Raw genomic sequence first — 60,279 nt, 5'->3', positions numbered from 1 at the left:
GAAAGACAACATTTGTGTTGTCAGTGTTAATGTATTTCAATATTTTTACTTAGAAAGGTTCATTTATTTTACAAATATATGACTTGTAAAAAACAATCAAAGCCACCTCACAAAAACATGTTAATATACATGATTGGATATGAGCTTGATGTTGCGTATTTTAGTGGAAAACATATTTTATTTATTTTTTGTTTACAACTGCAGTCGTACTGTGTAATGTGGACACAAAAAAACAACGACAATTCCTTTATACTACATATTTTCTAAAGCATTTTAATTATATAATTGCAACTATGACGATGTTATACAAATAACTGCTCGAGATGTATTTCTAAAATAATGATAATGTTTGACGAAATATTATATCAATATTGTGTTGACTAATATTTCATTCAGAATGTGATTGTTAATGATTTTTAAGTGAAATTATATTTACGCACAGAGAAAACAGTGTCAGTATATTTGATTAATGCTTACAAAATATAATAAAATACAAAATATATATGTACTGTATATTTGTAGCATGTATTAATGTTTCCATTTTCCTGTTTCAAACAAGTTTTTCTGTGATTTTTAGGGATTGTGGGTCTGGGAGATCAGGACCTCTCCTACGTCACTGTTGAATTTCAGGAAACGACCCATAAAGGTCAAAGTTCACATCATGTCAACGTGTCGGATGATGGCTCCTTTTTTGTGTCATCTGATTGGATTTTGGAAACTCCAGGAAAATATGAACTCAGTAAGTTAACTAGAGCAAACAAATTTAGTCAAATGGTGAATAATGAATTAATACAAAATATGTATCATTATGTATTCACCCTCTCTCTCCTTTTTCTCTTTAATCCTGTCATTTTCTGTTTAGACATCAGTGTCTCCAACCCCCTCTCAACAGTCTCCTCCACCCTGCACCTCTGCGTCTTGCAGCCCTCTGCAGACGGCTTGGTGGTCTCTGTGATTCATGGCCCCCCGGGTGTCCCCTCCTGCATCCCTTTCCCACAGGAAGACTCCCGCAGTGGGACTGTGGAGGCAGCATACCTGGGCGACCCTGTCACACTGCAGGCACACATGGGCGATGGTCTGGCGGTGGAGTTTTTTTGGTGGATTACTCACAAGAGAAAAGAGAAAAACATGGAGGGTGTCAAGACAGTTTGCCTTCCCAACTCCGACGGTTTGATCAGCACTGTGGTAAGTAGGGCTGAGAAAGAAGCACTGCTGTGTATGTCAAATTAAATGCTGTCAGCATTCAAGGCTGAAGTTCTCTCTTTTTAATTGATCACAATGTACTTTTAATATTTACAAAAAATGGATCAACAAAGCCTTTTAGTCCAATCTGATTGAAGCAATTTTGGCACATTGCTCAACGACAACCGATGGCTATTTAAAAATGTTTTTACATTAAAATAAATCAATAATGTTCAGGAGAGGCTGCTCGTGTTTAAAGTCTGGCTTCTTTGTGACTGTTTTATAACAAAGAATATCAAAAAGAGTAGAAGATTATATTAAAAACAGGCTAAAAACTGTGTTTTTTCCTACTTCCATTATCTACTTTCAAAGTCTATTATCAGCTTCAAATATGTAGAGATTGCACATTAAAAAAAAAAAACAGTACTAGTTAGACAGGACAGTTAATAGTCACATTCAAGACATATGGTATAATATACCTGTAGAATTTATGCTTGGTGAGAATAATTCAGTTAAAATATGCATTTAATTAGAATAATGAAAATATCTCACCTGATAGCTCTGTACAATGATCAAAGCAATTAATGAAATCTGGCAGATTTTCGGTGAAACTAACAGAAGCTATGGTCTGACAACACAATCGAAACCCATCAATCAACAGCCCAAATTGATAAGAATTAAACAATAAACATTTATCAAGATTTACCCACATCATTTAATTAACCTTCCTTATTTAAGAGGGGTCAAGGTTCAGCACATAGAATGTGAAAAGTCCAATACATTTGCAAACTGTTTTTAAACAGCGTATAGAAGTGTTCTGAAGGGATTTATAGGTTTGAAGAAAGAAATGCTGTATTATTGTTGAGGTGGATCCAGATCCTGTTTAGAAGAGATTGTTTTTGATTAATTATTCTTAACTAAAGACACACACCAACAGCTCATTCAAGCAAATGGTGAGAAGTGATGGGGTTTCTGTTAGTGTGGAAGAAATGCTGTTCTCAATTGGATATTTGATAATTTGGTGATTTAGGATGATGAAAAGGTGTTTTTGCTGATCAAAAAAAAAATCAGATGAATTATAAAAACACACTTATAAATGCCCTCCAGAACTGGACCTTTGAAGCAGAGGGAGTTCACACGGTGTCAGTGAACGCCTCCAGTGCCTGCGGATGGACACAGGAGACAATACACATTGTGAGTTATCTGCTTTCATTCACTGAAAAGTGTCTTCCTCATTGATTCAATGATAACGCTGGTCATATTTCAAATGTGTCTCATTGTAAACAAATCCCACGAAAAAGATCCAAACCAATAACTTGTTAGTCCGTCTCTCAATTCTTTCTGACTTGTCTGGAAAATAAACTGAAATGGCCATGCTCATTGTTATGAAGAAACATGGCTCATTGGTGTGTTTTTAACAGTCTATGTGTATAACAATAGAGCTCTAAGGCATAGGAATCACAGGAATCAATTCATTGTTGTGTTTGGTCTTTTCATACGATTTGTTGACAATAAGGGAAATATGAAATATGACCAATTTGTCCTTTAATCTCACATGTGTTTTTGTGTGCATGTTGTCTCTGTCCAAAATATGTGTGTGTGTGTGTGTGTGTGTGTGTACTTGCAGGTGGTCGTGCCTCTCGTCGCCTCTGACCTCAGAGTTAGTGTATCGGGGGATCAGCTGACTTCCGGAGAGGATGTTTCTGTGGACGTGGAGATGTTCACCACCATGAAGCACCTACTTGTCCTCAACTTCACACTGAACGCTGAGCATGGCGGCATTGACACGAAGGACAATGACAATAAAACCATCAGTGACAGCATCAAAATGACTCTCCAAGAAAACTGTAATAATCACGACTGTAACAACAGTAACAATGGCGACAATCAAAACCACAATAGCATCTATTGTCATGGTGGCACCCTCAACTCAGACACCCAACACTTGGTGCCTCTCCGTCTCCTCCACCCCTCCAATCGCTCCAGCTGCCATTTGCACCTCCGCCTTCACTGCCGCCTCCCCACCACTGCAGGACGTTATCGCCTCAAAGCGTCTCTTCTCTCCACTTCTGACCCAACATCAGTGCTGCTCTCTGCCGTCCTGCCTCGAGCCCCGATGGTGTACGAGAATATATGTGCCCTGAGGTCTTCTGGGAGTTGGAAGTCAGCAGTTTCAACACACACAGAATTCAACCTGGAGGTTGTCGGCCCCGTTAGCCGAATGGGGTCGAGAGTTATTTGGACTTTCAGTTTGGATAATAATACTGGGATGAGCAGGAGAACTGAAGAGTGGAACGTAAATGTGTCTCTTACAATAGCAGGCCGTTATAAAGTGGCAGTTGAGGCCTTTAACCCAATCAGCTGGGCCTCATTCTGCACACACATCCTCGTTCAAGATCCAGTTGGAGAGTTATTATTGAATGTTCCCAGCGTGATCGCAGCTAATCGAAAACACCCAGTTTCATTTAGCGTCACAGCAGGGTCAAATGTGACCGTGTCTCTGCTGGTGAATGCAAGGTTGCTGCACAGAAACAGCAGTTACACTACAGGAGAGGAGGCAATGGTGGTTTTGCTTTTCGACCACACCGGGACAGCTGTGGTTGAGCTTCAAGCTGAGAATCAAGTGTCTTCTCAGAACATAAGCGTGAGAGTGTGTGTTAAGGGGAACAGGAAGCAGTCACCACGAGTTAGGGTTAATCCAACATGGCAACCACCGACCAGTCAGAGTCCTGTTCACAACCTGGCTGACAATGGTGAGAAAGGGGTTTTAATGAACACCCACTGAGCAGTACAAACATCTATTAAGCTTCTTTCTTTTTTTTTTTAAATAAGCGTCATTGTCTTTGCTTGTAATTATTAAGTACATTTCTGAGATTTAAAAAAAATATTTAATCAATTTTTAAACATTTAAATCTGTGATTGTGACACATTTCTTAAACAAATTAATATATTTTTAATTTGTTTCACTATTCAATGTAATAATTGTTTCAGAGTTTAATTAGGGTATCATGCGTTTATCTGAATTGTTTTATCATTATTTTCTGGCTTTGGTTTTTGCATTTTTTTCAACACTGTCAAAGAAAATGGAAGCTTCAAAATGATCAAGTACATGAATGCTGATGCTGTCTTCTAATCTCTTTTTGGTTTCTTTTCTATCATTATCACATTCACTTTCATATATTCCAAACAAGCTTAGTAAAAGTGTTTGATTTCAATTCGAACTAGATTTCTTTTTAGTTTCGAATGTATGATTTAAATTGTGTTTCATATTCGTTCTCATTATCTACCTAAGATCTTCCTCGTGGTCAGTGTTTTGGTTCATTTAGTATAAATAAAAACACCAAAGTATGGTTTACATTTGTAATATATTATATATTACAAATTATATATATATATATATATGTATGTATATATGTGTGTGAGCTGCAATGTGAATATTTGTTTTGTCCCCTAACAGTGCGGATTTCTGCAGCAAAGCAAGCTTATCCCACAAATACAGATATAACTTTCCTGGCCATGGCTGGAGTACCAGACCCGGTGGAGCTCCTCTGGCACTTTGGAGACTCGAGATCAGAGAGAACCACCTCAAGAACCGTCTCCAAAAGATACCACAAACCTGGCAGGTATGAGACACAGATGAAGTCTTCAAAATATGATGTACATGCTTCTTTGTCTTTTGTGCATAGTCTCATTTTACTAGTTTAATCAAGAAAATAATCAAAATAGTTTCAATACAGGGCATAGACAGATCTTTCCCCGGATAGTATTTTTGCCAGCATACGAGCTAGTATTTACAACACTTAAACCCACTTTCTTCAATGTAGGTATGCTGTAGTTGTAGTCATGTCAAGTGGCCGGACCTCCCTTACCTCCGATGTGTTCCCGCTGGTAGTCCAGAGAGCAGTGAAGCTCAACAGGCTGGTCCACCAGGCTTCTGTCCTGCAGAACCAAACAGTGACGGTGAGCTGCCGGGTCAATGTGGGGACTGACGTCACCTTCCTCTGGAGCTTTGGAGACGGATCATCCAGGCTGGGACAGAGCACAGAGCGGCACGTCTTCCACAGGTGAGTTTTACTATCATTATAGATTTTTCAATTAGCTTTATGGTAGCTTAGGTTAATTCACATTTGGTGAATTGTTTTTTCACTTGAGAGATTGTAACCAGAGACAAATGAAGAGTTTATTTTAAAACTGAAACATTTTCCTTTCAGGACAAATCTTTGTCACAATTGATAAATGATACTAATTTGAAGCACTGTTATTGAAGATATAATGCGTTTATGAGAAAAAAAGACTATTGGCCGATATATCGTTATCGCATATTTTTAAACTCTCAAGCTAAAGTTTCTGATTATTTGTTATGGACCAATTTATACTTTAAAACATGAATTTCCTCTCCAGGTTAAGCAAATAAAATGTATGTGTATTTTCCCCCTGTGTACATTTAGTGTTTATGTGTTTTTACTCTCTGCAGGACAGGAGAGTTCAGAGTGGAAGTAACTGTGTCTAACCTGGTCAGTTCTGCCTCTCTAAGCGGTCACATCTTTGTTGTGGACCGGCACTGTCAGCCTCCACCAGTGAAAAACATGGGGCCTCTAAAACTACAGGTTACATTTCACCAGCAGGACTTCTACTATGGCAAAGTAGCTAAAAAGGTAATTACATTGCCGCCCTCATCTTATTCCTCTTCTCTCTTCAAGGTGCGAAGATATGAGGTCATCCATCTGGGAGTGACCTATGAGACGGAAGTTGACTGTGACATTTCAGGAGGCCTTCACTACACCTGGACCTTGTTTGACTCTGCAGGACGAGTCTTCCCTTTGCCTCTTGTAGACACACACAGACAGAGCCTCATACTGCCCAGCCATCTCCTGCACTATGACACTTATACTGCCATAGCTAAGGTAAGTAGCGGACAAACACTGTCACACATTGACCCTTAAACCTGGACCAGGGTCTTGTTGTCCTGCTCCTGAATAGACAGAACTGAGACTCCAATAGCCTTTGCTCCGCAGGTTCAGGTCGCCGGCAGTGTGGTGTACAGTAACTACAGCGTTACAGTGCAGGTGATACCGAGCTCTCCTGTTGCCTTCATCCAGGGCGGCACCAACATCTTCATTAACAACCGGAACGACACCGTGGTCACCCTGGACGGGCAGAGATCTTGCGACCCAGACTTCCCCATGAACCCAGTCAGGTACAGAAACAGTGTAATGTATGCATGGTTGTAAGGTACTCAAATATGCATTCGATCTTAACACTGTTTCTGATTTTTTCTTTTTGCTTTACAGCTTCAGCTGGACATGTAAACCAGTCAGCTCCATTACCAGCTCCTGTTTCCTCCACGACGTTCCCACTTCATCCCCCGTGCTTGTATTTCCTGCTAGTTCTCTAAAACACAACTTTGACCAGTTCCAGTTCTCGATCACCGTCCACAGCGATGAGCGCTCAGCTTCATCAGAGACCTTCCTCACAGTATCACCAAATGTGATCGGGTGAGAGTTATAAACAATTAATAAATCACTAAGAACAGATGACATGTGGATGCTATGAAGTAAATACAATTTTAGAAACATCTGCCACCATTAAACAGTGGACTGTACCTTGATACACCTTGTGACTGTTGCCATGTATCTGAATGTTTCCAATCCAGGAAGGTGTCACTTTCCTGCCCTCAGTGCCGGGGAGACCAGGTGAACTGGCATCAGTCTTTCTCTGTCAGCGCCTCGTGTGAAAGCTGTGATATTTCTCCAAAATACATCCAGTACACCTGGAGCCTGTACCTGGTCAATGCATCATCCAAGCCTGTCATAGAAGGTAAAAGAAAAGGCGAATGCATTTAGACATGTGCAGTACATTATTTCGTTTTCAAGAAAAGAAAATCGCTTTAATTCTATTCTTTTCTGTTCTAGTCCCATTTTGTTACACGGTGGATCTCAGTGCTCCGTCTACCATCATGGAGGGTGCTGCCACTTCCCCTCAGACTCCTGGGACTTCCACCCAGCACCCACCTGCTACAGGTGCTTCACAGTACACCCATACCTCCGATCCTGTCGTTCTGATCCAGAATGCCTCTGAAACTATGGCTGGTGTGTGAATAAATGTGACCGGCTCGTGTGCTTCCCAAGTGGTTACCTCTGTAAAAGAAAGATCTTGAGGAGACCTGCATACTGAAATAGAAATCAACACCATGTCAGTTCACTTCCCTCTTCTCCTCCTCAATCAGATTTGACAGAACCCGAGCCCTCGCCTATCTCTTCTCTAGTAGACAAAAGAGCAGAGGGATCAGGTAAGCAGCTGTTACTGCCATGGTGCTGCAAGCTTTTACTTGAATTAAAGATTTACTTACACAGCAGATACATTTGAATCAAATGTGAAGAAAGGTGTGAATATGTCATTTTTTACCATGTTTGCAATGAAACAAAAAAAGACATTTAATAAGACATGAACATCAATAGGGTAGATCAGCAAGAAGTAATGTGCAAGGTCATAGTTACAGTAAAGTGGATAGTTTATGAATTATTTAACAGCTTTCCCTCTTTGTGTCCAGGAGAAGGGCCCTTTTATCACCCCCTGGGGGAGTTTGACCCTCCAAAGCCTTTGTACTCATCCACTGAATACCCGTCACTTGCCTTTGACAACAGTGGCGTCCTATATTCAGACCACTTTCGCCAGGGTGCATTCCCAATTGAATCTGACTCCTTTGCTGACTGGGAGTTTTCTTTTCCTGTCCTGGAGATCGGTGACTCGGGAGGTCAACAAGGTGAGAAAAAACTGAGCAGAGATATTGGCTGTGAAGCTTCTTAGATCTGGCAGCCACACAAAATCTGTCCAAATCAAAATGATTATTTTATCTGGTCTTAGAATGATAAAAAATGTTGATTGGACCTCTACGAAGGTGAAAGCTATACGTGGTTCTACGCAGTGAATTATGTATGATTAACAAACTATCAGTGGTGGTAAGTACATTTACTCAAGTACTGTACTTAAGGACAAATCTGACGTACTTGTATAGTATACTTTCTACACCATTACATGTGATAGCTTAAGTAATATAGTTACTTGGCAGATTCATAGTAATCATAAACATTTCCCCGGAGGAAATGCACAAGCTACCTGGCCAGCACAGCACTGTATAAAGTGATTTAAATTAGCTCCACATATACCAACTCCAACATTAAAGTGATTTGTACAATAATGCTTCAATAATTATAATAAAATAATTTGATATATCATTATGAAATAAGAATTTCTATATTTACATTTAACTTTTGCGTTCACAGAGTATTTCAAGAATGTGGTATTGGTTTTATTAAGTGAAAGATCCGACTAAGAATGACAAAGTGTTAATTGTCCCGCCCTTAGAGGTGCAAAACAGCTACTAGAGGGTGAGGGAGCTGTCAATCAAGACAAGTCTGCGCAGGCTCACACAGTCCAGAGAGGAGGTGTATAATCAGGCATAATAGAAAACAGCTGTGTAGGTGTACAACAGGTGTTTAGGGTCCTAAAACCTGCATCAATTATGTTTTGGCCACTTTGGGGGGAGCAGAAACAAACTGTAAACACAACACTGACTTATAAAGTTGATATAGCGTACTTCATACTTTAGCGGTTAAATGTTCCACTATGTTTAACAGCTAACGCTAGCTGTTGTCTTTGTCTGCCGTTTGGTGCTGTTAGCATAAAGCAGGTTTATCAGAGCTTTTTTGCTGAAAACAGCTGCCCATGGTGTCTAGAAACGATGCTAAACAGAGAAATAGGAAACAACTACCGAATGTATTTTTCTCTTCATAACACAACGCTAGCACCTTCTTATATGTGCATGTACACAGTCTGTGCAGATTCTTTTTAGCATCTCAAGTTATCCCAATTTATTGTGCACTAAAGCTGATTCTATGTCAGATTCAGATTATGATGTTCCCTTGATGAGCGCAGAGGAAGGAGACCCAGGGGTTTCAGCAGGAAGACCCACAGGTGAAGTACAGCTCTGCGTTTTGTTAATAATCCCGAGTGTGGGAGGTTGTGTGTTAATCACATGCATGTCATTCCCAGGTGTGGATGGTGAGAGCTTCAGTCCAGGAGAGGATTTGTTTCATAATCCAGCATTACATGAAGATGAAGGGAATAATCTGATGGATTCCAGACCATCTGTTGTGATCCAGGAGCCAGTTTTGCTCGATTTACCCAGACACCCAGTAGACAGAGGCCTTTTTGAGTCCTACACTTACACGGGTACATTATTCAGGAAACTCACAGACAAAGATGTCCTCTCTCTATCCACCCATGTCAGTTTTTAGACATCTTCCTCTCTCCTTCCATCTTTCCAGGCATTTCCTCCCCTTTCCTCAGCTTCAGACCATTCAGTCTGATTCCTGGGAGTAGATACATGTTGGAGATAACTGCCAGTAAGTTTCACAACAACAACGGACATTTTTGCCAAAATGCAATGTGTTGTCACAGAAGCCACAGTTTCTTATCCTCACATTTGCTGCAGTGCTTTTTAATTTTGATCTATTTTTAAGGGTTGTATCTATTAATAATAATATTGTAATTATTATGATTGTCTTGTAAGAGTGATGTACAACTAATGTGATTGCTGACATTTTCAACTCAGAATCTCACAATGGTTTTCTGGGCCGGACTCAGCTATTCTTAAAAACCAACCCTGCTCCAAAAGGTGTGATGTGCCAGGTGCAACCAGTCAGAGGGAGGGAGTTATATACACACTTCAGCATCTTCTGCACCTCAGGGAAAGAGGTATTTACTGTCTCAAAGTAAACTCACACACACACTCTCATAACTACTTATAAAAAAAGAAAAGAATTAAGACCAATTTGACTCTGCATTAACCATTTTTTTCTTTTGATATTAGAATTCACTCATTCTTGGCTCAGTCTCAGTTTTTGCACCTTGACAAACAAATGTATCGACCTTTTGACTCCAGCTTTGATTTATTTGCACTGTTCCATGCATGCCAACCCTCACATGTTTATGTGTGTGTGCTGAAGGACTTACTGTACGAGTACAGTATCAGTGTAGGAGACGGACCTCCCAGGACACTGTATAAGGGGAGAGACTTCCAGTACTACTTCAGCCTTCCTTCTGGCGACCCCAATGATGACCGCAAAGGTAAACTCATACACACAGACACTGAATAATACCTTTTGGATGCATTATCATGAAAACTAATTGCAGAGATTCCCTTTTTCCATTAATTGAGTGATTGATTGTTGTTCCTGTAGTAACTATTTACACAGAGATCAAAAGCAGCATGAATGGGGCGCCCTCTAAACCTTGTCCTGTCACCGTCCGAGTCCAACCAAGCTTCTTCAGAGACGCCTCTTCTTCTTCCCATCTTGATCCTGACCTTGAGCTGTAAGAATCACCATGCCATCACATCAAGTCAGGGTTATTATGTCTATGTTGCAGGATATTGTTAGAGGGATTCTTTGTATATATACTACACCACGAGGTACAATAGTTTTTGCAGACCATAGATCAACTTTTGTGTTGCCACGAGAGTTTTACAGTACATCTTAACAAGTCACTGTCTCACTATTCATACAGTATATGGTTGTGTCAGTAATATCTCTTTCTCTCCAGTTCAGAGTCAGGTCTGAGGAACCTCTCAGCTCTGGTGCGACTTGGAAACAGTGTGGAGATTCGTAACTACGTCAGTCTTCTCTCCAGCATTCTCAACCGACTCAGCCGAGACACTAAGGCCAACACACACGCTCAGAGACGCACGCGCAACGTGCTCATTTGCACGGTGTGTGAGCTTGAGAGCAGCGGACAGGTACACACACAGACCTACACTAAACCACAAAGATTAATAGAACCACTTTTTTGATTTCAGCAAATCAATCCTCTACTCTTTATCTCTTTATTCCTCTTTCACAGTCACAGTTCAACAAACGTATCCAACTTTTTACAGCATTTTATTAACATTTAATCCTAGGCATCAATGGTGGACAACATCTGCATTCTGAAAAACCTTTTAGAAGTTACAAGTCAGGTAGGTGGAAGGGTTTGACTTTCATTGACAAAGAGACTCTGATGGATACATGCTGAAAGATGAAAATTGTTTCTCATGCAACACCCAATCCTGTTTAGGTGACATTAGCGAGTGCAAGACGAGTGACCGTCCACGTCCAGGTCATCTCAGAACACTTTTCCAGTGCTCTAATCTGGTGCTCTCAAAAGACACTCAACACCCTGGTGGCTCTGCTGTCACACAGCCTGCAAGCTGTTCTCACTAGTAATGACTTCACACCTGAAATGTCCACCAGTGCTGACATTACACAGGCATTGGAGTCAGACCCCCATGATGAAATACAGGACTCACCCGGTGGTATTTACATGGAACAAGGATTACCGATTTCAACAAAGCAGACGCTGCAGCTCGCAGCTGATATTCTCCAGACTGCTTCAGACCTGACGCTGGTGAGAGAGAACATGTCCTTGTTCATATCTACTTCCATGTTTTCATATTTGTACCTCCATTTATCCCTCAACTTTTTTTTTTTTCCAGAAGTACATCTTGTCCCATGAGGCCCATGAGCACAGAGTCAGCACTGGTCTTATCGCCTTATATGCCACTTACCTAAACCAAACCTCCATAGTCCTCAGCAGTGGCTCAACCACCTTCTACATGCCCGACTCCCTGATCCGTCTTCTGTTTGTTCGTCGCAGTGGAGAGACTGAAAGCAGAATGCATCGACCGTGTGTGCTCAGCGTGCTGACCGAGCTCACCCAGAGCCCTTACACGTGGGCCCACTACCCTGAATCGGTGAGACTGGCATGATATGATGACACTTACTGATTAAACAGCAAGACATTGCTCTCATTTTCCTCTGCTGATTTCCAGCTGAGTGGACCAGTGGTTGACCTCAGCCTTTACAAGTGCAGCACGAAGAGAAAGATCCCGGTTCGCTCGCTCGTTCAGCCAATAAACATCGAGCTGCAACAACCACCAAGAAACGTATGACACTATCTCTTCTTTTCTGTTTGCTACAAGTTGACTCCATTTGCACCGTATCGCTGCAGTAGAGCACATTGTTAAATGAGAGCGGGCGACCATGTGATCACTTCCATTCCGCAGAAGAGCTCTGTGCCCGAGTACGTCCTCCTATGCAGCCAGGTCAACTACCACACCTTCAACATTACCCAGGAGCACTTGCAGCAGGCCATCCAGCTGAGCGTGGTGTTCACGCTGCCGCTCAACAAGGTGTTTCCCATCATGCTGCTCTTCAGGTAGACGGTGACTTGCATTCGGTTTTATAGTTAGAGCAACATAATACCACAATGTGATACTTTTGATGAGTTTTTTGAGTAGAAGGCAAGAATGTGACAAAAAAACAAACCAAGAGTCTTTATTGTGGCAGGATGTTTGAGAGGCCGACTCCCAGCATGCACCTTCTGCACAGGATTCACCACTGGGAGAGGAACACCACGCGGTTCACTCTGCCCCCATCCTACCTCAGTGGTAAGCAATGTCTTGAGTCCATCTTTCAGTTATCAGCTCTGTCCCTTCTCCCCCTCCTGGTCTTTGCATCTTTTAAATTACTGGTGTTCTGATCATATTAGAGAGCAATCGGAATGTCATTCACTACCTAACACTCATAACAAATGATGCTGATTATAGATTCATTATTCTTTTTGTTACATTTCCTTTTCCTCCTGCTGTTTCCATCTGGTTTAATACCAATTGTTTTGAAAGAGAATCAATCAAATTCATTATTCCCAAAAATGCTTTTTGTGTTTTAAATACAGTTTTGATACAGAATAAATAGGGCTTTAGCAATATGTTAAACTAACGTAAAAAAGTATGTGTCACATAATTTGTAATTTAAGTAAGACCTCTCATTGCAGGACTTTGTATTTATTTGTTTTCATAGTAACCTGTGTACAGCGTTAGCCAATTCCACATATCACAGAATTCTAGCTTAAGCTAATTTGCAATGCTGCTCCTAGATAGGGCCCACGAAAGTCAACAAGAAAATACACAGAAAACAGCACAGAACACAAACAATGACGCAATAAAACAATTAGCAGTTAATAACTGACTAACATTGACCAATCAATGTTAATAATCCTTATGTTAAAAGCCTATTTGCTGTTTTTTTTGTTGATTAGTAAGTGTCTCAGAATACAACTGTACCATTTCCTGCTGAAGTTCATATCGTACTCTATTCGTCCATCTAATATCTACATGTTTTGCCATTTCTAATGTACTCTCTGTACTATTTTACATTTACAAAAACTGAATTGCCAAAATTCTTAAATTTCTAGCTGCAGGGGTTGGTCACCTGGCCCTGCTGAATGCTGATTTTGAGAAAACACCCAGACACAAGCACCCCAGTGCTCAGGTCACCTACAGTCTCACAATGGACCGCAGCCTGTGTTTGTCCTGGGACGGCCACCAGGGGGCCTGGACACAGTACGGCTGCAGGACACAGCAAGCAGACGCAGCTACTGCAGTCAACTGCAGGTAAGGCAGGGATTAAGGACATAAGACCTTCACAGAGGGAAACACACACACACACACATGCTAGAAGTAATTGAGGATTAACATAAAGTAATCACTTCTTGCTTGTTGGTGTTTGTCTCAGTTGTCACCAGTTGAGGCCGCTGACTGTGGTGCGGCAGCAGATCCAAAGCAGCCATGACGCAACCGATCTGGACCCGTTCCTAAGGTCACCCAACCCTCCTCAGACTTGGATGATGTGTTTAACCAGAGAAAACTAAATCTCTTGGTTACTAATACTGCAGCAGTAATGTGGACCTTTGACGTTGGAGCACATGTTCCAGTATAGAAAAATAATCATCATCATACTTTTTGGTAGATTTTCTTCGTATTTGAGAAGCAGACATTTGCTTCACTCGGTCATTCTGTTCTCCCTCCTTCTCTGTCACCTCAGTGTGTCCAGTGATCTGACTGTGCTGGGTGTGCTGGTGCTCTGCGTATGCCTGTACATCCCGGGTTTGGTGGCGTGTAAGAGAGCTGATGCTGTCTCTGAGGCGAATCGGAGAGTACACTACCTTTCTGACAACTCTCCATGTGACCCGTATCTCTATGCTGTTACAATCCACACTGGTCTCTGCTCTGCAGCCTGCATGACTGCAAAGGTGAGATAGTTTGTTGTTTCTTTCAACCAGCATTTGTCACATTGCTTTCAACTGCACCTGAAAGTGCATGTTGAGATATATATATATATATATATATACACAAGAAATAGAGGATGTGTGTGTCACCTGTATTCTCTTACTCCAGCTTCTCTATCATGCTCCTTTGTTCGATGGCCATGTCTCCTTCAGCTCGGCCCAGATGTAGAGACCCTAAATCTCAAAATCTTCCTTGCTGCTTTCCCCCGTCTGTCTCTGTGATAACGTTCCCTGTCACTCCTCCACTCTCACCCTGAGCCCACGTCCATTGCAGACAGATGAAAATACCCCCCAAGCATCCTTGGACACTGCAGTAGTTTGAATTGTGTTTTTTTCTTTTAAGAGCTATTTTCTAATGTATGTTTTCAAAATAACAACATTAATGGCTTGTAAACTGTAGTGTTCAATCTTTATTGAAGTGTGTATGGGTTGGTTTTCCAGATTTGGATTGAACTAAGATATCCTAAAAGTCATTTCCTGTCGTAATGTGTTTGGGAAACCTTTTCTACATGTTTATCAGGTTTACATAGTGCTGAATGGTGAAGATGGGCTCTCACAGACAAGAGAAGTACAAGTCCCAGGATGCACTCTGTTCAGGAGGAACTCTCAAGACACCTTTATATTAAGGTAATCCAAATATCTCCTACTTTCAACAAGACGAAAAATAAGCTGTTCGTTTTTTTAGTTTTCCACATAAAATCAATACACCGATCGCCACACATTTACTGCAATACTGTAGAATACTTCACTACTACTACTACTCTTCAGTGTATTCTCTGTCTCTGACGCCACAGTGCAGCAGACAGCCTGGGCCCAGTGTGGGGGGTTCACATCTGGCATGACAACTCAGGACCCTCCCCCAACTGGTACCTCAAACAAGTGGAGGTATCCGAGGTAAAGTCCACCTGTTGAGTGTTTGTCAATGTGTTTGTTTCTTCTGTGTGTGGACTTTCACTTTGACCATCAGGATGCTTTTTGGGGGTCTACTTTTAATACAGGTGAGCCGAGGGCATGTGAAAGGCCGTGCTTGGCTCTTTGTGGGTCAGTGCTGGTTGGCTGTGAACAAAGCGGATGGCCGGGTGGAGAGAATGCTGCGAGTTTGCACTCATGGGATAGGCTTTGCTAAGGTAGAGCGCTCGGGTACACATCTGAACACTCAGTTACAAAAAAAAAAAAAATCATCTTTTAATCTCTTCTGTTGTCCTGGATCTCCACCTGTGTACTTGCAGATGTTGTGTCTCAAGCTGTCTGACTACTTGGCCGACTACCACATCTGGATGTCTTTGTACAGCTGCCCCTGCCCTAACTCGTTTACACACACTCAGAGACTTAGCGTGAGCCTGCTGCTACTGTTGGGGTACGCATGTGTCAACACAGTAATCATATCACAAATGAATAATCGGGTAGGTTAAAAGAACAAAACTAAACTTCAGAGTTCGAAACTTGGCCATGACGGTTTCAAAGCATCTTCTCCATATTGCTGTTGTTTCTGATCACTTGTTTGCAGGTGCCATTCGAGGTGGGCATTATAGATCTGTCAGCTGTTTCTCTGACCACAGGAGTATTAAGTGCGGCGGCAGCGTTGCCTGCAGCAGCAATTATATCTTTCCTGTTCCGACTGCGTGAGGTCCGGCTGATGGGGTCAGTAGTCCAACACACGAAGGGGAGACGGACTGAAAAGGACCCTTTTGGAGGTTTGTACCTAAATGCATTTCTCCTCTTTCTTAGGAGTGGACCATGAAAATGATGCCCACCTGCATCACATCAAAATGTTTTTCCTACAGTATGCAATAAATTACCATCTGTCAATTTCAATCTTACATAATTAATCTGCTTTAATCATTGTTTTTCATTTACTCTTTTTGCATTTTCTTCTCTTTTCTTGTCTCCTCACATCCTTTTTCCTTGTTTTATCATTTTGTCTCCTCTCAGATGCCCAGTCGTTAAATGACAGTGTATTCGAGCCCCATCTCTATTGGAGCAGTCTTCAGCAGTGGGCGCAGGAAACCTGGAGGAAGAAATACCAGGTTACATCTTTTTCTGTTTTTCTCTCTCTCTTTCCCTGTCTCTGTCTTTTTTTGCACATTTTCCATGCCCATCTGACCCCTTCTTCTTGTGTTTGTAGGGCACAGACCTGCTGTCAGTGTCTACTACGATTCTGGAAAATAAAAACACAGGTAATAAACCTGCAATCCGATCAGATGTAGTCGCAAGAAAGGAGGATTCTCTTGAAGTTAAGAACTACAAGGGGCCGACGCTTCAAAATGTGTTGCTGATTGCTGAGCGGAACAATGTTGATCAAGCACCTGGGGGAAAAGAGTTAGATCTTTTAAGTGAAAGCAGGTTTCCTGGAACCCAGAGAGCTCTTTTGTCCGGTAGGAGGGATGTACGTCATGCTATTCAGAAGGAAGAAGATCATCAAGAGAAGTTTTCATCGGACTGCAGCTTTAAGGAAGACTGCTATCACCGGGCAGCGTGGCCAGCACACAACATCGACCGGCTAACAGGGAGAGGATTGAGACCGCTGTCTCAGCGGTCTCACTATCTGGCCTGGACACTGTGTCTGCTGTTGTCCCTCTCCTGCCTTGTGCTTTCTGCAGTGCTGGGATTGAGGTATTAGATGTGTGATGGCATCAAATTGATGATTATGGAGATGTATGAATGGTCAAGTGTGAAGCCAGTGGTGTGGATTACGCTTCATTTTTGCATTAATAATACTGACTTTTTGAAACATTATGTATGTCTATATGTTATAACTGTATGTCTCATGGTCAAAACTATGTATAACTGTGTGTTTTCATGTGTCAGGTTCAGCAGCAGCAAGGTTCTGCTATGGATGCACTCTCTTTTCTTCTCCCTGATGTTTTGCATCTTCCTCATCCAGCCAGCCGTGGTAAATGATTCCAGCATTTTCCAAACTGTATTCCACATAAAGAAACATATAAACCTTAATCCTAAACTAGAATTACATAGAAAATGAATGCAAATTACTCTTAACTACATTTCACTCTTTGCACTGTACATGTTATGTCCCTTTTCCAGATTATTACCGCGGCAGTGACTGTTTCCTTTTGGCGCAGGAAAAGATCAGACTTTCATAGCTTCTTCAGTATAAGAGAGATTGAGAAAGACAAGCAACCAGCAGAGCAGTTTGGGACATCTGCCTTTCCACAGGAGAGATGCTCATACCTTGAAAAGGTGGAAGCCAGACTATTCTATTTTATTCTGTTCTCGTCTATTTGTTTCTATCAAAACATATATTGAATTATCTCTCGTTAACAGCTGCTTGGAGCTCGTCAGCGAGCCCGGTACCTCCGTCTTGTGCGCCCACCGACTCCAGCAGAGCTGAGGAAAAGCTGTGGGAAGAAAAGAAGAGAGACACTCATCCATCACACTCTCAGGTGTGTCTGTGTTTTTGTGTATGTGTGCACCCGTTTGTAAATGATTTAAAGCTGTGTCAGGAATTGTCTCCTCTTTTCATCCAGGGATTTATCACTCTGTGGCTCCATGCTTCTCCTGATGCTGTGTATAAGTTATGGGGCCTCATTCACTGAGCATTACCACCTCAATAAAGCTGTCAGAAAACAGTTTAGAAGGTAACATGCACACACATGCTGTCTCTTTCTTTGTACTTATTGCTGTCTGACACACTCAAAAAAATCCTGCTTTATCTTTCAACAGTGGCCATGATGATGCATTTATGTCTATACAAAAGCATGAGCACTGGTGGAAGTGGGCACAGAGCAGCCTCCTTAATTTACTGTACAAGAATGCATCATCCACAACTGAGGTAAGCTACAACAGTTCTGCAGTCATTCATTACTCTATGAACGTTTCTAAAATACAATGAAAAGGATTCATCCATCCAACGCTGCACAATGAAAATATGAAAATAATTGACCTTCACCATTAATGCAAGTCTCTACAACCCACTGAAGAAATGTCCCTTTGAAGTAAAGATCTTAATTTGTATTTCATTATTATGAAACCAACAGTCACACATCTTGATTGGAGAGCCAATCCTGTGGAAGACAGAGGCGTCCAACTCATTTCAGGGCCAGGTAGGTAACAAAGGGAGACATGCCTTTACATCTTGTATTATACTACTGATATAACCTACATTCACAATACATTTTTAACAAGTATGCGCAATCATAACTTCAGTTACTGGCAAAAAATGTTAGATTACCAAAAAATGTTTGAAAAGGAAACTATTTAGATTTTTCACACATTGAAAACAGAGATTGGTAATAGTTTTCCATAATAACGAAAGAATATACAATTTTTCTTGTGAAATAACAGCAAAGCAACCACATATTTCTTGAATGATCCAGTGCAATACTTTGCTTTAATTTCAAGCAAATAATCTGACACATGGTATTCCAGCTCATCATTCAAGACATCATTGTGCTTTGCACTAACTCCCCCTGTAGAGTGCACTGTTTCTCAAACATATACTGTAGTAGTCCAGTGATGACTCTCAATACCATTCAAGGGTTTGCATTTATTACATTTAGAGATTAATTAATGATTCTACAGTGCGTTTATTAAAGCTACCGTCTTGTCACAGTTACTAGAAGTGTTATATTTGATTTATGATTTGTTCTGACTGTGTCACTGACTACTCAGGTCTTAGTACCTATGCAAACGCCTCCAAAGACATGTGGTCACCTGGGCTGCTACTCGGGACCAAGTGCTACAGTTGGTTTAGGCCACACGAAGTAAGAAACGGACACACGACAGAAATTATTCTTTGAGTTTCTCCTAATGTGATCTGTGTTCAAATCGACTCTAATGTCAGTAATATTGTCACCGTCATTCAGTTGTCCTCTCCTCCTCTGCAGGTCTGATGCAGCGTCCAAACTGAAGCTCCTGCGTTCAGGTGGCTGGCTGTGCAGACAGACTGTTTCTGTCCAATTCACCTTGTTTAGCCCTGCAGCCAACTTGTTCACCAGTGTGACCCTGCTCTCTGAGCAGAGTCCCACCGGCGTTCTGCTGCCCTCTGCCAAAGTCCGGTCGGTTAGAGTGTATCACACTCCTGCTGTGTGGGACTATGTTGTCATGGTGTGCCAGGTAAAATGCTACATTACCTTTTTTATCTGTGAAAACAACTAGGCTTCAACACCATCATAAAGACACTAAGCAGCTGAAGAAGCACAATCTACAGATCCAAATATACACAACAAATTGTTGATTGAGTTTTTTAAAGGAAAAACAAACAACGAGTGACACTAACATTGGATTAACACTGTTCACTTAGATTTTTTAGTCAGAGCATTTCATTTATTGATTGCTGTCGGGGCGTAGTGAGAATTTTAACAAATAAAGCAAGGTTTTAAGGTTCCTTATGTATTTTCCTCCTCCTCTCCAGCTCCTCTTCCTGATCTTGTCCCTTCTGCAACTCTGTAATCAAGCGTACGCTATCGGGCAGCAAGGCCTGATGAGATACTGGAGGACACCTTTTAACTGTCTGGAGGTAAGTCTTACACATATGCATAAACACACACAGGCAAAAATATGAATAATACCAACATAATAATTAAAACGATTATTTAAAGACTTGCATACACACTGCTTGAAGGTACGCATGGAAACCTGCACCGTCATGCATACACACTCGGCCACACACCAATGCAAATAAGATCACAATGACCTAGCTTGAAGGGTAGAGTAACCTGTCGCTCTTAAACCAACATACCTGTGAAGTTTAAAGGTCAAAGCACACAGCATGGTTTTAACTGTAGAGTATGAAATGTACCTGATTATACTTTTGCTTCTCTGGAAACGTACCTCACTTTCTCTCTCTCCCTGTTTTGCAGGTCAGTTTGCTGACGGTATCTTTAGTGTACTATGTTTATTACATCTATCACTCGATCATTGTCTTGGAGGTTGTGGAGCTGCTCCAGAGACACAACCACAGAGGACATGTTGATGTCAGCCTCCTGGCTACCTTGGAACAAGTGAGAGAAAGAAAGAGACAGGAAAACAAATATTTAATGTTGAGAAAGCAGTTCACTGCCTACCCTGCTTTATTTTATCTTTAAAGAGATAATTCTGAGTACTTAACATAATTAAAATGTGACAAAACCTATTACATTACATACAACTAACTGGTAGAGAAGCCCTATAGAGATTGTAGTGTGGGTTTTAAAGAGAACAGCAATGATTAAGACGTATTTTGTGTCTGCAGTATATTCGTACTCTGCGTGGCATTACGCTCCTCCTCCTCAACATGAAGTGTGTGACTGTGTTGAGGGTGAACAGGACCTTGGCATTCTCTGCTACACTCCTCACCCGGTCACTCTCCAGCCTTTTCTGGCCGACGGTAAACTCACTGTTGCAATACCACCAGTTAGGAAAGGTCTCCATTCCAATCGTTACCGGTCGGAGTTTTGTTTTAACAAATAGTTATCAAGTTATGTTCGACTGTATTGGTCAGATTGAGTGCTGTTTGTAGGGAACTATAATAAAACCTTCAATGTGGTATTCCACATGTTTTGCTTTCATGTGCACTACAGTGTGACATCCTTCCTTTGGCAATGATAACATAATGATAACGTCAACTGCTTGATTGTCATTAGAACTTTTAATATACTCCTGTCCAGTTGGACTTGGAAATTGACTGGAAATTATACAGGCAATTTGTGTGAATCTCATTAATGCAGTTTCTTTCTGTGTCCTACCCACACATGAAATGCTGACAATGTTTTTCTCGATTTTCACCCTCTTAAAGCAGCATAATAAGACTTGTTTATTTGGGTATTTCTCACTAAAAAGTCAGGATGTAATTATTTAAAAATGGACATTCGGTAACAAAGCGCAGGCTCACTAAACAGACAGAAAAGACCAAAATGTTCTCAATCTTCTTTTCTTTAGATTTCAGGTCTCATTCTGATGGTGGCGCTGGCCTGCGTTGGGAATCTCCTGTTCGTACAAAGATCCTGGGCCTTCAGCTCACTGCCCCGCTCCCTTCAGACCCTGCTCTGTCACTGCTGGGGTCTCAGGGCCGTTGGGGGCTTTCCCTACTCTGGCCGGGATTTCCTTTACCGTGGAGTTCTCTATCTGTCCTCTGTGGTGTGGACAGCAGTGGTACATATATAATATATAATATAAATGTTATTTTACTTTGTAAAAATTGCGACTGAATGCATGCAATTGTTGTATGTAATAAGTCTTTGCACAACTTATTCTCAGTGGTAGAAACTGTCAGAGTCAGAGTGTTTGAACAGCCATCTGTCTTTCTCGTAGGTGATAGGTGTGGTGTCCTCATTGGTCAGAAGTGCTAAAAGATCTCAAAGCTGGGGGAATGTCTTCACCATAGCAGAATTAGCCGACTACATCAGACGGAGGGTCTCTGAGCTCATTGGGCAGCGTAGACGAGCATGGATTGAAAATCATGCGGAAGGGAAGGTGAGGAAAAAGCGTCAAGTCAACTATCAAACTGAGATTCTTTTATTGAGAAAATACATTTTGCAGACTTGAAAGTTGAAAGTGAAAGATTTTATATATTTCATTGTCAAATTACCTTGCTGTTAAAATCTGAGACAAGGTCAGGATTAATATCTCATGCTTCTGGCAATGCTACTTTGTGGGTTTCTGAAAATTAAGACTATTTTCCCTGTAAATCCTGTAGCCTCTTATACTCAAATATCACACATTGCACCACCTACTTATGTTTGTAGAGTTTACATTAACTTTGCCCTCTGGTTTTTCAGACTTATTTCTTCGAAGAGTTTGAAAGCTTAGTGGATGAACTATTGTTCAGACTCGATGCCCTCTCAAACAGTCTGCACCCCACTCTGCCCCCCAAAGCCCATCACTACAGCGAGGAGGACAGTCCTGTCATACAGGAGCCCTCCATCATGGACGCACAGGTGAGCCCGACACCAAAGTTATTAAAAAAAGACAGACACATACATACATGCATGCACCCATATACTGTACATACAATACAGTACATTATTTAAAAAAGGTGTATTCTGGAAACAGAAACAATGTTTGAACAGTATGATTCTGTTACAGGACTTTTTAAGAACGCGAAAAAGAGAAGTGGTGATGATGAACGATTACACAGATGTCAGTGGCCACGCAGAGACCTTACCAGTATCTCACCTGCTCAGGTAAAAACAACATTCTTACGCAACATTTAAATATCATGAATCACAGTAAACAGAAAATATTTAAATTAGGTGTCACAAAAAGAAAGAAGAATGTTGATGTTTTTCCTGTATGACTGCATTACCAGGTCCAAGATTGAACCGGAGATACTGCAGAGAGGCCAAAGGGGAGACCACTCCTCCTCAGACAGGGCTGTGGTATGGGATGCTTCACAACAGCCTGAAACAATAGCCGAAGAAAACCCAAAAAGCAGAGAGCTCCGGACATATTTAAAGGCACAAAACTACCTCTCCCTCCCTGAGCCAACATCACGCATCAGCGTTTGTACAGAAGATGTTCTGGAGGAGCAAGTTAATGAACGGACTAAAACAAATGACAAGTGCTGCTTAAGTAAAGCACAGTCCACACATACAGAGGTGCTGGTGGAAGTTCTAGTCCACCAGGAGCCTGGGACTGTAAAGTCAGATAAACAGTAGGGTCCTTATGGAGATAACAATTGTGGATGGGACACAAGCATTGGGCAAGCATTTCGATACTTAGTACTTGTTGCAAAAACTAGTTGTTCATGACTTCGTAATTGAGTTGAGTTGAATGGTTTACAAAACACAAACACACCTTTGTAATGCATAAACAAATGTATGAATAAATGTATTTTAGTTAGATTCTCTGCATTTGCCCGTCCTGATTCCTTTAGAGCCGTGAGCTATTTTATCATTGAGATGTACACCAAATAAAGGAATTCTTTACTTTAATGTAGTTGCAACCTGTTAATCCAAAAGGTATTTTCCTAAATGTATTTTTATAGTCGCATGGTTTTGTAAAGCACTATTTCTTTGCAAACAATGGAAGTCCTTTGTGTCATTCATTTTTATAAGAATACCTTGTAAGTTGTCCTAAGATATTATCTAAAGATACATCCTCTATATATTGTTTTTTTAAGATACTGACTTGCTAGAAAAATATCAAAAATGTTGACTTTTAGGCTTCGAAGACTGAATTGTGATGAATATTCATTGTTTGTGCATCATATGAGGGGAAAATGTGTCTTCTCTCAAAGTTGCACTCAAATGATCATGTAATCTAGCACGAAATAAAGTTTCTAGTTTTAGTTTGAGTCATACTTCCTTCATGGACGTTTTCCAAGACTGGTCTAAAGAAGAGGGAAATGATCAATACAAGTATCCAATAGCATCACCCAACGTATAATTGAGTGGCGAACTGTGATTGGAGGACAGGCGGAGAATGAGGACCAATCACAACGTGGCAAGTCAGACAAGTTCCAGACGGAGGAGGCGGTGTGCCTGAAGTCGCCACTGATTAGTTTGTATGAAGCCACGAACCAAAGGCGTCTACAGCCACACGTCAGTATTGATCCGGACCAGCGGACACAGTGTTTTGATGATATTCATCAGCGTTATTAGCTAATCTATTTAGCCGGATACTTTGTGAGAAGCACTTCTTTAACAACGGACCGCATCACAATTTTTGGACAATGAAGAAGGTTGCTCTGCTGCTGATTGTGTTGCTCGGCGTTGCACATTTTGCAACTCTGAGTCGATGTGAAGATGGTAAGTCCCGAGCCTTTTTTTTACGCGTTAATTGCAACTGCATGTTGTTTAAGTAAAGCAATGTCGCGGTGTTGCTGTGCGTTTCCTGCGCGTTATTGTTCGGCAAACTAAGCTAGCTAAGTTACTGTAGCGACTCTGCTAGTTCTGTTAGCACGATAGCTAACAGAACAGGTGAGCTAACGTTAATTAGTGTCATCAGGACGGCCACACACGTCATGTTGTAACGTGCAGTGTTGTGACAGTGAAGGTGTAACCCTCACGTGCAAACCGGATGCTGCTATTTCTTGCTACTCGTTATGCTCGTACCTGTCTTGTTTATTTTGCCCTAGCCATAGAAATACCACTGCCCAAGCTCGTACTCGTGGAATCAGTTCGTGTCCCTTTTTTCCTTGTTTGTTGTGAGATGTTGCAGAGGAGAAGAAAGATGCTGAAGAAGAAGACAGTGAAGAGGAGGAGGAGGAGGATGAAGAGGATGACACAGAGGTGAAAGAAGAGAACGGAGTGCTGGTTTTCACCAACGGCAATTATGACACCTTCATGGAAGGCAAAGACACAGTGCTGGTTGAGTTTTATGCCCCATGGTGAGTCTGTTATTCCTCCAGGACATTCCCTATTCACAAAGATGTTACTTGCTTTCCATATCGCTGCTAACTTTGACTTTTTATTTTTGGTGTCTTCTTTCTGTATCATTTTCAGGTGTGGCCACTGCAAACAGTTTGCCCCAGAGTATGAAAAAATCGCCCAGACTCTTAAGGAGAACGACCCTCCTATACCTGTGGCCAAAGTGGACGCAACGGTAGCCAATGAGATAGCGAGCAGGTTCGAAGTGTCGGGCTATCCCACCATCAAGATCATGAAAAATGGGGAACCTGTGGATTACGACGGAGCAAGAACAGAGGCGGGTAGGGACATTTTAATTCATGTAGTCATCATTGCACCCTTTCAAACTACACATGCCCCCCTTTTTTTTTTTTTTTTTTTTTTTTTTAAGGAATCTGTCGTCTTTATGTTAAATGTTTTTTGCAGCTATTGTGGCCCGGGTGAAAGAGATGGCTCAGCCAGACTGGAAGCCCCCCCCTAAGGCGACGCTGGTGCTGACCAAGGACAACTTTGATGAGATCGTTAACAACGCAGACATCATCCTGGTGGAGTTCTATGCTCCATGGTCAGTCAGGAGATATATGAACTACAGATTGTTTAGTTACCACTGTAATTGTCAGTTTTGTTGACTCACTGGCTTTAATAGCCGCTGTTAAGACTTATAAAAAACATTTGTCAATATTTGCCTGTTCTAAATCTCCTTCAGGTGCGGACACTGTAAGAGTTTGGCTCCACAGTACGAGAAGGCAGCCCAGGACTTGAGCAAGCGCTCTCCTCCCATTCCTCTGGCCATGGTGGACGGCACCATCGAGAGCGAGTTAGCCACGCGCTTTGAAGTTTCGGGCTATCCCACCATCAAGATCTTCAGGAAAGGCAAAGTGTTCGACTACAACGGACCCAGAGAGCAGCACGGTATGTGGACGTTATTGGACACTAACGCGCGTCGTGGTTTTCCATGTTTCTATGCATGCAGGCCTGAGAGCACATTTTATTTCTAGTTCATCCATCACTGTTGATCTGCTCTTTCCCTCCAGGCATTGTTGACTACATGGCTGAGCAGGCAGGGCCTCCCTCCAAGCAGGTCCAGGCAGTAAAACAGGTGCAGGAGCTCATCAAGGACGGCGACGACGCCGTCATAGTCGGCGTGTTCTCCAGTGAGCAGGATGCAGCCTATGCGATCTACGTTGAGGCCTGTAAGTACCATGAGCCTGGAGGTGTGTTCAAAGCAAGTGGTGAAGATCATTTCTGTGCTTTATGAAGGAAACTTTGGTGTCAGAGTTCTAATATCTCTGCGTGACGGTCATTAAAATGAACATGTGGCTAATATTTTCTTTGCCGTCTTTCCTGCAGGTAATGCACTGAGGGAAGACTTCACCTTCTGTCACGCCTTCAATTCCGAAGTGGCCAAACTGCTCAACGCTTCGCCCGGTCAGATTGTCATAGTTCAGCCTGAGAGGTTCGGCTCCAAGTACGAGCCAGCGTCGCACACACTTGCAGTAAAGGTACTTCCTGTGTGATCATTTTCTCTAGTTGTGTTTTTCATTGGGTATGAAACTCGATCATAAATGACTGTGCCTTCTTTCAGTTCTAGTATTGGTGTGAAATAGATTTGACCAGACAAGCGCTTTAAGTTTAAGACTTAGAAAAAACAACTCTAGATCCTGATTTATTTTGAAAGAGTCACTTCTGAGGTCTTGACTCATTCATGTATTTATCACATAGGACTCTACGTTGGTGTCAGAAGTGCAGGAGTTCTTCAAAAAACATGAAATTCCTCTGGTGGGCCACAGAAAACCAAGCAATGATGCCAAGCGCTACACCAAAAGACCCCTGGTGGTCGTGTACTATGGAGTTGACTTCAGCTTCGACTACAGGAAAGGTGAGCTTCTCCTAGTTGATGGGTTTGACCTGGGATGTTGTTAAATTGACTTTCACTGTCCTTTTTGGCATGCTGTACTTTGAATTATAATTTTTTTTTTTTTATATCATACAATACTTTTACTTTTTAAGGCAATTTTATGACAATATACTATAAATTTTTTTCGACATATGATAAGAGGACTTTTTATGACTTATTCCGATTTACTATGCTTTAACTTTTTTACATACTATAACATGACTTTTTTTACAACTTTATTCAGCATACTACCATTTTCTTTTTTTCCGGCTACTTCAAAAGACTATACTATGACTCTTTAATGACGTTTGTTATGACATACTATGCCTTATTTGACACACTAGGAACTGGGCACTTTTTCTTTTTTTCGAAATATTAAACATTGACACTTTTTTTTTACATACTATGACTTTTCTCACATGCTACACAATTAGTTTTAGCAACTGCTTATTCCACATGCTATACTATGACTCTTTAATTACCTTTTACTATGACTTCTTTTGGCATACTATAGATTTTTGTTTCTTACTAAACTATGACATTTTTGACATACTATGCTAGGTATTTTTCCATATACTATACTATGACTTCTGTGACATGCTATGACCTTTCTTCCACAACGTTTTGATATATTTTGCTATAATTCTTTTCTGGGTTTTTATTTCGACATACTACACAAACTTTTTACGACTTTCTTCTGTAATGTCATAATAACTATTATGGCAGTTTCTTACTTTTTTTACGACCTTTTTGACATACTATAATGATGTTGGTTTTTTTCATGTACTATGACCTTTTTCTGACTTACTATGTTGCTTTTTTTTAACATAATATACTTGACCTTTAATTCACACTATACTTTGATTTTTCTGACTATACACAGACTTTTGTTTGAAATACTATACTATATATTATTACTATATCATATTTGTTTTACAGTGTTTTATTTTTTATTTTTTTTGACATGACTTTAAAAAAAAGCTATACTATAACTTTAGTCTTTTTTGAAATACGAAACTGACTTTTTTGGCATACTTTATTGGGGCTTTTTAATTACTTTTTCAGTTTTACGTCACTAACTCTTTTTGACATGCTATACGATGACTTTTCTTATTATGCTATAGGTTCTTTTGTGACTTTTTTTCCCCAACAACCTTTTTCAATATGATTCCTTTTTTTTAATATCCATTTTATTCTATGACTTTTTTTTTCACTGACTATACTAATTATCTTTTTCTTTCATTTTTCAACCTACTATACTGACTTTTTTTTGATAAGGTACGATGGCTTACTTTTGTCGACATAGTATACTGACCCTTTTCTGTATACTATGACATTTTATGTGACACACTAATACTTCTTCCTTCCCTTTTTAGCTACGCAGTTCTGGAGATCCAAGGTGCTTGAGGTGGCCAAGGACTTCCCAGAATACACGTTTGTCATTGGTGATGAGGAGGACTACGCAGAAGAGCTGAAGGGCCTGGGCCTGAGCGACAGCGGAGAGGAAGTCAATGTGGGACTTCTGGCCGATGAAGGCAAAAAGTTTGCTATGGAGCCAGAGGAGTTTGACGCCGACGTACTGAGAGAATTTGTTATGGCTTTCAAGAAAGGTTAGTGTTATGTGAATTTTGAATGTAATTTCAGCATGTTTTAAAAACCTTCAATGACACTTTCTGAACGTTGTGAATTTCTGTCATGTCCTCAGGAAAGCTCAAACCCATCATCAAATCCCAGCCAGTGCCAAAGAACAACAAAGGGCCGGTCAAAGTTGTGGTAGGAAAGACCTTTGAGGAGATCGTCATGGACAAAGAGAAGGATGTCCTGATTGAGTTTTACGCTCCCTGGTGCGGCCACTGTAAGAAACTGGAGCCTGACTATTTGGCTCTCGGCAAGAAGTACAAGGGGGAGAAGAACCTGGTGATCGCCAAGATGGATGCCTCAGCCAACGATGTGCCAAACGAGAGCTACAAAACGGAAGGCTTCCCTACGATATACTTTGCCCCGAGCGACAGTAAGCAGAACCCCATCAAATTTGAAGGTGCAGAGAGAACAGTGGAGGGCTTCAGCACGTTCTTGGAGAAGCATAGCACAAAGCTATCACAGAAGAGAGATGAACTTTGAGAATATCTCTTTGGGTGATTATCTTAAGAACTCTTCAACATGCTCGGGCAGAGCGTGAGGGGAAAGTCTCTAGGAAGGTGAAGGGAGGGAATGCGGTTACTGAGTTGCTATGTTCAATCATCTTTGAGTTTGTTCATTCCAAGAGATTCAGCTTTTGTCTGTATCTAAAAGCATGTACGCACTGTTGAAGATTTCAGTCTTTTTCAATAAAACTGTAAATGATGGGAGCTTTGTGGGCCAGCATTCAAATGTGAGTTTTTGTTACTGTGAATCAATACAAGCTGGAAGGTGTTGAGCAAATGTATTCCAAATGTAAGAGGCATTTTATATTAAAAAAGTGTTCTAGAAATTAGTTTTAATCACATTTAAGAACAATTTAAATATTAGTTATACAGATCTCAGACGGGCCTTTAAACAATTAGATTTACAATTATTAATCAACGAACATGATATTATTTTATACTTAACTCATTTAGCTGCATAAGTCTTGACAGGACAGTGACGCATCTAGACACTAGACATAACATGCAATCAACAATATAACATACTTTTGTGCATTAAAAACCTGGCCGGGTAATACTTTAAGTGCAAATGCAAATGATTACATCTTCACATCTGTACATATACACAGAACAGGACATCTCATTTTCACTAGCTGTCTAAATTAAGGAAGCCTTCAAGGTTCTTTACTGATGCAGAAACGGTGAAGACATCTGTAAAAATCTGATTTTAAGAGAGCTATCGCAGGAGATGACATTAAGACTTCTTTCCTCCTTCTTACAAAGGCACTTGAAGATACTGGCAATGAATGGCTTGGTTCTTGAGATGATGGTTATGAAAACTCTTGTGTGAACCGCATGTGGAAATTGCTGATCTTTTGCAGCACAATCTTCAGCTTCTCAGTGGGAGGCAAGATGGTCATCCTGGATGCAACAGCAGGAAGAAGGATGTGGGTTAATGGCAAGTGTAGTGAATTACTTTAATGATCATTCTGCCATCATGACCTCAATTTAGGAATCAAACTAATAAAAATGCAAAAAATTCACTTGTGCAGTACAGGTTCAAAGCAGTCTGTAAAGTATGTAAACAAATCTAATCGGGTTTAAATGGCCAAAAATGAACTTTTGAAGATTCACTTTGCAATATATCAATTATAGCACAGAAAATGCTAATGTATGGTGGCCAATGTATGGTCACAGTATGCTTGCAATAGGTTCCTTATTTTCCATCATTAAGTTGAGGAGGAACAAACTGTTTGAAACTGTAAAATACACAGAACAGAGATGGTATAGCCAATGCGAACCTGAAGTGGAAGGTTCCCTCTCTCTGGCCAAAGCCACTACCTGGCACCAGACAGATGCCCTCCTCCTCCAGCAGCTTCATACAATAAAACATGTCGGGGACATGGCCTTCCTCCTGTAGATGGACACACATACACGTTTGAACACGTCCATGCAAGACAAGCAAATTGGGGTGAGGCTCATTAGTGACATATGGTGGGTGTGCAGAGCAGACCTTTGCCTTGTCGATGGCCTTCTGCGGTAGAGCGATGCGGGGGAAGGTGTACATGGCCCCCTGCACAGGGTTACAGGTGATACCAGGTACTGTGTTGAAGATTTGCTCTGTTAGCCGGGCCTTCTCTGCTAAATCTGCCAACACCGCCGTCCGCTCCTGAAGGAGAAGCAAGAGTTAAAAGATTGATGGAGTGTATTCATGAATTCTTTGATATATCTATCCTGAGAATGGGAATAGTCTGACTTCCATTATTTATATCCCTTCAGTGGATTTTTCAATGTGGTACTGTATATTACCACCTGAATAAAATCCCTTGGAACTCAAGGTTGGGTTTTTTTCAAACTTTATGAACATACAGTACATGGACGTACAGGTGTACGACAGATTGTGGGAAACTAGCTGCTTCAAATGAAGGCTGCATTAGGAGAAACAATGAGTAAAACTGGTAGTTTTGTTTCTGGTCTAGATTGGAACTACACCCAATCGTATATAAAAAATAAATAATTTAAAAGTCATCAAAAAGCCATAGTACAGTATGTCGGAGAAAGTGCTAAAAAGTCACAGTCTAGTATAGTATGTTGAAGAAAGTCATGGAAAGGTCAGTATAGTATGGCAAAAACGGTCAACGTATAGTATGTTGAAAAGAGTAATAAAATAGTAAAAGTATAGTTTGTCGAAAATCTTGTCAAAAAGTCATAGTGTAGTATGTCGGGAAAAGGCATTAAATAGTCAGATTAGTATGTCAAAAAAACTCATAACATAGCTTGTAAAAAAAAGAAATTCATGAAAAATGTCATAGTACATTATGTGGAAAAAGTCATCAAAAGCAATAGTGTAGTACAGAGGTATTCAATTAAAATTCACCGAGGTCCATTTCAAGATAATTTCTTCACGCAAAGGTCCGGAACGCCACAATAACGTCTAACTTGCGTGATGATTTAGGACCATATGTATTGAAGTAGCCGAACAGTTGTATTAACGTCTGTATGAAGTCAACAACTGACTGTCAAATCAAATATAAAAAGTGCAATTGAATAATATCTCAACGATATTTATTGTCAGTTTTCAAATTAAACTGGATGAATTATAATTAATAATCAAATACATGAATTTAAATAAATTAAAATATGGACTGCATGGAGTAAAAAATAAAATACATGACAGAACGCTTTTAAAAATTGTGCATCTTAAAATAAAGTACTTCATTTTAGAAAGATGAACCGAATTGACCTGCAGCTTTAAATTCAGTTCATTCAGGTGTGAAGTCGTGTCACCCAAAAAAGCCACAAGATTATATTCTTATCATTTGTGTGCAGGGACTTTATCTGTGGTTATTGAAACCACTTGTTTCAGCTATATTCCTCTAAGTCATAAATAAGTCTATATAAGTAGTATAGCATGTTGAATAAAGTAATAAAACCATTTAGTATAGTACATCGTAGTCATAGTAGTAAAATGAAAATTGGGTAATCTTTTCTTCCAATCAGAGCAGTGAAACGTGCCACCCAAACAAAAAAGAATGAATAGAAAGACTTATTATTTGTCTTAATAACTGTTATCCACCAAATAATTCAGTTCAAAACAGTTTTAAGGTCTTAAATCCATCAATTGACTAATTCCGAAAATCAGGTGCAGGTGAGATTTGGGTGTGGATATAGATACCGTACAGTACACGGGACGCAATATATTAGCATTTGATTATGAATTTGCAAACATAGACAGCTTAACAATGTTAAAAGGATACATTGTGGAGTTATTTGCAACAGCTTAAACTTTTGTTGTGACTTGTATGTATGATTTAAAATATCTGCAATCTGCAAAGCAATAGACAAAAATGTTTGTTTTTGTAATATACAGTGTTATGTCATTACTGCTAATGGGTCATAATGTGTGGCGTTTTGTGAAAACTGTGCCATGGAAAACACGGTGAACACTGGACTAGCAAATAGTGAATTCATAATAGGAGACATTATCTGCCCTTGAGAACAGAATAGAATAGAATGCTGGATGGAACATGTGTGTCCATGTCACGAATAAATTAGAATGTTGACGTGTCATCTTATGTATAAAGCCAGATGGCTTGTGCAACTTAACCTCAGTTAACAACAACTAAGTAATGTCCTGTGGCCCTGATTTCAACAACTCAACACCCAGGCAGTAGCCCTGGTTCCTCTGAGCCAATGCTGACGGTGAGCGTTTGAACTGTGGAATGGACACAGTCGCGCTCTTGAGTCCAGCACGCTGGCGGGAGTCGCAGTGTGTGGGGGCAAGCCGCAGGCTGCCGTCAGCATTGTGTAAAGATGGTCGTCCAGTCTTCAATGTTACTAGGGGGCATGGAACTCAGCGATGTAGGACGCTGTGGTAAGAGCACCAAACTCCTGTAGCATATCTGACCTGTAACTTTGGGTTCAGAATAGACTTTGACTGCTACCACTTTACGTAATTTGGCTCAGGATGTTTGGTGCCAACATAATGATTTGAGGATTACCAAATCCCTCCTTCAATATCAAATTGTTAACGATGATTATTTACTTAGAGTAAAGTACAGTAAAACTTAGAGAACTTTGCTTATAGGAGTGCTATTTTGAAATATAGTATTTATAGTCATACAGATGTAAAATAATTAACTATGTAAAATGTTGGGATTTACTCTAACTTCCTACATTAGGACAGTCTTTTTATGCTCTCATTCACTCACAACTCTCTCTGGCTCCTACTCTATCAGCTGACAGTGGGCGAGATCCATGCGCGCGCATGGATCTCATTTGCGCTCTCGGATTTTGACAGTGATTTGCCTTCATAACCTGTTCTCTTCTCTGTAGTCAGTTGTCATTTCCCTCCTCTGTTGCTCTCCCACAGGTCTCTCCCTCTTTTCTCCCCGTTAAAGGGGTTTTTTTGGGGGAGTTTTTCCTGTTCCGATGTGAGGGCTCCGGGACAGAGGATGTCGTATGTGTATAGATTGTAAAGCCCTCTGAGGCAAATTTGTGATTTTGGGCTATACAAAAATAAATTGAATTGAATTGAATTGAATTGAATTGAATATGTCGAAAAAAGTGATAACTTGGTATAGTAGTATAGTATAGTATGTTGAAAACGTCATTAAAAAAGTCATAGTATAGTATGGCAAAAACGGTCAACATATAGTACGTTGAAAAGAGTAATAAAATAGTCATTACAGTTTGTCAAAATTCTTGTCAAAAAGTCATAGTGTAGTATGTTGAAAGAAATCATAATACAGAATGTCGGGAAAAGTCATAAAAAAACTCATGGTATAATATCTCAGAAAAAGTAATTGGATAGTATGTCGAAAAAAGTCATAAAGAGTCATAGTATAGTATGTTGAAAAAAGTAACAAGAAAAAGTCATGGCAAAGTATATCAGAAAAAGCGAAAATAAAGTCATCATAAAGTATTTTGAAACAAAGTCGGAATGGCATAGTATAGTACGTTATACTATAGTAGGTCAAAGAAAATCCCGGTATAGTATGTAAAAAAGTGTTCAAAAAGCCACGGTATAATATGTCATTAAAAAAAAGTTATTATGTCATAGTACAGTATGTCATAAAAAGTCATAGCATCGTAAATCAGAAAAATCTCATCATAAAAGGGTAATAATAAACTTTACAGGTTGGCTATATGGGATGAATTGGTATAGACTTTGCACGCAGCTACCGCCATGTGTAGCAGTCGCGCACTATGCAATCTGTTCTGGTGCCTCACTGATCAGACACGGTGGGTGAAATTACATTCTCATTGACAGGTCTAATGAGCTGCTTTCTGTGCATAGATTACATGATGTGGTCTTTATATTAGTACATTCTGTGTTAGCATACACTCAGACCACTGCTAGGATGTGTGCTAGCTGGTGTGTTCCTCAGACCTTCATAAAGTTGTTGTAGGAGGGCTCATCAGGCTGTGGGGGGTTGACCACCATGTCCAGGAGAGCTTGTCCGGGAACAGGGGGGCAAAGACGCACCGACACAATTTTGGTAAGTTGAGCCTTCACTTCAGGGTCCATGTTAATCACCTCCATGTAGCCTCCACGGAATCCACACCTGACAAAAGCAAACAGAGGAAAGGAGGAAGTCAAACACAAAGTACACTCTTGGTACAGATGATGTACACGTCAGCAGCAAGAGCTATTAGTTTGTAGAAGTAACAACTCCAAGGATCTTTTAAGTATTAATAAAGAAGAAAACCTTTTGTAGGTTTCATACACAAGTGTCGTCTGTGTGTGTGTCTAGCTACTCACTCTCCCATGTAGCATTTGGAGGTGGAGTGAAAGGAGGCCATCTCCACTGTACTGGAGTACTCTGGTCCCATCTCAAACAACACCCTTTTAAAGGAGTGAAACTTACAGCCCTCTGCATACACATTGTCCTGGTAGACCTGAAGTGGGAAAACACTTTATTAAAAGCACATCATTAGCCATAAGATGAACTGAAATGTGCAGAATATCTTCAAGAGTTGACTGAAAAAGGATCATTAAACTGCCACGACGAGCTCCTGTGCTCATCGTAAATGATATACTGTATTTAACTTCTGTACATGTCATGAATTAAGTGAAAATGTTACCATTTTCATGAAGTCATATATTAACTTTACTGAATGTTTTGAAACTCGGTTGTCAATTTGAAATGTATTCAGTCATTGACGAGGATGATACACTTTTGTCCTTACTTTTTCAATCTATATGATGAGGTCATGGAAATACATGAGGTTGACAGATAATTAGCAGGAAATGAATTGTTGTGCTGCTGTGTGTGTGTGTGTGGGTTGAAACTTTGAATCTGAAGTAGTGATGTGAATGAAGCCAGTCAGCTTGTGAAAAACAAAACACTTGCTTTGACATCACTAATTTTTGCTCTGTAAGACTGAAGAAACGGGGAGAAAACAGGGAGAGAAAAACTTCTGAATTGAGGAAATGTGACGGTGCATTACTTCATCAGCCATGAGGAAGAGATGCTCCTCTTTAGCGAATCGGATCACATCTTCAATGCACTGCCTGCTCTGGACCTGACCTATCACACAAGGACAAGCAGAGTTTGTCGATGCAAGTCGGGCGTGCACGTACACACCGACGAAAGTACACAATTCCGGCATCTGTTAAATTTAACACACAATAACGACTATCACCAGACATACCAGTGGGGTTTCCGGGGTTGATGATGCAGAGAACGCGGGGATTACAGTGCTGCCTGGCTGCGTTGACGGCTCTCCTTAGCTCTGCAATATCCAGACTCCAACACTTGTCCTCATCCAGGTAGTAATTGATCTGCACGGCGGCCAGGTCTGCTAGGGCCGCCGAGTACAACGGGTACTGGGGGATGGAGATCATTACTCCAGTACGGTCACGACCCTCGCCACACACCAGCAACTTCAGCATGGTCTGGGATTGTAAGGGAGGGGAGGGGAGGGGAGGAAGAAGATGGGAAAGGAGGGGAAGACAGACAGAATGAAAGTTGAGGTTTGATATTGGAGAATATTTGAAAGAACATACAGCATATAGACCGTCAGTGTCAGAAAAACATCTGCACTATTTAAAGTTGATATATATGAGGCCGAGAGCATTTTGCCTTTCAACGGCTCTCAACATGGAGACAGCTGAGCCACGATGGCCAATTTCCCCTTTCCTACTTCCCTACTTCCTGCTGCCCTTGCTTGTGCGACACCCATATTCGAACTGCCTTCATTTCGATCTCAGCTACACACCTGTTAAGCTTCGTGACTGCATCGGGACGGTTGTGAAGCTGAAGCGTTGGCAAAATATGTCCACAGACATATAAACACCTGGCAAAGTACTCAAAACCGCTTCTTTTAGTTCCCGCTACTGTAGGGGTTTCCAGGATAACACACACACACACACACACACACACACACAAGGTCAAAACAATACCAGCCACAAGCCGTCGTGACTGGTAACAAACACACAATCTGTCACAGTTTAACACTGCAGGCAACAGCAGATATTTTGTAGTGCTGTAATCAAGTGTATTTTATGGTCATTCAGTTGCATAAAGCTGTATTGACAGTGACTAAGGTACGTGGGTGGGGCAAAGTTACAGATGAGCAAAGTACAGCAGAGTATATAATTAACAAAGGTGAATCAGAAACAGATTCATCAGCTAGCTATACTAAAAGTATGTCACCTGTGCCGCATTAAAGAGATATATCAACTCGTGCCTTTGCCAACTCAACACTTTGGAGAAGAGACAATAAACAGTGTAACCCATACCACAATGGCATCGCTGGCTCCGGTGGCGAGGTAGATGTTGTCGGGGTTGGAGGAGATTCCACCATCTCTCTTCTCTATGTAGCGCGCCACATCCTGACGAATGCACTCAATGCCCTGGCTAGCGCTGTAGGCCCCTTGAACACATGAAAATGAACTTTGAATCAAACAAAAAAACACACACACACACACTACATTGATTGGGTTGACGCTCTGTTTAAATAGTGCACAGACTGTCCAAATAAATTATTAATGAGTAGACAAACGGAGGTGGATGCTAATGACGTGCGCGTTGGAGGGAGGGGACGTAAATGTGGTTGGTGGAGTGAGCGGGAGTTGTCTGACCTATACTGTGGCCTCCGCAGGCCTCGAGAATACGCCGCGCTCTTTGCTTGGCATCCTCCGGGAACTTGTTGTCCTCCAGGAGATCCGGGTAAGCACACAGGGCCAAGACCTGAGAGAGGAAGACGCGTGTCTTACAGGCATTCGGGCACATTCCGTGTATGAAAAGTAGTAAGTCCTGTTTTCATGAATGCTACTTGGTTGTCAAACACAAGCACTCAAATGAAATTGAGGAAAAACTGTAGTTGTCCTACCTGTCTGAGAAATGTGATTGGTTTCTGGCCCATGGCGTGGGCGTCGCCTATGTTGGCCTTTATGACTTCTGTGAAAGGTTTCTTTACTCCCTTGAAAGACAAACACAGGCATGGGCAGGTAAATCTCTTGATTGCACGTTATAGAACGGGTGTGGACGGTGGGGAAAAAGTGAGAACCTGGTGCCTCCGTCATCTCTTACATGTAGCGACAGCTCCTTAACAAACAGGAAGTGTGTGTGACGACATAACAAGAAGTAATGGGAAGGAGACACACAAGTTAAGATATATTGGAAACTTCAAGACTTAAAAAAGGAACGCAACTATTATTGTGTTATGAAAAAAAATATGATACAGTCAGACTGAATAGTTGTTAATATTGCACAGGGGATTGAACAGATTCTTTATGTTGCACAGTGGATACATTGGATTTATATTGCACATTAATGAATAAACTAATGAGGAATTGCCACTTTTTGTTGTGGTCTAGGTGGTCACAGAGGGAGGTTTAGGAGCTAATTAACTGGTGGTACGTTTGTCACTTCATCCACAGAATCATTTAGCAAAAGCAAAAAAAAAAGAAAATGGTGTGGGGAGTTTGATTCTCGCTGAAATATAAAAAGTGGGTAGCTGCTTCTAAACCTTCCTTGTGAGGAACATTTGTGTAGAGGCTTACAATGTCCATAGTAGAAGACATTTTGCATTTTGCATTTGTACAGCTTCAAATTGTCCATCCCAGGCTGACATCTTTCAGAGGCAGAGGGTTAGTAACTAACACAGGGGTCGGCAACCTTTACTATCCAAAGAGACATTTTGCTCTATTTTCCACCAAATAAAATGTGTCTGGAGCCGCAAAAGCTATTTGATGTCAAATTTCTCGCCACATATCAAGCATTCAGGTAAGCCAGCATCGTTGGCAGTGAAAGCAAATGAATACGTCCACGCAGAATTAAACTCTCTATTTTCCTCCGTGACTTTTCTTCTTTTGGATTTATCCATGATAGTTTACCGAGGGTGGAGGTCTGCAAAACATGATCAGGCACCTACAAGAAAAGGCGCATTATGATGTAAGATGCCAGTGGCGGATCGTGTAGCGTGGCTGTTTTTGAATATATTACTATTTTGCTCGACAGGGTTCGAATCCAGGTTGATGCAATCTTTCCATAAATATATTTTCTGCAATGTATTTCTTCATACGTGGCTGTGATGTAGTGCTCACTTATACAATCGTAATCCCCGCAATATATATGAGATGTGGCTTTTAGATCTCCAGCAATATGTTTGTGAATGTCTGACGAATCTGGCAAAAGAGGCAGAAAACAGCTGCTGCTGTTAAGCAAACACAACACATGCACGGAAGGAAAACCAGTAGGTTTGAAAACCAGTAGGACCGGCACCCACTGTATGCCTAGTGTACGTGAATAGTAACGTGATATTTGTTTTCAGGCGTTTAAGTCTGGACGGAGATCATCTCGAAAACAATGCTTAAACGCCGTGTGGACGGAGGACTCAGGGAGCCGCGACAGAGGGGCCGAAGAGCCGCGTGCAGCTCCGGAGCCGCAGGTTGCCGACCCCTGAGCATCACATTTGTGTTGATCGCTCATCTAAGTTGTAATCAAACCAGAGACACACAATCATCTTTTGTTTTGCACAGAGTCTGGTTTGGCCTTTGGAGCAGGAAGCGCTGGGCTGGGATGCTGCTGGGGCTCATGGAGACACAAACCCCTTCTGTTTAGTGTTGTGGATTTACTCAGGAATTGCTGGCTTAATCCAATCATGTGAAGTCACTATTCCTCTTCATTGCATCATCTTCATCTCTTTGAGTGGTTCAGACCGGCACACTGTATGCTGGTGCCTGTGAGTCAACATGCGGCTGCAGCTGTTGCTGTTTATCAGATGAGATCAAATTGACAATAGATGTCCCCGGCTTCTTCATACCAGAGCGGAGCAATGAGGTTTAAATAGATGTCGAGACAACCACAAGGTTTTTGCTTTATGGATTAAAATTAAGCTAATTGTCATTGCATTTCACTGTATACTGATGTGAAATACAGTGGAAATACGATGGCAAACTAAACTGAAAATGTCCAAAGAAATTCATATTTGACTTATTGTGAATTTAAAAACACAATTGCATAGCGGTAATTAGATTGTCATAAAATAATACTCAAGCTCTAAATGTGGCTGCTTCTCTCGCTGTAGAGCACAGAGGAAGTGAAAGACCCGTCTCAACCAAACACATCCAAATATAGCCTTTCATGTACATTTCAGGATTAGACTCTGCTAAGAATATTAGTTTTACAATAAACCCTTTTCAAGTCAAGTCAAGCACATTTACCTTTTTAAAATACCAGGCTTAAAGGTCTCACAAGGGCACAGGGAGAACTTTACTTTTGACTGAGTCAATACTATCCGCTCTATGGCCTTGTGTGATTAAAAGAGCCGCGCCCACAAGATTCTTTGGGCTCACGCGGAAAATCAGATGCCAGTTTGTTTGAAATCTAAGTAAGTGGATGCAGCACGTTTTACTTTTTAGTCCTCGTCCCCGGCCTTGTTCTCGAGCAACAAAGAGGCCGCTGTTGTCTGGGAGCCAGAGGAGCCGGTCCTCCTGCTCGCCCAGCACCAGGCACTGATTACAGCAGCGAGCCAGGCCAAGAAACTCTGACCTGAATACTTCTACTAAAAAAAAACCTCTTATGTATTTCTCAATATTGTCACTGCTCCATTGTCATGGATCATGCCAGATGTCTGGGTTAGGATTTATAAGGGTCCTCCCCACACCAGTGCACGCCTGCACAAACACACACTTGCATAAAATCCGCTGAGCCATCAGTAAAAGTGTTCCAGTCACAGATCTGACAGGAAGCTCACCCGCAGACCGCTGTAGTGATGTTAACCCTTCTGACCCCTCAGAAAACTCCCGGATTTTACAAGTCAGATTGCTTTCACTCACGTTCAGTATAATAAATGTATAAACTAATGTACGGGTGTACAATTGCAATCTCTCCTCTGGACTTTGGATTGGACCTGTCTAAAATAAACCTGTATAATTCACGAGGAAACACTTTCCGGCGCTGCAGCCAATGATTCCAGTTATTCCTGGCAAATAAGTTTGTTTTTCCTTTTATAAGAGGAGGAAAAAAACCCAGTGGATTACCAAGAACTCGAGCACTTTCAGTGGAACTGGGTGCTGCTTGTTCATGGACCTCCTTGCAGAGAAAGGGCCTGTGACGCCTCGCAGCTGCAGCTTTGTCCAATGAACTTTCTCCCCAGCGAGGAGGAGGAGGAGGAGGGAGGTGGGCAAACCAGAAAGACAAAAGAGGACAGAGAATGTATCCTCTCCTCTTACATAATAACAGTCCACGATACACACATCCTCTCAGGCCACCTCGGGCTAGAGCAGTAGTCCGACACGCTTGGAACTGCCTCGTACAGATCATTACGCGTCTTGTGAAGAGAGCATACATAACTGCAGAGAGGGTTGCATTACAGCTTAACTTGTGTAACCTTCCTTAGGGAAGCATGGTGGATCGATAGTACCACAGTAATATGTAAGAGGAGTTTGAGTGCTGCGCAGGACATAACAGCCCCACCACTGCTGGCATTACGCCTTTGAAAAGTAGACCTTATACTGTCTATGTCCTGCAGCCACTCAGCATAAACTGTCCAAGGCCAGCATTATTGATCAGGGCTATACTCTCTGTCCTCTACTAAACTGCTCACCATATCTCTAGGAAACAAAGCACGTATATAACTTGTTTTGCTCATGGTCAACAGCAGCTGGTGTGTGCAAATCCAATACTTTGTGTTAAAAAAAAAAATACCACAGATTCCTTTTGAGATGGGCCTATTATATCCACTTTTATCTTTGTGAATAAGAAAACAATAACCCCAAAATGTGATGTACATTTAAGCGTCGACTTTGTGTAGGATCAGTGATATCATTTAATTTAAACAAGTGGAACCGCTTTTCATAACTTCCACCGAATCCCTAATGACAGTAACAGCCTCTTTCTCTTTCTCCTTGTGCGTTATCGAACTCAACTCTGGTACGCGTGCACCGAGGTGTGACCGTGTTGCGCGTGTGTCTCCCCCCCCCCCCCCCCCCCCAAAAAAACTTTGCGTTTACCTCTTTCAGCTCCTTCTCTATCTGCAGAGCCCGCTGGACTATGGCACCGCGGACCGCGTACTCGACCTTCCTCACATTGGGGTTCATGTTGTCCAAATTCAGCACCTTGCCCCGGCTCGCGAGGCCGTTCGTTGCATGCTGTGACATGTTTGTTACGTCACGCGTAAAACTCACAGCGGACTGTAGAGGAAAGAAGATTTAGACGCATCAAGAATGAACAACTGTGACTGTAGATGAGAGATAAAAGTGTGATCAGCTCTTACCAGTTGTTCGGCAGGCAGGAGTCGGCTCAGCTCGTGTGTGTACTTTCACTATGACTCCTCTGACACAACTGACAGTTGAGCCTCTCAGAGTTCATACTCCCACCCGGCGCGCCACGCCTTCGCTCGCCTTCGCTCGCCTCCGCCCGTGGTTGGCTGGATTCCTTCAGGGACCTCGCTTCTGGCTCTCGGCGTGCCGAATGATGCCTTTACGTGCCGTCGAAAAAAACGGGAAAAGAAACTCGCGCACAGCGGTCGGAGTTAACTTTTAGGAATAACAGACTAGCCCACTTGAGTGGAGTAAGAAGACACTTGAAAAAGGTTTATTCATTATGGATTGTAACTGTATTGTATTGGAGTTTTGAGGAAAAACCTCAATAGATATATAAAAGTATCAATACAACAATATAAAAACATTCAAAACTTAAGCCCCCTGTATTGATTTTTGGGCACTTGGAGGCAGACATAATGACAACAAATATCTAATTTGTACAAACCACTGAGGAGCTTTTACATTTCGAGCTCTGTGACATAAGAGAGCGTATCTTACAACACTGCTGGGGGGTTTGCTTTGGTGTTGCAAGGAATCATGGGGCAGCATTTGGTCATAGCTCCTTTAATCTATCATGTGACCTGCCTAAAGAACAAGGAGATTTCTGGATAAGACCCTCAGATTTCAAAGGTTAAAGCTCATTTTCTTAATTTTGCTACATTGTTTATATAAATGTAGTTGATAAAAAAATAAACTTAACTGTAGCTCACACCCAAACAGACTTTAAAACAAGACTGAGAAACATTTTTTGAATGAAATTGTTGGACAGTTAAAGTTCCTTTGAATGTCTTTTCTTTTTTTTTGGAGAAGAGAAAGTGAGCCACAGAATTAGCTGCCGGTGTGTGAGAAGGACAAAGTGTGAGAAGGAGAAACCTCCAGATGCCTTGGAAAGGGCTTGGGCAAGACATTTGATATCTCAATCCAAAACGGTTCACATACAAGCATGTGACGTACCGGCGACCTTGTGTCAGGCCGTGCGTATTTTTGGCAGCATCACACGACGGTCTGTTCCATTTTGCCTTTACCTAATTTTTTAAAGGCAGATCAACATCGCAACATAGAAAATACTTTAAAACAGCTCTCTCTTAGTCGGTCAGTAGAACATAAGCAGGTTTCATTTTTCAAACACGCCCCATGCACAGCTGTCACCAAGGCCACATACAACACATCCGGGACAACGTCTGTGTGTGCGTAAATGTGCGAGTGGATAACAATAGAGATGAAATTCTGTTAAGTGCATCTAAAAGGAAAACCAAGTTTCCATAAATAAAGGCAGCAACTTGTACCATTATAATATGAAACAGTTTGATCCTCATGCAATGCTTCTATAATGTATGTGTAGGGTGTTTACTGTGTGTATCATGTGCTGCCCTGGCAGGCGGATCAGTGCGGACTGTGACATTCAAGATGTGCTGAAAGTGAGTAAACACCTGATGTAAGAGGAAGAGAAAAGGCACTGGGCTGGACAAGTACGTGGCTCGTCATGGGGCCATTATTTGACCCTGACTAATGTATAAACAAAAAGAAAACAAACATGGTTATCTGACTCCGTCCCTTTAAACGATACCCAGAGACGTAATGCTCAGATTCATTGAAGAAATCCACTTGGGAAAAAAAGGAAAATACAGAAATCGATTGAACATTTATATTTTGTTTTTCTAAACAGGGCTCAGTGAAAATCATGAACAAAACTGAATTGCAATACAGAAATTAGAGTGCACTGACAGCTGGAGGACAATATATCATTTTATCCCACCACTGCTCGTCAATTTTACATGTGGGACTTTGTGCAAGCATTGCAAACCTACAGTATATCAGACCTGCCACCTAAAGAAGGCACCAACCTCTGACAAAAAAAAAAAAAAAAATCATATGACAAGTTCACTTGGTTTGACAAAAAAGGAAAAGCGATATATCATCTCTTCGATAAATGTTGCCATCATACTTTAGTCTTTAAAAAAAAAAAAAAAAATGTACACTGTACACCACCAGCCATATTCAGTATCAGATAGAATAAATAATGTGATTCCATTCAGAGAGTAGAAAAATAGAAATACTGACAAAAAATAGAAATCTAGAAATGATAATGAGGGGCTGAGTACATTTTCCACCGATTTAAATATACATAGATGATCTCACATAGTATTTTAGTGACAAACAGTTGATTTACAAATTGCACCATTACAAATGTTGAAATGTAGGCTTTTCTGTGCACTGGAAAAGTAATAAAAAAAAGAAAGAAAAAAAAAGAAATCAAGCAAGGGAACAGTCCTTGTTTTCATCTTTGCGTTAATGTAAATTCAGAGTAGCTATTCCGTATACTGAATCTATCACGACCAAACTATCTCTCAACCACAAATAACCCGTCTTATCATGTAAATGCATCATGTACCCTCATAGCACTTTAATCTCATTCTTAATTTAAAACAAATAATCCTGAACTGCTAATTCAAATTCAGCTTTTTGCAGTTTGTTCAACTTTTTTTCAAGGCTTTTCAATGAAATGTCAATCTATAGTAGTTGAGCAGTGCAAGTAAGAGACAAGTTAAGGTCATGAACAAAGACCGGGCAAAGTAAATATTTGCTTGTGCAAAACTAGAAATCTGTAGTTCTCCTCTGAGTCACTAGATAGACACATAACAAGGCGGTCACTAAATGAGAGGAAGCGACAGGGAATGCTAGGACCTTTAGTGTAAAGTGTGTATTGTATCGAAAAAAGAAGATAAGTAAATGACAAATAAGTGTAAAGATTCCTCTTCAGCTCTCTGAAATGCCGTGTAGATCAAACCCTCATTGGCATGTGGCCTTAACTTGCAGTCTTCAAAGACTCAATTCAAGCAGGAAAGGTTTTTGCCACTTTGGAGTGTAAAATGCCTAGCTTCTCTACTCTGTAGGCAATGTGTGTGTGTGTGTGTGTGTTAGACTGTCTACATGAGTCCACAGCAAGGCTCCTTATTGTTGGACTGGTCCTCCTCAGGGGCTCTGAGTTTCAGCAGAGGAGGGTCTCCGCTGGCTGGGATGAAGTATACCTGGCTCGGGGAGGCTTCCTCCTCTGCGCTGGGGGTCGTGTGGCTCTCTGGCTGGGCCTGAGCGTTTGCCACCTCGGCCGCCGCTCCAGAAGGCTCCTCCTCTAAGGAAGGAGGCAGCGGTGGGGGAGGTGCCGGGTACTTATTGAGCTTGGCGGCTGCCCGCTGGCGTTTCAGGTCAGCCAGTGTATGGTGCGATTTCTCCCGAGTCATACTGTCCGCCCCCTCTGTAGACCCCAAGCCAGCTCCAGATGCAGAGCTGAGCTGGTACGAGGCGCTACGGTCCATGAGACCACCACTCCACAGCTCTCCGGGTACAGAGGAGGCCAGAGAAACAGAGGTCCCTCCATTGCCTACACTGGACACAATTTTCCTGTCTGCAGCCTCGAGTTCCTCTAAACGTGACGTGGCTCCACCGCCAGCAACCTGAAACACAAGAGAACATTACAGAATACATATAAGTGTATTCAGCTTCAACTCTTTGAAAATGTGGCAAAAAAAAAACCTTATTTTCATGAAAATACAAAATAAATTCCACACACTGAACTCACCATGGTCGCATGCTGGTGCAGCTCGTTGTCCGTTTGTCTGTCCTCATCGTCGTCCTGTGGCTCTGGCTGCCGGCCGCGCTCCTGCCACACTATGGCCTCTTTGTGGTGCTCCCGCCGGTACAGACTGGAGCGCTCGTTAACACTGACACGACGTACCACCTTACTGTATAGACAAGCGAGAGAGAGGGGGGTGGGACACAGTAAAGCTAAACGGCTCTAACTTTGATTCATTTTCATCCTTGGGCTCTCTGGCCTAATGTCCCCTCTCACCCTCTGCTGCCAGTACTAGAGGCTCGTCTTTGCAGCGTGCTCTTCTGCCGGTCCTGGCTCTTCATGATGGCATCATGTTTGTGCTTCAGGTCCATCAGTTTGGATCTGAACTCTTCATCCATACACACGTCTGAAAAGTCGGTAGCAGGAACAGGTTAGACACCGGAAGGTATGGAAGGAAAGATGCTGACAAGTAAGCTATAACTGAGAGACATTTAGGAAATGAGTTATGATAATTAGTTCCTATTTTAGCACAGGCTACACTTGAAAGAGTGGATTAGCATTACATCATTAAAAAGGTGAAGGTACTGTCATTTACAGCTATGAGGCAAAACAGGACAAAAAGTCATTCTGGTCTTACCCATAGGCGTCTCCTCCAGGACAGACTTTGTGTCTAAACTGGCTCCATGGGCCACCAACAGTTCCACCATTTGGATCTATGGAACAAATAAAAATGAAAAAAAAAACTATTAATGGGTCATTTAAGAAAAGTGGAAGGGTCTTGTCTTTTGGCTTGTATGCAGCACCTACTTGTCCCCAGCAGGAGGCGGCATGTAGCGGCGTCCAGCCGTCAGAGTCCTTCGCCTCCACCAGAGCTCTGTGCTCGAGCAACAGCTCCGCCACCGACACATAGCCGTTAGCAGACGCTATGTGGAGCTGGGAGAGACGTTCAACATTGGTCATTTAATTAAGAGTTAACCTCACGGGAGGCAGTTCAACATTTCAGGGTTTAACTTAAAGTCAAGTTTCCATCGGTAGAAATACACGTCATGTAAAAGACGAGTAATTAGAGTAATAGAAGAGAAATTGCTGCATTTTATACTCAAGACCTTCTTTGGAGACATTCCTAGTCATTAAGAAACTACAAGTAGCACCCCGGTGCTGACTAATAACACCAACTATACTTCAATATTGATTTATAAACTTGAAGGAGGGACATTTCAGACTTCTAGGAAGCTAAACACACAGCTTAGATGAATGGAAGCAATTTCTAAAAGCTACTTTTGTGTTTTCCCTATTCCGGGTTCTTGAATAACATTTTTTTTAAAAGAATACAAATACACAGGTACAACCAATCATTCATTTCAAATTTCCAGACTTTGACCAGCCCTTTAATTCTTGGCAGAACTCTATGATTTTGGTTGGTTAAAAATAAAACTAAGATGTGACCCTGGCCGGTCACATCTTAGTTTATCATTTATTTAATTCTCTTCATGTATTCAGTAGATGTCCCTCCGTCTCACCAGTGTTGCTCCATTAGCGTCCTGTGCGTTCAGGTCTGCTCCGCTCTGAACCAGAGCCTGAATGTCAGCCAGCATGGTCGTCTCTTTAGCCCCTCGACATTCATCGATACGATCCTGAGTTATCCCTACACACACACACACACACACACACACAAACAGGGATATAACCAATGACACCTGCAGTAGTAGCACACAGACACTAACAGACACTTTAAATGGAGATGTGTTAAGCTTGTAAGAAAATAAATGCTTTTAAAGAAACTACACCAATTTCTGACAATTCAACTGTACTGATGAACTGTCTGTTGTTAGTGGTACTGGGATTGCTGATAGTGTACTTTGGTATTGTTCTTCTGTTGTTTGTATTGCAGAGTTTGTTTTGTTTCTTGGTGTTTTATTGTGTCTGCTTTTTAGAAAGTGAAAGGTTTTGATACAACTGATCTTTTATCTCTGTAACCTGCGCAGCACTTGTGGCCTTCGCTCGGAGACTACAGATGAAAAATTAGCTTTAAGCTATATCTGGTACAATATATGCAATGTGCATTATCCCTGCTAAATAAACAATGAATAAATAAGAGGCTGGACGTGACTCATCTTACTGACCCTGTTCAGCCATAACCATCTCCAGCAGCTCAAGGGTGGCCTCGTCTTCACAGAGATCGTAGGGCATGTTGCCATCCGCATTGACAGCCAGCAGGTCGGCCCCTCTAGAAGCATGCATGCACGTGTACACACACACACAGACACACACACACACACACACACACACACACACACACACAGACACACACACATACACACACACATACACATGCATAAACCCATATGCAATTAGAGTGCCAAACTGTGACACACCTTGATGTACTCAGCCACTCAGGAATATTCATAAACTTGCAAAGTGTTTTGTGAGTCAGGCTGCAGCCATATTTGCATTGTTTATGTAAAGTAGTCTCTCGCTAAGAAGGCCCTCAGTCGGGTTTGGTCCAGAAAAAAAATATCCATTCTGCATTTATAACTCTTATAACTCAAATATATCAGCTCATTGATTTCTAGGATTTTGTTTTTATGTCATGAAAGCAGGAAAAACGTTCCATGGTATGACGGATGTGTGAACTCATGGGAAAACTCACGCCTGAATCAGGAGCTGCACCAATCCAGTGTGTCCACAGGTGGCAGCAGCGTGCAGCGGAGTCCACAGCTCACTGTCGCAGGCATTCACACAGGCACCAGCGTCCAGCAGGCACTGCACCATCTCCACAAAATCATCTATGCAGCACTGAGAAGAGCAGGAAAGATGTAGATATGTATGAAAACGTATACACGTATGAATGCAAAGGGAAGCACAGACAGCACAAAACAGGCATAGACGGTGACAGAAAACTTGTACTATAGGCAAACAAGCATTAAGAGAAATGGATTAATTCATACATTATTATTTATGGCAGCTAATACAATGGTTTGAGTAATATAAGAATTTGCATGCATGGCCCAGCCCTCTGCTGTGTAAACACCAAGTTTTCCAAGGAAAAGAGCAGGGTCAACTTCTAAAAAGAGTTCTCTGTGCTCACAAATACCCCTCTCATGAATTCATAGTAGTTAATTCATAAAGAGACATAAACGACACAGATGGGAAAACCAGAAGGGAGAGAAAGTGCCCATCGGAATTGTAAAGATGTCTGTGTCGCTTTAGATTTGTGTGTTTCAAGGTCCCGGCAAACGAAACACAGGAATGTTTTTACGATGGTTTCTTCTAAATCAGACTGTAAATGTTCAGGAAAGGAATGTAAGCCTGAAAAACGCCGGCCCTCGGAACGAATCAGTGTGTTCATGTAAACTGACTTAAGATAAGTTACGGTTCAGACAAAATAAAGGCAAACAGTACTTAGTGAGCACAGAGCCGTGACCGCACACAACATCAACACACACGCTGCTCAAAATGTGACCTGCCTCGCTAAGGTCACATAGCGTTGGTGTAAAACCGTGTAGGTAACCTCACCCCATCTATTGCAAGGCTGTGAGTGTGTGTGTGTGTGTGTGTGTGTGTGTGTGTGTGTGTGTGTGTGTGTGTGTGTGTGTGTGTGTGTGTGTGTGTGTGTGTGTGTGAGCTGCTGTGGGAGTGGGTACGCTTAACAGGCAGGCACTTAAATCCCTAAATGCTGGCACAGGTGTGTTTACAGTAAACAGTGAGGTGCTAGATGACAATAAAGGAATAATTAGGTGGAACACACGAGTGGCACGGGGGCAACATATTTACTCCCTTGTCAACATATCACTGGCTTAGTCATGCGTTCTAGTGAACACAACTGGCAGTGTGTGCGGGTGGGAGGCCAGTGAGGGATCTTGTCCTAGGTGTGTGTGTGTGTGTGTATGTGTGTGTGTCTGTACCTGATGTAGGGCTGTCAGTCCATCCTCGTTGACCAGATCTGGGCTGACACCACTGTTAAGAAGCTCCCTCACTAGAAGGAGAAGAAAGACAGACAGACCATTAGAACTAACCACCTGGGCAGAGTGCTTTCCACATCAACGTTATAACACTTTGCACACATCTCTCTGCCCCAAATTAAATAGATACAACAAATAATATGGTGTGCATGCCAGTGTGTTCACAATGAACTTAGAACCTTTGACACTATATAATTAGCCTTGACCAACGCCATTGAAAACCAAATGCCTCTCCTACTACAATTCAAATGTGACACGTTTCACTTCCTTTGAGTCGCATTTTATGGAGCACCATGCCGTTGGCGGACACGTGCTTCATATCAGGAAAAACCAAGAGCAACACAACACCAATGAGCCAAATGCAGAGGTCATAGTAGGTTACAGGATATTGATTGGTCTGGGCAGTATGGTCGAGTACAGAATAGTCTGGTAGTACTTCTAAATGACTTGTATCGGTGAGTGTGTGTGTGCGTTTCTACCTACCCTCCTCCAGGTCATTGCGTGCAGTTGCATCTAGCAGTGTGATGGACTTGGGGAAAGTAACTTTGGTGGTGCGCGCCTTCTTCTTATCCGCTTTGGCCCTTGACCCTCGCGTTGAATCCTTCTCCATCTGCGCCCATCCCTTGAGCTGCTGAGTGCGCCGCTTCTGGGCGTGCTTCAGGCGTTCGGTGGCACTCAAACGCCCGACCGTGGCCATCTCAGCCAGCAGCTCGCCGTGCTCTGCTGCCATGCCACCACAACACTATGAACGAACGTCGCTTCTCTCTCGTTTCTCTTGGTAAGAAAGGATATTAAATATAAAAGTTTCAGGTACCTCCCTTGTGTCCCTTAAAGGGGCCCTTCTGTAAGGCCAAACAGGCCTACGTTAGGGCCTGTGGGAGAGCACAAACGGATCCTGCAGTGTTTCTGTAAATATATGAAGAAAAGAAAACTCAAGCAAGCTGCAAAAATATCCAAAATACGATGAAACAAAACAACTTATATTGTGCAATCACGTGACGGATATCTCCATGATTTCAGATGCAACCAACACATAGAATTGTTGCAATGTCTCTTTCCCATCTTTCAGATGATGAAACTCTTATCGTGCCATCGGAAAAAGGAGGGAAAAAGATGTCCAGAATATTATCGTCCAAGCTGTGGATTGTAGCCAACTGTCAGTCCTCCCATCCATATCAACTGTTGGTAACTCGGCCAATGATCCATCAAGGGGAGAGAGAGAGAGAAGGGGAGTGAAAAGATAGTGCTAGAACGATAGAGTCAAACTATTCTCCGGGTTGGGTGCTCTGTCAGCGCTTCTAATCCAAAGTGGTGGGGACTGTGTCCAAGACTTGGATCCAACAGGGGGGCAAGTCTTTGAGAATCCATAGTGAGAATATGGTGGCTGTGAACATAAATACAGCAGGTTGGAAGAAGTGGGGACTTTGAGCAAGGACAATAAAAAAAAGGGGCCTCCGCAGGATTCACACAAGGCCAACTTTAGGATTCAAGTATCCCATGGTGGTGAGTAGAGACTGTCCCAAAGTCAACTCGTCGTCGTCGTTGTTGTTGGACTTTTTTGGCAGGTCTTCAGAAAAACGAAGGTTTCAATGATGAGGCCATCAACAACATTGTCTTCTGTCTGCAACTGTGAGCGGGGAGAGAGGAGAAAAGAGAAAAAGTGTGAGTGCTGTGTTACAGTATAATGTACGCTGCTCTCCTAATCCTGTTATCTTTAACCCCCGAGCTCCTTCCACCTCCTCCCTCCTGTCCCACTCCTCTCCCGAAGGAAACCTGAGACGGTGGGACGGGTTTCATTAATGATTGACACACTCTGCAGCCCGAAGCACACACTTTGCTGCCATTGACGTACATAGGAGGGCCAGACCGTTAAGAGGGATGTAGAGCAGAGAAGCGGTTACATATCTGTGTATGTGACGAGTTTCGCTGAGAGTACAAACCGCGGCAAACCTCGCTCTCATTACCTTTCGTTAACTTCCCAGGTAACTCACCTGGCTCGCACGCACTCTGCTCTTTCCAGGCGACTCATTTATTATTTAGGCCAGTGAGCGCTGAGAGGAAGGTCAACTAGAGGCACTCAGTGAGATAGAGAGAGTGACTGACAAGACGGTAGTCCTGGGCCACAGAGCCTCTGCAGTCAAATACCTGAGAAGGTGGTAAACCACAGCACAGCGTATGTGTAAATCAGCTGAGGCGGGTGATTCATAATAACCAGGTTGCAGTTACATGGTTCCTCTTTGGTTTATTTCCCAATGAGGTAAAATCAGCTTTAAGATTGTTTTCGAAATTACGTTTGTGTCATCCAAAGATTATTTCTCAACAAATAAAGTTGGTTGGACTGGTGGTGGTAAAATCAGTTACTAATGGTTTATAGACCAGTTATTAACCATGATTAAGAAGACACTTTTGGGTTGCCTGGTTGAGAAAATCCCCTCTGGCTGGTGTTTATCCTTTCTTTTAGGTAATAATGGTGTTATTAATCTAGTCATATATGTTTCAAATGAGTTCACACATTCTAGTAAGCCAAAGTCTACAGTAATAAGTGTTAATAAGTCGTTTATAAATTGATTTTAGTCTAGATTCTCGGCACGTTCCAGAGGTTGTGTGGTCACTTGAGTGTTTATCTGATGAACTACCTTAAAAGTTACATCAAGAGTCCTGCTGGACGAGGATGAACGGGACTTTTCACAATCCAGCAACCACAAAACCTCCTCCTATTGATGGCTTATAACTGATTTATAAAGCAGTATAGGAGTTATTAACCATGAATAAAACCAGTAGCTACGAATTAAATCCTGTAGTAAATGGTGACCTATTTAAAAGTAGTACTAAAACATAAGGCACACTGTTATTACTTGAGGAATAACCTAGAGTATCTGCAACATAACTACAGACTATTATAAATTACATCTGGAACAGAAGGCTGTATCAGTTATTAACTGAGACCGACCAGAGTTTCCATTCGGCCAACTAAAATCTCAACAGGAAAGATTTGTTCCTTTACTATGCCTTCAGACTATTTTTAGATACCTAACCTCTCACCCTTTGTCACAAGCTACAATATAAGGATTTCCTTAGATTGAGGTAATAAGCTTAACTCTCTCGCTTAGACTTCAGGCCACGACACGGATCATTCATTCAAACAATACACACATGAACTTGGACTTGGAATGCACAGGATCAAGACACGCTAGGTTCATTTATAATGCCAATAATCCACGGGGGGGATGTCTTCCTCCTAAAAACACGGTGTCCAACATCCACGTTCTTGTTAAAAGGTCAACAGGAAAAAAAGAAACTGTTAAGGAACAATAATGGCGAGGCCTAGTAGCCTAATCTATTTTGGGTGTTTTCCACCACAGTTAACAAATGAAAACGGGAACATGTTTTGTGGCATTTTAAGGGGCTTTAAAGGGTAGAAAGGATTGGAGAAATAGGGAAAATCCTTGCAGGAACTTAACTGCTGTATTAGTGGGTTAATACCCAACACAATCTGAAAGATCAGCGGAATAAAGGTCCCAATCTTAAACATTAGTATTGTGTCGCTCACAAATGAAAGTCATTTTTTAAAGAATTAATACACATAAGACTGCATATGACTCAAATTCCAGACGACTCAGACATTATTACTGTAACAAAAATGTGTTAGAGTTTATGCTAAATGCAGTGGTGGAAAACAAAGGGCAATCTGCAGGTTACAATAAGGCTGCTTAATTATATGCGCTTTTGTTGATTTGTGCAAATGAGAAGCTTCAATAAATGTTTATATTTTTGCAAAACATGACTCTTCCAATGTTCATAGTATTGTTTTGAATTCTGTAACATTCTGTTAGAAGTGAATGAGATTTCTGTGTAAAATAAACTAATTCCAAACTCACAGTTATGTATAAAGCAGCTTGCAGCCTACAGTTCGGGCCACACACTGAGCAGCCTCGTCTCCATCTATTTTTCTTAATCATGACAATTAAAACGGTTTACTGTGTTTCCACCCTGACTCACAGCACTACGCCTCACCCGACAGCAGGATCTGAGAAACTTACTGTACTTTAAAGTCCAAGACCTGTGAAGTGATCATACAGCTTTTTCAAGGATATTAATGGCAATGCTACTACTACTGTGTAATGTTGGATCAGAGACTCTTTAGTCCTTAATGGACCACAACAGACCTTCTCGGGGCTGTGTGAGGAAGCTAAGGTAGATTATACCTGTTGATATGCTATAAGTGACACAGATGCTCTGATTCTCCCACTCATTACACGTGTACATGCAAACACACACACACACACACACACACACACACACACACACACACACACACACTCAGGGCGCAGTACATTGTCTCCTGACAAGCCGCCTTGGCAGAGCGAACTAGAAAACTGAAATCTCGGGCCAAAGCCAATCAGTGCAGGGTACCGAGGGAATGGAGCTGAAACAGAGACTGAGGGTACGATGTTTTCTGGCTACTCCAGGTACACAAACATGAAAGACACATCGTGTTCCACCAAGAACACAGATCCAAAAAAACATCATTATTTTATGTTCAACCATTTACACCAGCCAATCCTACAATCCAAGCATCCTTATCATCGTCACGGTAGAACACTAGCTCAGCTTACTGCAGTAGAGAGAAGTACATCACTGTAATTCTTTCATGTCCGAAACAGGACTCTACTATTATCTAAATATAAACCACAAACTTTTTTTTATTGATCCAACTTGATTCAGATTCAACAGGCTGGAACACAGAATTTTCACCGTCAAACAAACCCTAACACGACATATAAGAGAATGAAAAGGGGGTCGATTTTAAGGGGAAATATGGCAATATGGAAATAAATGGAAATAACTGTCTGAGCATGGGCGCCTCAGTCACCACTCCGCCTTTCTGGGCTCTGTCTGTGTTTAACCAATACTTAACACAAGTGTTTGCATCAAGCGTGCCATGTGTTCCCATTTCTAAATTGACTCTCTCTTAACTATAACCTCTCAGTTCAGTATATGCGTTTTAAAACCTGAAAGTGGAGAGAAGACTAAAAGTAGCCCTGTGGGGTGGGAGCTGTGGGCCATCATCATTTGGGAGGAACTAAACAAAGTAAAAGCCAGAGTGTGGTGAGAAAGAGAACGCTTTGAGATCCTCTCAGCACGAGATTGTTGTGTTGGTCTGAGGGACGAGCAGCTCAGTGAGTCTCAGCATGCTGTCCGCCACTAATCAGCCTGCTGTCTCTCACTGACCACACACACACACACATGTAGCTCGGTCGCTGTCAACGGTCAACGGTGTCAGATAAAATATCTAATTGCGACTGATATTGCGATATTAGAGGGAATGTATATTGAAATGAATGTGGTTTGGTTTTTGTGGTGATTTTCTTACGTCTTTAAATCTGATGTGTCGTCCAAGACATCTCTGAAGCGCGACAACATTCAATTTAAAATGGTATGTTGCTATTGTGCCTCCTGCGATTTGAAAATTGCCTCCGCCTATATTGCGAGATATAGTTTTTGTTTAATTTTGCGGCCCTAATGTTCCAGCACAGCAGTGATTTAAATTACATTTTCAACATCAGGTTTTAAAGTCAGATGTTCAGAATCAAAAAGTTAGTTTATTTTTAGAAATATGGAATTCTTTGTGCAAATATTCAACAAACAAACTCAGAGAAATGGCTAATCCTACACCAACAGGTTTATTATTAACAAAGTAAGTAACCTACCTTATATACATAAAGATAAATGGTTACTTTGGGTAAAATTGGATTAAAATATGGATTCCATATTGAATGGAAACAGTAAAAATGAACACCAACTTTTCTGTGATGTTGTGATCTTACCTCATTGGTCCCTCTTAGCTCAGTCTGTATCCTAACGGGCCGATTGAGAACGTGTGGTCTGCTATCAGCGCATGCAGCGACCTTAACTTAAGCTAGCGTCTCATTGGTCTCAGTTGGTTTTATAAATTAAGTCCCGGCATACATGCAGAACGGGGAATTTGTTGGTGGGTAAAGTGTGTAAGAGCCTTGTGATTCTCTGAGTCAGGCAGAGCCCAGACAGACACGGTGAGATCACTGATGTTTTACACACTCTGGCATGGCAGCACACACACACACACACACACACACACACACACAGACACACACTAAGAAATAAAACTAAACATTTTGTGTGTTTGGAAAACTGTCCCTGCATCAATCTGACATTTGTCTACTTTTTTCCATGTAATGACCTAACAGGAAGGGCTGTCTACAGCTGCTGAGGAACATACACCTTCATTCAACAGCTGGAATGAATAGACCAGTATGAATATACACACACACACACACACACACACACACAAACTGAAGCTCATACATCCATCGAGAGGGTGGTACCTCAGAGTAAAAGCTTACAAGAACACACGCAGCTTAAACTCCTGCTCAGCGTCAAATCTGGCTCCACTGGAAATAGGCCATCAGCGCTATGTGCATCATTCATGGTTTGCCATCATGGAATGACATCGCTCAGCTGTTGTGTACGATTTGATGTGACCGGCGGGACCTTCCTGTTGGTTGGAACAAACAATGCTGAGTCAATGCAGCTTGATGATTCGGGAACGATCCCGCCTGCCATCTGAACCAATGCCAGGTGACCTAAACTGCGTGCCTAATAATCAGAAAGGGTTGTTTTTAACTGTTACAAATAAAGGAAGTGGCGCTTGTATTGTTAGCCGTTGGTGGAACGAAGCATTTGAAGAAGACACATTGGGCTCTGGGGCATTTATTTTGCAACTTTCTGACATTTTATAGACCAAACTGTCAATCAATTAATACAAATTAAAAAAGAATCTGCACAGTTGCAACCCTCATGGGAAGGACAGAATGCGAAGGACTGCAAAAGAGAGCGGGAGGGGGATCTACTTGAGAAGAGGCGGGCACATGTAAGGCCCGTCATGTGTCATGGTTTGAGCTGCTGCATATAATCTCAGTAATGCCACAGAGCAGCCAGAGCAGAGAGAGAGAGAGCAAGTGGTCATGGGAAACCGAGACAGTTTGCATTTGTGGTGGAGATATATAGGCAATGTGGAGCTATATTGACAAACAAAGGATTACTGCTTTTTCTGTAGGACAGGATATGGAAGGAGAGGGCAAGAGGATGTGGAGGAAAAGAATGCGAGGGAGCTAGAGGAAGGGTACGAGGAGGAGGAAGGATGGGGAGGAGACAGACGGACCGGCCTATACTTTTAACTCCTCCGACAGCTCCTAAGCAGGAAGCAGGGTCCTGTCATGCAGGCACAGGGGTGGAGAGGATAACAGGGGTAGAGAATCTTTCAATGGAGCCCACAGGGTGAGATGATGTATATGACATCCACCTGCAGAATCTCTCGCATTCAAACACACACACGCACACGTGTGAAGGTAAAGAAATGCCTCAGTAAGAACAGATGAGGGGGAGTTGTGCACAAGAGAAGGAATGTAACAGAGAGTCAAACCTTGGAAAATACAGTTTGACCTTTTAAAGGTTAAAGATTAAATAATCTTATCATGAAGAAAATAACTATATTGGGATAAAGAAACATTTTTATAATGATTAACTCAAGTTACTCACTGGGTTCAGGTCTTCATCCTTCCACGGAATCAAATAAAGTGTTTGTTCAGTCTAAACTTTTATGATCCTTCTGGCTCTGTGTGTGTGTGTGTGTGTGTGTGTGTGTGTGTGTGTGTGTGTGTGTGTGTGTGTGTGTGTGTGTGTGTGTGTGTGTGTGTGTGTGTGTGTGTGTGTGTGTGTGTGTGTTGTCATGCTGTGCATCAAGGGGCCTACAAGCTAATCTCGGCTATATTGTGAAACCTGCAAATATTTGACCATACATACCGAGGAAACGCTATTGAACAAGAACTTTGACCACACTTTGTGAGCAAGACCGGCAACGGCGGGCTCGACAAGAACAGACGACTGTGCAGTTATGGAGGTTAATAAGCCAGTGATGTTGCATCAAAAGTCAAATAGTCGGTGCACTGCAGTCAGTATTCATCAGAGGGGAAACAAACACCAAGACAAAAGATAACAAGTTATTGTTTTCATTGACAATAATTGTTTCTCACCTCTAAAGAATATGAATGTACAATCGCAATGCTAGAAAAAACTGTTCACGTGAGCTGCCCCCCCCAAGCCTTACAATATAAATGAATATAACAATAGGACTGTGGATACATTTGACACTGATCTATGAGCTGCAGCTCGTGCTATAAAAGTCATAAGCCTGTGAACCTGATAACACTTTGCACTTGTTGCTCATTAGCTAACGTGAGATAATAATTAGTACGCATAAGAGAAAACTACCTGTAACTTTTTACTTTAACAGATACAGTTGGTACTATCAATGTTAACGGCCATACAAAAAACTTTAACAGCGTTTGCTGTTGTCTCATACCGTGAGAGTGTAGGATTAACTGTGAGCAGCAGATTAGCAAACATTAACCTACCTAGCAGTCCGCAGACAGGCTCAACAGGTGGCTAGTCAGACAGGTGAGGTAAACAGTTAGTTTAAGCTGCCTGGCTTCGTTCATCGCGTCCAGGTGCAGACAGAGTTTACACCGGCGAGTCTATCCAAAACAAGGGTGACAATTACCGTGGTGAGAAAACTTGTTGAGCAGCGATAAAGTCGGTTATCCTAGATGTTGTGTCATGCTAACGTTACCTTAGCCACGGGTTAGCTTACCTGTCCCCTAATTTATACGAAAACCAGAGTCGCGCTGGTGTTTGAGTGAATTAAGGGATACGTCACTTTAGTTTAAATGACACAAGTTAAACTGAGCAGAGTGTACGATATCGACGTAAAACGATAGAAAACAACGTGTCGACACCTTACCTGTCAGGTGTAGCTCTCGTGCAGGTCTTCCGCTGTGTAACTGAATCAGCTGCTGTCCCCTCAGCCCTCGAGCAGAAATGCTTCACCATAACAACCGGACCTGCGCTCCCTCTCCTTCGCTCTCTCGCTCTCTCTCTCTCTCCTCCCGCAGCACTGCCTCCACCAGGGGGCGACAAAGTCGGCAAGCTGTGGTGCAGGTCTGCAGCCTGGTAGCATGTACTATAGCCTACATACTATTAAAATGAAAGCAGCTGTATTGCTATAAATTGTTACAACAATTACCTATTTCCTCATTTTTACAGATAGTTTGGGCAAGGAGAACAAACAATTAAGTGTGGCATGCCATTGCGCAAAAGCATCTGGGCTTTGTTTAGTAAGAGGAATATAAAAGGTGTGTTTGCGTGCATGAACATGTGTTTGTCACAGAGCTAATGTCAGCTATAATACTGTAGTTCTGGTTTGACAAACATGAATGCTCTTAAGCCTTTTCACAATAAACTGTCAGGGTGTATTTGCCCTCTTGGTTACACTCTTACTTGACAATGTTCTCAACACTAGTCTGAACACGTGCTGCTGTGAAATCCCTATAATTAAATATAAATTGAACAAAGACAACCAACCTTACAGTGGTACAATTTTGAAGTAGTTGGATTGTCTGGCATCAGAATCAGCTGCTAATACCTTGACACGACCCTGCTGATCTGCTGACCCCTGCAGTGAACTGGCCAACCAACATGGGAGCAGTAGCTACTGTCACAGCTCTGGTCCTCAGGATAATATACAATGCAGTACTTTTACAATGTTTAAAATAAAGGAACATTTGCATACAATGTTACCATGTGATATCAAACAAAAGAGCAAAGAAAACGTGTTTACGGTCAGCTTTAAACAAATTGGTTGTCCTGACCAATTTGTGCATGTAGTTTTGTGCCCATATCTTTAGATGTCCTTCTTTGCGATGTCTGCATTCCGTGCAACAGAATGGAGGTAAATGGAATTTCATAACACATTGTGGAAGATGCAGTTTCAATAAATGTGTTACAAGAGACAAAAGATCAAGAAACTTTGATGTAGGTTTTTAAGTCTTTTGGAGTATATTGTGATACTTTGTCAACCTGCACATTACTGGAGGCCTCTGTCCAGAGGCTATAGAAGCTTTTAGCCATATCTGGAGCAATACATGTGTTGTGCAATGTCCCTGTTAAATAAACAATAGTTTAAAACAAAATAATAGTAAAACGGAGGGAAAAAAGGCTCTTGAAGTAATGAAGCTGTGACAATGAAGACTTCCTCTCGCTTTCTCGGTCTCTTTCACAAATAGCTAAACTTCATTCCTCCTCTCCATCTCAGTTTCAGGACGCATCCCACGGCAGCTTAGGAGGGATTTGTCCAGACACAATCAGCCTATGTGAACAGCCTTGTCTTGGATGCTATCCTATTCATATGGTTTCCCATTCTTCTCATGCGTGGCTCACTAATCCAGGCGCAACCTATTAACTGGCACTCTAGTAGACAGGAAGAGACGGCTTGTATTTAAATCAGGCATTTAAACTGGGTCCAGACATTGTGTACGAGGTTTGCCCGGACATGTTTAACTGTCCAGTTCAATTAAAAAAGAAAATTCTCCACCAAATTCACTTTCTGAACAGGTTACCTGAGTGATTCAAGCTTCACACTGAATTTTCGTCAAACCACTAGAGGGGGACAAACCTTCTGGCTACCAGAGAGGAAAATCACTGATGCAAATTGCACCAGGTGAAAGAGGTTTGTTGCTCACCATAGCAGGGAAGCCATCTGACCTGGATAACCGGTTCAAACATTTTGTGTTTTACTGCAAAAATTACAAAAGCTGCAAATCCACATGGTAAGTTTTACATACAGGGCAATTATTTATGAAAACAATGCTGCCGTGCAAGACAACTTAAATCAAAACGTCTTTATTTCTGCAGTCACCCCATATACAGGGATCTACTCCATTTGCCCTGTGAATTGGAAAGTTAAAGTTAAGTTATGGAGTGGTCAGGTGCTATTTGGTGTCATTTAAATTGAAGGTGATTCAATTCTGCCTGGCCGCGCACAAAATGCGCAGTTGAGTGACACTTAATTATGGACTTGGAAGCACAGTTGAGTTGTGTGAAACAGTTAGAAAAGTCTTATAATGTGAAAATCGACTTGTTTACAATTCTTTTGTTTCTCTGCCTTTCTGGTGACAAATCTGGGTGGCACGTTCATCTGATTCAAGAGTCGCCTTGCATCATCTTGTCGGATGTAATATATCAATCATTGACATCGAATACATTAACCTACAGCTCAAAGTCAGAGTTACTGATGCGTAACACGATATAGAAAGGCACTGTATTTGTTGATTCTTGGATTGAGTGAAGCAGTTTTTGTTGCAGAGACAGCTTGAATTCAGGGGAACACGATTGCTCCTGTTTAAGGTGTGAATGTACCCAACAACGACACTTAGCAGCTTG

The 60,279-nt window shown here is 41.7% G+C and overlaps 4 protein-coding genes across 4 annotated transcripts; 2 read left to right on the top strand and 2 right to left on the bottom strand.

Moving 5' to 3' along the window:
- Window positions 1-3,742: 3,742 nt before the first annotated feature.
- On the top strand, window positions 3,743-22,603 carry pkd1l1 (polycystin 1 like 1, transient receptor potential channel interacting; the record flags this gene model as incomplete). The annotated part of the gene is made up of 49 exons (XM_079181155.1): window positions 3,743-3,935; window positions 4,640-4,805; window positions 5,007-5,246; window positions 5,657-5,837; window positions 5,883-6,086; window positions 6,198-6,379; window positions 6,474-6,677; window positions 6,836-6,999; window positions 7,095-7,271; window positions 7,409-7,471; window positions 7,733-7,945; window positions 9,085-9,156; window positions 9,235-9,414; window positions 9,510-9,587; window positions 9,797-9,939; window positions 10,191-10,311; window positions 10,425-10,557; window positions 10,786-10,978; window positions 11,141-11,197; window positions 11,296-11,625; window positions 11,714-11,949; window positions 12,013-12,163; window positions 12,284-12,435; window positions 12,567-12,667; window positions 13,474-13,672; window positions 13,794-13,877; window positions 14,103-14,310; window positions 14,867-14,973; window positions 15,141-15,240; window positions 15,345-15,473; window positions 15,576-15,749; window positions 15,854-16,040; window positions 16,279-16,373; window positions 16,472-16,959; window positions 17,155-17,239; window positions 17,389-17,544; window positions 17,629-17,747; window positions 17,832-17,942; window positions 18,028-18,136; window positions 18,342-18,407; window positions 18,976-19,067; window positions 19,191-19,419; window positions 19,718-19,822; window positions 20,166-20,306; window positions 20,537-20,671; window positions 21,223-21,435; window positions 21,595-21,756; window positions 22,062-22,220; window positions 22,592-22,603. 49 exons carry the CDS (start codon window positions 3,743-3,745, stop codon window positions 22,601-22,603), a joined length of 7,599 nt encoding a protein of 2,532 aa, XP_079037281.1.
- Window positions 22,604-23,787: 1,184 nt separating this feature from the next.
- On the top strand, window positions 23,788-28,877 carry pdia4 (protein disulfide isomerase family A, member 4). Its single transcript, XM_079181644.1, has 10 exons — window positions 23,788-24,032; window positions 24,436-24,613; window positions 24,729-24,934; window positions 25,059-25,197; window positions 25,339-25,544; window positions 25,667-25,825; window positions 25,983-26,134; window positions 26,355-26,511; window positions 27,906-28,139; window positions 28,235-28,877. Exons 1-10 carry the CDS (start codon window positions 23,957-23,959, stop codon window positions 28,648-28,650), a joined length of 1,923 nt encoding a protein of 640 aa, XP_079037770.1. The 5' UTR covers window positions 23,788-23,956; the 3' UTR covers window positions 28,651-28,877.
- Window positions 28,878-28,998: 121 nt separating this feature from the next.
- Window positions 28,999-41,500, bottom strand: LOC306712115 (alanine aminotransferase 2-like). Its single transcript, XM_079181223.1, has 12 exons — window positions 41,382-41,500; window positions 41,119-41,298; window positions 36,993-37,082; window positions 36,742-36,850; window positions 36,400-36,533; window positions 35,310-35,553; window positions 35,106-35,185; window positions 34,417-34,553; window positions 34,045-34,219; window positions 30,166-30,321; window positions 29,954-30,066; window positions 28,999-29,573 (listed from the first exon to the last, which is right to left on the bottom strand). The coding sequence occupies exons 2-12, from the start codon at window positions 41,263-41,265 to the stop codon at window positions 29,483-29,485; spliced, it is 1,476 nt and encodes a 491-aa protein (XP_079037349.1). The 5' UTR covers window positions 41,266-41,298; window positions 41,382-41,500; the 3' UTR covers window positions 28,999-29,482.
- A 1,715-nt stretch (window positions 41,501-43,215) lies between these two features.
- Window positions 43,216-50,149, bottom strand: ppp1r16a (protein phosphatase 1, regulatory subunit 16A). The gene is made up of 10 exons (XM_079181901.1): window positions 49,447-50,149; window positions 48,907-48,977; window positions 47,652-47,797; window positions 47,125-47,228; window positions 46,522-46,646; window positions 45,809-45,934; window positions 45,639-45,714; window positions 45,278-45,407; window positions 45,008-45,170; window positions 43,216-44,882 (listed from the first exon to the last, which is right to left on the bottom strand). The coding sequence occupies exons 1-10, from the start codon at window positions 49,691-49,693 to the stop codon at window positions 44,358-44,360; spliced, it is 1,713 nt and encodes a 570-aa protein (XP_079038027.1). The 5' UTR covers window positions 49,694-50,149; the 3' UTR covers window positions 43,216-44,357.
- Window positions 50,150-60,279: the final 10,130 nt, after the last annotated feature.

This window comes from Pholis gunnellus, assembly GCF_910591455.1.
Source record: "Pholis gunnellus genome assembly, chromosome: 20".
In the NCBI taxonomy this organism is placed as follows: domain Eukaryota; kingdom Metazoa; phylum Chordata; class Actinopteri; order Perciformes; family Pholidae; genus Pholis; species Pholis gunnellus.
Note: the sequence above shows the minus strand (reverse complement) of the source record. Positions and strands in the feature narration are given on the sequence as shown.

Excerpts from the sequence above, each read along its gene's own strand:
- LOC306712115 (XM_079181223.1), bottom strand. The coding sequence starts at position 41,265 with ATGTCACAGCATGCAACGAACGGCCTCGCGAGCCGGGGCAAGGTGCTG. Across the intron at positions 35,554-36,399 it reads GAGCCAGCGATGCCATTGTG|ACCATGCTGAAGTTGCTGGT; the intron begins GTATGGGTTACA and ends TTACAATCCCAG. Across the intron at positions 30,067-30,165 it reads AGGCCATCGACAAGGCAAAG|GAGGAAGGCCATGTCCCCGA; the intron begins GTCTGCTCTGCA and ends GTCCATCTACAG.
- pdia4 (XM_079181644.1), top strand. The coding sequence starts at position 23,957 with ATGAAGAAGGTTGCTCTGCTGCTGATTGTGTTGCTCGGCGTTGCACAT. Across the intron at positions 24,614-24,728 it reads GTTGAGTTTTATGCCCCATG|GTGTGGCCACTGCAAACAGT; the intron begins GTGAGTCTGTTA and ends TATCATTTTCAG. Across the intron at positions 24,935-25,058 it reads CGGAGCAAGAACAGAGGCGG|CTATTGTGGCCCGGGTGAAA; the intron begins GTAGGGACATTT and ends TGTTTTTTGCAG.
- ppp1r16a (XM_079181901.1), bottom strand. The coding sequence starts at position 49,693 with ATGGCAGCAGAGCACGGCGAGCTGCTGGCTGAGATGGCCACGGTCGGG. Across the intron at positions 47,798-48,906 it reads GACTGACAGCCCTACATCAG|TGCTGCATAGATGATTTTGT; the intron begins GTACAGACACAC and ends TGCTCTTCTCAG. Across the intron at positions 45,171-45,277 it reads TCTAGTACTGGCAGCAGAGG|TAAGGTGGTACGTCGTGTCA; the intron begins GTGAGAGGGGAC and ends TTGTCTATACAG.